General features: G+C 42.8%; 1 protein-coding gene across 1 annotated transcript; it reads right to left on the bottom strand.

Moving 5' to 3' along the window:
• Positions 1–17,970: 17,970 nt before the first annotated feature.
• INO80C (INO80 complex subunit C) lies at positions 17,971–67,691 on the bottom strand. The gene is made up of 5 exons (XM_084857545.1): positions 67,464–67,691; positions 36,186–36,296; positions 31,296–31,407; positions 26,201–26,268; positions 17,971–20,507 (listed from the first exon to the last, which is right to left on the bottom strand). Exons 1-5 carry the CDS (start codon positions 67,665–67,667, stop codon positions 20,376–20,378), a joined length of 627 nt encoding a protein of 208 aa, XP_084713671.1. The 5' UTR covers positions 67,668–67,691; the 3' UTR covers positions 17,971–20,375.
• Positions 67,692–72,089: the final 4,398 nt, after the last annotated feature.

Raw genomic sequence — 72,089 nt, 5'->3', positions numbered from 1 at the left:
AAGATGGCATACAACACAGAGGTGGCCTTGCATACAGTGACAGAAGCAGAAGGACTTGAACATCCACCATTTTCCAAGAAGGTACCCAATGTTACACCCTCCCAAGTCCCATGGATTTGGATTTGCTCTGCTTCAGAAGGGCCCTGCTTCAATTCAGATATCTCCCAAATCTTTCAAAATCAGCCTGATTTAGTTTGGGATTCGGAGAAATCCAAAGCACACAACTACTGGAAATCCAACCCATTTGAGTTATATTATATATAGCTTTCCATCATGGGTAATGCTAAGCAGAACCAAAACAATAATGTACAAACTATAGCTATAGGGCCAGGATCTCCTTTTCCTCTCAGGCGAAGGGAGTCTGCTTCTGCACACTGAAGAGAGGGGTCGATATTTTCTTTCTACAGCTGCCTCTCACTCATCCTCAGCAGGGATTTTCTGTGGGGTGCTGCTGGATTTGAAGCTGAAAAGCAGAACACCATCTGCTGTGCTTTGAATCTTACCTGAAATACCACACAAAATAGTTTCTCAGCCCCCCCCCCCACAATGCACTAAAACTATATACAAATCATCTAAGAATAAAATAGGTTATGCCACACGTATACTTCCTAGAGTGGGGTGGGGTGGACAAAGCTTATTTAGGGTGCAATCCTATGCATGTTTAAAGAGAAAAAGTCTTACAACTCCCAGCATTCCCCAGCCAGCACGTCTAAACTTGCCTGTCTAAACCTGCATAGGATTGCACCTTTAAAGCTTTAGGTAGTTGACTTTCATCTGCTGTTGTCTTAAAGTGTCTGGGTTTTTTAAAAATTGATTATCATTATGTATGTTTTAATATTTTATTGTTTTTAACCTTGTAAGCCACTTTGCATGTGGGCGGGGGGGGGGGCGCAAAGTCAAGTCAAGGCTCCAATCCATAACATGCATACTAGGGAGTAAGCCCTATTTAAGAGGGTGGGACTGACTGCTGGGTAAAATTACATAGAATGGTACTGTTAAGGCTAGAAAAGTTTCATTTCATTTTATAACTTTTTTACCCTACTTTCCTTTTGCAAGGAAAACCCAAAGAAGCTTGCAATGTGGGCAAGAACAATACAAGAAAGCCAGTGAGATGTAGTGGTTAGAATGCTGGACTGGAATTCGGGAGATTTGGGTTCAAGTCCCCACTCAGCCATGAAGCTCACTGGGTGACTTTGGGTTGGTCACTGACTCTCAGCCTAACCTACCTCACAGGGTTGTTGTGTAGATAAAATGGAGAAGACAAGGACCATGTGAGCCACCTTGGGCTCCTGGCAAGAGAAAAAACAGCAGGATATTAATCATCATCATCCATCATCATCATCTGAGGACCAGGGGAGGCCTTAAGAGGAGAAAAGATACCATATAATTTTTCTGAGTTGTGACTTAGATTTAACCAATTTACTGAAAAATCTATAATGGGTTTAGAATGCAATCCTGCCCATGTCTACTCAGAAGTAAGCCACATTGCGTTAACTGGGACTTATTCCCAGATAAGGGCGCAATCCTATTGTAATGACTGCAAGTCTCCAAACTCGGAGGCTTGCCGTCATCCTACTCAGGGCGGGAGGAGTGGCGGAAGCAATCTTTGCCTTCCGGTCTTCCTGCCCTTCATTTTCACTAGATGGGCTTTTTTGCCCATCTAGCAAAGGTGTTTCGGAGGGGAGGGAAGGAGGGTGGAGCGGCTTCAGGGTAGCTCATATCCTGGCCTTTCCAGTCTCTTCCCCTCCCCACCCATGGAAATGCCCCGTTTCCCCCCTCTCCGTGGCGGCATTCCTGCCTTTGGAGGGCATCCAGCACAGCTCTTTCTGCACCAGCTGCGAGGGGGAGAGAGTGGGGTGGGGTCAGACCTCTGATTCCCAGCTCCGAGGCTGGAGCGCTGTCTCTGACCTCTGATCTGGGAATCTGAACTATCCTATACAGACAGAGATGCTGTCTATATAGGATAGCAGCCTCAGTCATCACAGGTAAAGATGGACTCAGTAGCAGCTCTTCTAGTCCATGTGTGCTGCACTCACTCTGCACAGGGGTTATGCCCTGTTCTGCTAATCACGGTGTCTGTGGCCCAATTTACCTTCCTTTCCTAGTGCAATATAGTTTGCTACTAGTCCATTAAGAACCTGTTTCACTTCTATCCTTCTGTCTCATTTCAAAGTCAAAATTTAATTGAAATGAGACACAGCTGGCATTAAGAGATTCTATTAATAGTTTATAAAATGTCATTTTTACAGGCAAAGGCGTGACCCACTTCAAATACCAGGAGGAGGGGGAAATAGCGATGTGAGGGATTTTATTCTTTCATGGTTATTTATTTAAGACGGTTGAAGCAGATGATGACATTTTCTGGTTTGGTGCCTTGTAAATCTATTTTACAAATAGCTTGATGCATTTACCAGTTTAAATGGCACTCAGATCTGTTGAACAGAAACTGCAATGCTTTTACAATCCGATCTTCAGCCATAAGTTTTTAGAGGATTGTTGCATATTATGTTGCTGTATAATTAAAAAGTATACTCTTTCCAGTTTTTGTCCTTCACTGTATAAGAAAGTAATTGTTATATGCTTTGACATGCAAGGTTTTTGTAGCTATGTATTCAAAGTTATCTGAAGGGCTGATATTTTATGAATATTTCAGAAATTTGGTTATTTACCCAAATTCCTAGCTTTTCCGGGGTTGGATCCAGATTTCAGCCAGATCAACTGAACTGATCGACTTCCCCACCCCTTCATTCCGAAAGCAGCTCCTTCAGCCCCCTGGAAATGCTACACAGAGAGTCAGGAGACCCTGATGAATGGGGCAATCTGTGGCAGTTGGGGGAAGGAGATCCCCCCAAATTGGATGAAGGGACCTTCCATGAGCGGAAGCCTTCCTCTCATGGAAGATCCCTTCCTCTCATGGAAAGCAGACCATGGGATCCAGCCTCTGAAGTGGTACAGTCTATTTTACCACCTCAGAACTCTACCTCCCTCTTCCCACCTAATTTTTCTCTCTGTGTGTAAATCAGCCCTTAAAGTAGTTGATTTGAAGGGATGGAGACCTCACCAATCCAGTCCCAAATAGTCTATGAGGTGATGAGGATGTTACAGCTGTCAACAGGACGACCAAGAAGACAATTACAACCACTCTTTTTGTTGTGGTATTGGAGAGTATTCCGGGGTTAAGTACTGTTCAACTTGAAGAGGCCAACAAGGTAAACCTGATACTCTGAAGGGATCCATGAATACTAAAGGCAACTAACAGGCAACAGTTATGGACAAGCAAAAAGTGTAAGGTCTAGTAATGAGGACATCTTTAACTAAACTTGAATATGGAAAAGGTGGTTGTGAGTATAAGTCTACACTAGGGATCCCCACCTTTTTGGGTCTGTGGGAAGATTTGTACTTTTGAGAGAATGTTGTGGGTGCTCTCACAAAATGGCTGCCATGGGCGGGGATTGCCCATTCATAAAATGGCTATCATTGTGAGCATGGCCTGTCACAAAACACTCAGTTCCCAGAAGGCAGAATGGTGAGATTAAAAGCAAAAGTAACTTGCCCAACAAACTAAGTACAAGGCAGAAGTGGGGTCTGAGCTTAAAAATACAAAACCACTCTTTCGAACCCAAATGAAGAGGGTGCTGGAGAGCAGCATATCTTTTAAGTAGCTGTGGGGTCACATATATTATCTCTCAGTTGTTCCAGACAACATCCCATCCATCTTTGGAAAGCACCATAACCCATTCCTATAGTCCTGGAGGTGTAATGAAAGCAGTAAAAGGACTACTTTCAATATTCATGAACCCTTGCTGCATTACCCTAATTTAAAACATAGACCCATCTCTCCCCCCCCCCCACCACCAATCCATCTGAGACATCTTGAATGCATGGAAAAGGTTGACAGTCTGGCACAATCTTTCAATTTAGCTCATGGTAGTCAGTCAAAGCCACGAACGACCATTCATCACCAGTAGTCTCTGGGGGTGGGGAAAAGGGCAGCAGGCATGGGATTCAGTGAATCCTGCACATAGACCTTAACCTCCTAGATTGGTCTTGGGAGTGTTTGATATTATACCTTCTCTGTACTGGATAGGAGTCACTGAGCTTGATATGCATTTTCAGATGTTCAGTCTTGGCTGTATCTCTGTTTTTCTTAGCAAAGGCTCCCGATTCCTTGATTCATCATGTAACATTCGTTGGGTAATCTTTTATTGCTCCTATGCAAGATTACCTAGTTTCCCAGGAGGGGCTAATTGAGTGGATGAATTTTCTTGTGATGGCTATTGGGTGTACATAAAGGACCGTAGGAAGAGTTCCTCTTGGTCTTGCCTGAGCAACAAACCATTGAAACCATCCCCTGCTTGTGGCCAACAGAACAACATGAGTGTTGGCCTGCTTTCCCACAGCTGAGAATGAACTTCCATCTATCCATCAAAGGGGAGAGGAGTGTCATTGGCAGCTGTGAGTTGCAAGGTCTGTTCTTGCCCAAATAATTCAGTAAACTCCTTTATCAGTAACTCAGGGAGGTGAAACTTAATCCACTGCTTTGACCCTATGTGTAGCTGTGCCCCATATAACCTCCACACCTACACTGTTCAGTGAGCAACAAGCCATATACATTCCCCTCACTATTTTAGCACTTTGTATGGGTGTCAATCCCCTCCATGGATCACTGTCTTGTTGTGGCGAAGGGGCTTGCATAACTCAGTGAAGCCATAAGCTATGCCATGCAGGGCCACCCAAGATGGACAGGTCATGGCGGAGAGTTCTGACAAAATGTGGTCCACTGGAGAAGGAAATGGCAACCCACTCCAGTATTCTTGCCAAGAAAACCCCATGGAACGTATAGAAGGCTAAAAGAGATGACGCCGGAAGATGAGCCCCTCAGGTCGGAAGGTGTCCAATATACTACTGGGAAAGAGCAGAGGGAATTTCCAAGTAGCGCCAGAAAGAGTGAAGCGGCTGGGGCAAAGCCAAAAGGACACTCAGCTGTGGATGTGTCTGGTGGTGAAAAGAAAATCTGATGCTATAAAGAACAATATTGTTTAGGAACCTGGAATGTAAGGTCAATGAATCAAGGTAAGCTGGAGGTGGTCAAACATGAGATGGCAAGATTGAACATTGACACTTTGGGAATCAGCGAACTAAAATGGACAGGCATGGGCGAATTTAATTCAGGTGACCATTATATCTACTACTGTGGGCAAGAATCCCTTAGAAGAAATGGAGTAGCACTCATAGTCAACAAAAGGGTGGGAAAAGCAGTACTGGGGTACAATCTTAAAAATGATAGAATGATCTCAGTACGAATCCAAGGCAAACCATTCAACAGCACAGTAATTCAGGTCTATGCCCCAACCACTGATGCCGAAGAAGCTGAGGTTGATCGGTTCTATGAAGACCTACAACACTTTCTAGAACTAACACCAAAAAAAGATGTCCTCTTCATCATAGGGGATTGGAATGCTAAAGTAGGAAGTCAAGAAATCACCGGGATAACAGGCAAGCATGGCCTTGGTGTACAAAATGAAGCAGGACAAAGGCTAATAGAGTTTTGCCAAGAGAACACGTTGATCATAGCAAACACTCTTTTCCAACAGCACAAGAGGTGACTCTACACATGGACATCACCAGATGGTCAATATCGAAATCAGGTTGATTCTGTCCTTTGCAGCCAAAGATGGAGAAGCTCTATACAGTCAGTAAAAACAAGACCTGGAGCTGACTGTGGCTCAGATCATGAGCTTCTTATTGCAAAATTTTGGCTGAAATTGAAGAACGTAGGGAAAACAACTAAACCATTCAGGTATGACCTAAAGCATATTCCTTATGGATATACAGTGGAGGTGACGAATAGGTTTAAGGCATTAGACCTGATAGACAGAGTGCCTGAGGAACTATGGACGGAGGTCTGTAACATTGTTCAGGAGGCAGCAACTCAATCCATCCCAAAGAAAAAGAAATGCAAGAAAGCCAAGTGGCTGTCTGATGAGGCTTTACAAGTAGCTGAGGAAAGAAGGGAAGTGAAAAGCAAGGGAGAAAGGGGAAGATATATCCAACTGAATGCAGATTTCCAGAGAAAAGCAAGGAGAGACAAGCAGGCCTTCTTAAATGAACAATGCAAAGAAATTGAGGAAAACAACAGAATGGGAAAGACTAGAGATCTCTTCAAGAAAATCAGAGATCTTAAGGGAATGTTTTGTGCAAAGATGGGCTTGATAAAGGACAAAGAAGGCAGGGCCCTAACAGAAGCAGATGAGATTAAGAAGAGGTGGAAAGAATACACAGAAGAACTATACAGCAGAGATCTGAATGTCCCTGATAGCCATGATAGTGCGGTCACTGAACTTGAGCCGGACATCCTCGAGAGTGAAGTCAAGTGGGCCTTAGGAAGCATTAGTAACAACAAAGCTAGCGGAGATGACAGTATTCCAGCTGAGCTATTTAAAATCCTAAAAGATTATGCTGTTAAAGTGCTGCACTCAATATGCCAACAAATTTGGAACACTCAACAGTGGCCACAAGACTGGAAAAGGTCAGTTTACATTCCAATTCCAAAGAAGGGCAACGCCAAAGAGTGTTCAAACTACCGCACAATTGCACTCATTTCACATGCCGGCAAGGTTATGCTCAAAATCCTACAAGCTAGGCTTCAGCAGCATGTGAACTGAGAACTACCAGAAGTACAAGCTGGGTTTCGAAGAGGCAGAGGAACTAGAGATCAAATCGCCAACATTCGCTGGATCATGGAGAAAGCAAGAGAATTCCAGAAAAACGTCTATTTCTGCTTCATTGACTACACTAAAGCCTTTGATTGTGTGGATCACAACAAACTGTGGAAAATTCTTAAAGAGATGGGAGTACCAGACCACCTTACCTGTCTCCTGAGAAACCTGTACGAGGGTCAAGAAGCAACAGTAAGAACCAGACATGAAACAACCGACTGGTTCAAAATTGGGAAAGGAGTACGACAAGGCTGCATATTGTCTCCCTGCTTATTTAATTTATATGCAGAGTACATCATGAGAAACGCCGGGCTGGATGAATCACAGGTCGAAATTAAGATTGCCAGGAGAATTATCAACAACCTCAGATACGCAGACGATACCACCCTAATGGCAGAAAGCGAAGAAGATCTAAAGAGCCTCTTGTTGAGGGTGAAAGTGAAGAGTGCAAAAGCTGGTTTGAAACTCAACATTAAAAAAACGAAGATCATGGCATCTGGCCCCATCACTTCCTGGCATATAGAAGGGGAAGAATTGGAAGCAATGACAGATTTTATTTTCTTGGGCTGCAAGATCACCGCAGACGGTGACTGTAGCCATGAAATTAAAAGACGCTTGCTCCTTGGGAGGAAAGCTATGGCAAACCTAGACAGCGTAGTAAGAAGCAGAGACATCACCTTGCCGACAAAGGTTCGTATAATCAAAGCTATGGTTTTCCCAGTAGTAATGTATGGCTGTGATAGCTGGACTATAAGGAAGGCTGAGCACCAAAGAATTGATGCTTTCGAACTGTGGTGCTGGAGAAGACTCTTACGAGTCCCCTGGACTGCAAGGAGGTCAAATCAGTCAATCCTAAAGGAAATCAACCCTGACTGCTCATTGGAAAGACAGATACTGAAGCTCAAATATTTTGCCCATCTAATGTGAAGAGAAAACTCCCTGGAAAAGACCCTGATGCTGGGAAAGATTGAAGGCAAAAGGAGAAGGGGACGGCAGATGGCTAGATAGCATCACCGATGCAATGAATATGAACTTGAGCACGCTCCGGGAGAGAGCGCAGGACAGGAAGGCCTGGCGTGCTATGGTCCAGGGGGTCACGAAGAGTCGGACATGACTTAACGACTGAACAACAACAAATGGGTGTCAATGAACAACAACTATTGTGCCCATGGTGTATACGTGGGGTCTCCAGCAATGACACCTCTCTTGTCACCCACCAGGCTCTCTGCCTGTCCAGATTTTTATTTTATTTCTTATTTTATTTTTTAAATTCAAAAAAATTATCTGGGAGGCAGGCAGCTTTCAATTTAATGCCGTATCTCATTGGAAAACTTTCCAAACATGTTCAGTACAGTCTTTGCAAGTCTTGCTGTAGACCAAAATATCATCTGTGCAATTTATGCTTCCTACAATTTCGGTTTTCCAGTAGAATTTTTGATAGTAATATTCACGTTTTTGTGCATGCTGGTTTAGAATTTAAAATTATTCTTTATGCTGATGATCTTTTATTATTTATTTCAAAACTCTAGTCATCTGTTCCAGCTTTGATGCAACTGATAATTTTAATGCTTGATTGATTAATACTTTTGGTGACTTGTCTGGCTATTCAATTAATTGGTCAAAGTCTGAACTGATGCCAATTGGAGATAATATATCTTCTAGTGTGTTGGCTAACTGGCAATTTCAGTGGTGCCCAGAATCCATTACTTATTTGGGAATACCTATTCCCAGAGATATATCCCAATTGATCAAACCAAATTTGAATAAGTTGAGTAATGAGATCACATGGGATATAGATAGCTGGCCATTGCTGAAGCTGAGTTTGTAGGGAAAAGTTAACACACTTAAGCTGAATATTATATCTTGGAATGTTTATATTATATGTGGGATTCCTTTACTTATACTTGGCAAATATTTTCAAAACCTCAATGCTTCATTTGATAAATTCGGAGGGGGTCCTCCCCACCATGAATATCTCTGTAAGAGATGCAACTTCCAATTAACGAAGGTGAGTTCAACTTTCTGGACCTTGCTTTATACTATCAAGTCTGTTTCTTGACCTGTACTAAATTTTGGTCATTTCCAATCTGATTAGATTTTCCACCCTGGTCAGTTTTGGAATCTTTCTGTCTGGACCCTCTTTCTAAATGGATGGACTAGGTTCTCAGCATATAAGAATGGATAAACCCCCTCCCACAATTCCAGCTGTTAGAGCGGTGTGGCATATAATGTCACGTCAATTACAGTTTGCTCCATTTTCTCATGCTCAATGGGGAAATCCAGATTTAAAAATGGGGGGAAAAAAATTGTGGCAGACTTGGATGGATAAGTTGATTCTTACCCCCAAACAATTATTGGGTCCTGACTATGAGTTTTTGTCATTTTCTGACTTGCGTGCCAAATACGATTTACCTGTTACAGCTGAATGGCAATACTTGCAATTGCAACATTTGTTAGAATCTAGATTTGGTCTGGCTGGTTTTATAGCTTCAGAGTCTCCATTGTTATTGGAAACACTTATAGTGGCTGATCATTCATATCGACCCACAATTTCTGCATTAAAATACTTATTATCAGTAAATAAATATGATATTCAGGGTCTAAGGTAGGAATGGAATAGAGCACTGGATCGCCCCATTTTGCCTAATCAATGGATCGTGGTTTTAGCATCTGTACCTGAAGTATCTATGGATCTTAGGCTACGTCTTATCCAGCAAAAAAACTTGTTTCAGGTTTATTGGTCTCCACAACATCTCTTTAATAAGGGTTTGTCTAATTCGCATAATTGTTGGGGATGTAATACACCTAATGCGTCTTTCAACCATATGTTTTAGCAGTGCCCAATAGTTGCCTTCTTTGGGGGGTTTATCATAATAAAGATAAACTTTGTATTGGAACACTCTTTAATATCTAATGATGTACATGTCCTCCTAAACTATTTGCAGGTTTCCTGGAAGTTAACATAGGGTCAGAGCAAATGGATTTTCCAAGCCCTTTTGACAGCAAGAAGACTGATATTACAATGATGGAAGAATAAATGCTCACCTCCTGTAATGCAATGGATTGAAGACCTAGTAATGCTATCACCATTTGAATGGGTGGTATATAGGCGCCACTCACAAATAGATAGATACATGGACATTTGGTCTGCTTTTGTTGAAGCTTATGCGTAATCTCCTGTCTTCTGTAGAAAGTTGTACTTAATGGCATACTGATATTTTTCACAGAATCATAGAATAGTAGAGTGGGAAGGGGCCTATAAGACCATTGAGTCCAACCCCCTGCTCAGTGCAGGAATCCAGGTCAAAGCATCCCTGACAAGTGGCTGTCCAGCTTCATCTTGAATGCCTCCAGTGTGTTTTATGCATGTAATTTCTTCTTCTCCTTCTCCTTCTCGTCTTTTCCCCCCACGGTTCATTTTGTTTTGTTAAAACCACAATTAAAAAATCAATAGTGGTTAAAGTAAATTACAGAACTCTATATTCTGCATTTTGAAAACCTACTTTAAGCCATCCTATGCTAACTGGCATTTAATTAAAATTGGATCGAACTGATATTAATTCAGATTTGGATGCCATTCTGTGTTTTATATGCTCTCTTTGATGTTGAATGTAAAGTACACTCTATGTTTAATTACTCTGCCTGTGTGAAGATAACAGCTGTTAAAAATGCATTGGAGGTGGGATGGGTTCGAATGGTTTCTGAATGAGAAAAAAGGCTCTCTCTCAATTATTCTTCAACACCATCACCCCAGGGAGTGCTCCTGGATGTTCAGGAGTGCTTTTTAGTTTTTATACACTTTAGCTGATAAGTTGCCTAGAATCCTTCCTCAAAGACTGGAGATTTACCATTGCACTCCATGCACTGGTCTTCTCCAGACTGGACTACTGCAATGCTCACTAGATGGGATGCCCTTGAAGGCAATATTTTGAAGCCTGTCTATTAAACAGGCTGGGCTGCAAAGATCATATAACCCGAGTGTTAGTTTAGCTGCACGGTCTGCCAGTTGGAGCCTAGCTGCACATTATGCAAGGAATAGACAACCTGGTACCCGTTACATGTTTTGGACTACAACCCCCATATTTCCTGAATATTGGCCATGTTGGTTGGGGTTGATGGGACTTGTAGTCCAAAACATTTAGAAGGCACCAAACTGCCTTCTCCTGGATTAAACTGATGTGAAGAGTATCCACTCGTAAACCAGACTCTGAGTACTGAGAATTCTGAACCTGTGCTGGAGACAGGCATAGAGACCTGTCCATGGGTCACCTCCTTCCCTCCATTGTGTAGCTATGCTTACATTATCACTCCTTAGAAGCTAATTAACCGATCTCCCCTCACCCTAGTTAAAATTAACTCAAACTGTCACTCTCTGCTAATGGAGAGATAAGAGTAAACAGCGGATGGAGAAATGCTGCCAGCAGCTCTTAAATTCCTTTCAGCTTTCCCTGCTTGTCTAAAGGGGAGCCTTCAGGATTCTCAGCCATTAAAGCTGTTGCTTTCAGGTACAGCATTTAATGAGATACTTTTCATGTAATTACCATAGTGTGTAGCCAGCCTGTTAGCTTCTGGGCCTAACGCAAGATGCTGATGGCCCTTTAGCTCTATACAACCTCTTTTAAACCCTAATTTCTTCCCCATGCTGTTTAATTGGGGGTGGGCAACTTCTGAGGGTCAGGGCCCTGCCATTGCCCCCCAGACCCTACTGGGGGCCACACCCCTTAGCAGAGACCAGCTGTTGTTTTGTCCAGTAGTACGACATTCCCCATTTCTGGTGTCAGAGGCCTAGCCAGCAAATCCAAAGTGGCTGGGCCCATCTTCATAATGACCCTACACTTGAATTGTAAAAGAGCTGGCCAGTTCAAGCTGTACGAACCATTGTGCTCAGGAGCCTAAGTTGTGGATGCATACTTGGGGGAAAACACAAGAGATCGTTCCTATTCAGGCACCCCGGCATGGTGTCAACTTAACAGATGTTCTCGGGAGCACTGTTGAGTTACATCAGCAAAATGCCACAGCTAGGCTCCTGAGTGGCACAGCCAACTGGGAACATATTACACTAGTTCTGAAGGAGTTGTCCTGTCTACCGATAAGCTACTCAGCCAAATTTAAGGTGCTTGTGCTGACATATACCTGGGACCTGGATTCGTGGTGGTGGTGGGCTTCTCCCTTATGTGCCTGCCGGGACATTAAGATTGAATGGAGATGCCCTCTTGATGCTGCCATATTTGCTTGGCATTCGATATGCTGCAAGTCAAGAGAGGGCATTCGCCATACAGGCACAGCTCCAGTGGAACTTGGCCCTCCCTCATATAGAGTCAGCACTGAGTCTCATGATCTTTTGACACCAACTGAAGACCCCTCTCTTCACCCAGGCTTTTGACTTAACTGTTGCTTTTGTTTTTGCTGCATCCTGTGAACTGTTATTTATCTGTGTTACTGTTCTCCCATTTGATTGTTTTGGGGCTGATGTTGTGTACAACTTTATTGTGTTATGTTGGCTGTACCCCACTTTAGGATTATTTTATAATGGAAAATAGGTAATTTCATTAATAAATAGTTTGGATAATGAAGGTTCATTGAGAAGTCAGGTTGATATTCAGAAAAGTTCCATTTGTTTCAGCTAGTCAAAACAGCTTGGAGAGTGCTGAACCCCAGCAGCGGCCCTGCCATTACTCCTTCCTCTGTGACCAGGAGAGCTATTCAAAACAAAGGGCTGTTTGTTGTAGACTGTAGGCTAACTTGCAATAGGTGGAACCACCTGTTTCTGACTAATTCCAAGCCAAACAACCTACTTCCTGGAGACTTCCATTTGGGAAGAGTGGAAGAATGTGACTCAGTCCTTGGAGGGGAAATCAGGCGGTGAGGAGAAGAGGACATAGCAAATCTGCCTGGCTTTCCAAGTGCATCACTGATGACAGTAAATGGCTCTTTCCTGTGACCAACAGGCACTGCGTGAGTTTTCCCCTTAGCTATCTGTGTACGGATAACCAAACATCTGTGTGTCCTGAGAGGCAGCTGAACAACGGCCCTTGCCTGTTCTTCCACAGAACATTCCAGCTGCCCAAGTCTGGAAGGGTTGGGAGCAGAGCACAATTAAAGGAACAGTTAACTGAAAAATCCAAGTCCCATTTTATTCTTTAAAAATGATTTCTCCCATGGTTTCATAGCCTTGATATCTGGCCTTCCTAAATCAAGATATGAATAGGGAAAGAATGTAATGATGCAAGTAAATAATAGATGAGACATTGCTAAATAGGTGTACATTGTGAATGTCAGCTCTGCTCAGTTTAAGTGTTAAATCTGAATCCATCTTTCCCCATTCATTGGATGAACTGTTCTTAGAAAATGTTGTGAATTCTACCCCTGCTGTTCTGTAACCTCCTTACTCAGGTGTGTCTAAGAGTGTGCATTATATCAGTGCTCCAAAATCTGCTCTTATTCCTTATTGTATCCCAGTCACAATTCAAGGAGCTGTTTTTGACCCATAAAGCCCTTATCAGTTGAGCCCAACATATCTCAGGGTCTGTTCTCTCTCCTTTGTAGCAACCCAACCATTAAGATCAACTGAAAGCACCTCCTTTCCTGTTCTGCCCATGCATTGAATTCAAATAAGAGCACATAGAGATTGTAGAACTCTTTCCCCTTAGATTCCAAACCACCATACTTCCTGGAAGGACTGTAAAACATGCCTCGTTTGCTATTATTAAGTGGTCAGGATTAAGCAGGTTTATGGTAACTTTAATTTAACCAGGTGCTCTATTTTTCTTGTGTGTCTTGTATTATTTTTAATTTTGTTATCCTCTCAAAGGGGATGGACCAAAAGCAAAGCAAACTAAGTAATCTGGGACTGTTCCTTTAAATCAGATTTGGTATTGGTTCCTTTCCAAAGATCTGAAGTGTAAAAAGGAAGCAAAGAAAGGAACCGACTTTTTGCTTGAATACCCTAATGTAGTCTCTTTCTGAGACAGAGGAAAAAAGCTACAGAAATTGCTAACATACCCTCCTCCTATGAAACAATATAATCTTCAAAACACTGGCCAGGCTGTCTGTACATAATTATACATCTGTTTTCATTTATCAGTTTACTAGCAGAAAGACTTACAGCACAGATGTACTCACAAGTCCCATTGGGTTCAATGAGGCTTACTTCCAGGTAAGTGGGTATAGGATTGCAGCCTTAAAGGTATTTGCATTGAATGTATGCAGTACACCTTAGCTACAGTTTTCTTATTGGTTGCTGCCTTCAGAGATGTTAGAGAGCAGCTTGTCTCGTGCAAATGAGTGAAGGGTCAAATCAACGTTAAGAGAAAATGTAAGGGGCCAAAACAAACATTCAGAAAGAAAATATTTCCAAAAGCAAGAAGAAAAGTACCGAGTAGATGATTTGCTCTGGTTCATCACAAAAGGGACACTATCAAATTAATATTTGATTGTAACAGGTACCTGAAGCCATAAATTTATTTTACTAGGATACACCAAGAAGCAGTTTATGATAGCTAATAAAGAACAAAACTAAGGGAGCAATCCTATGCCCCCAGCCTCAGGGACGGGGGGAGAATAGTTTGGTTTCCTGGCCCCGAGGTCAGAGACAGGGCTCCAACCTTGGAGCCAGGAAACCACACTCCCTGCCCCCCCCCCTTGTAGCGGGTGCTGAGAGAACCATGCTGGCTACCTCTCCATGCTTGGAAAACAGAGTGCGGAGATGGGGAAAAGGGGGCATTCCCAGGGCTGCCCCAGCCTCCTTCCCTCCCCCTCCAAGGTGCCGCTGCTAGATGGGGGAAATTGCCCATCTGTCAGAAAGGTGCGAAGATTGCCTCAGCTGTCCTCCCACCCTGCATTGGATATTTGGCAGCCCCCAAGTTCGGAGGCTGCCAGGTATCCATATAGGATTGCACCCTTAGCCACTGAAAGTCATAATAAAAAGGGAGCTTTAAGGATCAAACTAAATATGATGTTAATTGTGTGAATGTAATTATTCACATTTTTTATGTAAATAGCAGCCATGAGGAAACCTGAGCAGCCTCTGGATTGGGGGGCAGTGGGGTTAACCCCATTGACACCAATGGAAATTTCCCTTGAAATGCGAATAGCAGCTTCGGACAGGTGATTTTCTTTGTCAGGACTGTAGCAGTGATAGAAAGTGTTAAATTCCTCCTCCCTACTCCTGAGTCTGTTATTTCTATAACAAAAGCATGCACATTAATTGCCTTCACTCTATTCATATCATGACCAGTTTTGCCTTAAGACTCAGATCCTGCTAAGGAAGCAGGTTTCTGTGTGATTGTTCTCAACTAGATTGGGAATTGCAAAAGCAAATCCGCATAGTGTGCACAGTTTAGGGAAACATCTAGCATTCGGATCTCCAGACCAAGTTCCCATTACTGGATCAGTAATTTTGAGCACAGCTCCAATCAGGATGACCGGTTCTGCAAGGATTAACAGCACCGATCACTAGTTTGAGGAGAGGGGGGCAAATCCAGTCTCCTCCCTGCTCTACAGATGATGCTCCTGGCCATTCTGGTTGGTGGATAGATGCACACAGCTACACTGCAATGAGTACCTAGCTTCTGAGCATAGTTGATTTGTAGCCTAAAGTTTTGTAGTCTGAAGCCTAGACTAGTCCAGTAATTTTTTCCAGCACAGAACCAAATGCGACAGCACCCAGTTCTTCTGAACCACGAATAGTCAGTTTAGCTAATTGTAATGCATTGCTTAACAGAGCAATCCTATGCATGTCTATTTACTCAGAAGGCCCACTGGGTTCAATGGAGCTTACTCCCAGGTAAGTGGGTACAGGAGTGCAACCTACATTTGTTTAGAGCTTGCAAGGAAGGGGATTGGGTAGCAAACTAGATGCCGCTGGCTCCACCTCCAGTGACTTGCTCTCCACCCCACCAGCCGTAGTGGGCCCTGGCTGCTACTAGCCCATGGCCAATGCAAAGAGGGGTCTTTTTGTAGAGATGCCCACTATGCAGGTAGCACATTTCATTGATTTCCCCCACAAGCACAGGGTGGAGGAAGCGAGTCTCACACACACACAAACACACCTCAGCATTTTCTCTAAGGTCTTGGTCTTTGCTTGCATGAAGAGTCAACTAGGTTTGGAATTCTTCCCACCTTCATCTCTCACCACCCCTGTTCCCAAACTCTCAATATCTCTCCCCCACCCCCCATTACATTTGTGCATGCCCAGAGTCAACCAGGTTTGGGATCCTTCATCATATCCTTCTTATTCGACTGTTAAGTCCTTTATCAGACTCCTTCCTTTTCCATTCTACAGACCACTGAACAACCTGTAGGTTGCATTTCATTGAATGCCCAGCTGACCCATCCACAAGATAGGGGCGAGGGAAGCGAATCCCTTATAGTTCCTTTCCCACCTCAAAGTCAATGTGATGGTGCCGAGCAACGGCTTGATGTTAGCCAGGCTTCTTCTGCTTGTAAAGGCCTACTATGGCTTCACATTACGTTCAGTTCTGTTAAAAAAGTAAAAAGGTTACAGCTGTGTGTGAACTTCCCATGTTAGTTTATGGGAGACATGGGACTTTGGATTTCCAAATCTTGCTTTGAATTTGGCCCAGATTTGAACTGGGTAGCTTCTAAATTGGTACAAATTGAAAGGGGTGATTTTCGAAATTGGGTTGCAAACACCAATACCTACTCTATCTCTGGCTAAGAAAGCAAAGTGAGGGAATATATAAAAACAAAATTGCTAGCAGGCAGCTCTGGAATAAAAAATACTGACTGTTCTGATTGAAGAAAATATAGTATGACTAGAAACAAAGTGTATCAACTCTGGGTAGTGTCAGACTTAAGATACCACCCTCAACCAGGATTAAACCTTGGGAGGGAAAGAGATGATTATCTGCAGCGCACTACAAGATAACATCCAGTATCCAACAGGGACTTCATGCCCGATTGTAATGGAATGAATTAGAGAAAGAGAAGATAGCAGGACAGTGAGATGGAACGGTGGGTGGACTTAGAGTGGCAGGTGTGGAATATTAGTTGAGAACAACAAAGGGGTTGCTTGAATAGGACCAGGCAGTGAAGATAGCTAGTTGAATGGAAAGTGAGATATGTTGAGTCAGTATATTAGGTAAAAATGTTATTTCCTGTCTTTTATTGTATGGTGGTTGTGTGTTCCTGATTATGTCCCCTTAGTAAATATAATAGTTGTTTCAAATATTGATGTATTCTGGTCTGGGTGGATTCTAAGATAATGTATCTTACCCTACAATCTGACCTTGATTTACACAGTCAAGCCCACTGTGCCCAGTAGGTGGTGGCAGCAGGTTATTTTCTGGACAGGGTGGGCAACTTATCCATTTACCTGTATGGGCCAGATCCTTGCGCAGGACCCCAGGGTCATCACAATTTTGCATACAACCGGTAAGAAGACCCCCATACTATCCTTCCCCAAACCTGACTTACCTGTTGACTTACCTTACACAGACCAGTAGACTGAAGAAATTTCATAATCAGTGAGTCATCCGGAAGGATTCCATAATCATAAGGAATAAACTTCCACCTACAATGAAGGTTCCACTAGACTCTATGTAGAGGGTAGGCACCTAGATTATGTAGGGGTTGGCACCTAGGAACTTGTGGGTCAAACTATATCCTCTGAGGCATTGCATTTTGTAGCCCATGACAAACTTATTTAATATTGTGGGCATTTTGGGTTTTGGAAAGGTCTGGTTAGATGTTTGCCTGGAGTTAGAATGGGGGTGGGTGGGGGAAGGTTGAAACTAGAGGTGGAGATAAATGCCACAATCCTGTATAATGGGTGTAACTACACTGAATTCTGTGGATTGTGACCACTGGCATGATGGAAGGGTGTAAATTATTGAGAACAAACAGCAACAGATGCAGGAACATAGGAAACACTGGCCTTAAGAGACTGAAAAAGAGCTATGCAAGGAAGTAATTCTTCACCCAACCAGCAGAAACCTGAGGTTTCTGAGGTTTCAACATAAATAGCCTACATATTTTAGAACTGGTAAAAAAAAAGATGGTAAACAAAGCAAAAGGGGAGGTGGGAATGGCTGACAACGACACCATGTACCCAGCATTTAGTCTTAAGTCTTAAGATGGAATGTAAGAGGAGGCTCACACATTCAAATTAGGGTGTACCAGGTGCTGTGATGGTTTCACATTGCACCTAGGACTGTCTCTAGGACTGCTGGAAGGAAGAAAAAAACAAACAATGCCTGATTCCCCATTTTTAAAAATATAAAATTCACTTGGATCACAATCCATACTCATTTATTTTAATATATACAAATACAATACACATTTTTGCTGCAGTCAAACCAGTATTTAGTTCAAGATAATCTACAACTGTATTTTTAAACCTCAAAAATACCAGCTTAGGATCTTACAGGATATTATATCCTGTCATTTTTTAAAAAGTACTGTCAGGAATGAATCTGAGCGTGTGGAGATAGCTAGCAGCTCAGATTCAGAATGGGAACAGCGAGAACAGGGGGAGGCTCCCTCCCTAGCGAAATCAGATATGGCAAGGCCTTCTTTTCAAGACCTTGGTGCACAGATGGCTTGGCCTGAACCACCCCCCTTTCCTCCTCCATGAGAACCCAGGTCTCGGGGGGAAGAGGAGGAGTGAGGGGCGTGACTTGAGGGATGCTAGGGTCCATCACAGAGCGAAGCAGGAAAAGTTAGAGGCAGAGCTCAGATGCTCCACCAGGTTGGCTATGCATGATAACCTACATAGGAGGGAGCAACTGTAAGGGAGGGGCATCCCCCGTAAGCTAGTCTTACCAGGAAGTTCTTGTTCAAACTGCGGGCAACTTCTCTAACTTCTACTTTGGCTCCCGGATGAAGTAGCTGTTTCCTTTGTAGCCTGAGAGTTTCCTAGAATTTGCATTTGTAAGGAACTTGGTTGTTAACTAATACAGTAGTGAGCCTGAAGCCTGGTATCTTGGAGTGTGTTGATTGCGAAGGGGGAGGATGAAAGAACGTGACAAGTACATCCATAATCTGCTTCCAAAAGTGTTAAGACTGAGGGGCACTTCCAAAACTATTATTATATATGATGCACCTAAATTTTTCTAGGTGCTGTACAAAGATTAAAAAATGACACAGGCCCTCCCCTCAGACATCTAAAAGACATGACAAAAAAAGGAAAATGGTACAGGGAGGGAAGATGAAAAAAAACTAATTTTAAACTTTACAAAACTTTCTTATTACACACATTTCAAAATATATGGAGAATATCAGCATGCAGTGAGTGACAATGACAGCAGTTATCATATTGTAAATTATATGTCTGTTTAGGCTTCGAGAAGTCAAGTATCAACAAACCTGAATTTTATGAATATTTCTTTCATATTCATCAGATTTCAAAACGTGTTATGTCGTATCCATGATCATTCTTCAAAGGGGTAATTGCACCAATATCAGTTTCCTATTTAAACCTATAATTTAAGCTCTTTGAAGAAAAAGAACGTCTGTTTTCTCTTTCTTTAATGATGCCAAATATTTCCTTCTCTTTATTGCCAAGATCAAATCTTTTACAGCAACAATACTTTAAAGTTCCCCATGATTATAAATTATTATGTTCATATGTACTTGATTGTACTAGGAACTTAGTACAGTACTTCACATTCTGGTGGGAGGACAAAACAGTACTACTCTTAAGCTAACGGAAGGAAAATCTTTTCCTTTGTTCTTGCTCTTTTGATTTGACAGAGCAGTCCTAAACAGAGGTAGCTTTCAGAGTATCTAAAAGTTGCTGTGCCTTGTCAAGCTGTAGAACTCCCAACCCTGGGAGGCTCTCTTTATTGGCATTTCAGCATGCTACCAAAATCGTTTGGTTCCTTGGTGGCTCCTCTGCCGAGGTTGCTGTTGTTCCGAGGTCAGGAGGGAGCAAAGGGGGTGGGATGGTGGGCAGGGAGGAGAGGGAATAGGAGAGACATGCTACATGCATCACTATCCTCTTTTTCCTGGGTAACAAGTGGCCTCTTCCAATGGCTACTTGTCAAAACCTTTAATCTGGACCAATATCTACTTCCCAGCCCAAAGTGTAGAAAACTTACATGGCAGTCCAGCAGATCCTTTTTGCTTTCTGATTCAAGAGAAGAAAAAATGAACACATTCCTTTCCCCCACGAGAGAGCAGAAATTATACAAAGATCTGAGCTACTGGGCTGGCTCCAGACTTAAGTCATGCTTAGAGTAGACCCAATGAAATCAATGAACTTAAAAATTAGTCATGACTAATTTTTAAGTCCCATTGATTACAATGGGTCTACCCTAAGCATGACCTAATTCTGGATTCAAACCACTGTAAGGGACAAAAAAAAAAACCTGTGGTCCACAGAGTTCAAAACTGTATTTACAATAAACCAAATAATATGCCCCAGGGGAAAATAACTTTCAGAGATTTTAATGCCAATTAAGCCGTGCTCAATAGGACCTAACTAAGTCTAATCCAGTGATATTAAATGCACAGGGTATATCGTTCAATACAGTAAGCTTCATGGAAGCAAGTAAATACAAATATCAAGATTAAATCAATAACTGGATCTGTTTTTTAATTCTAACAACTTTGATCTATAATGTACATATACATCTTGTGCCATTAGTCCTGTGACCCACTTTTCGGAAAAGGCTTTGGCTTTGCTTTTGCTTCTTATGGAACAACAGTTGTTGCTTTCCTGAGAGTGAGATAACCCATAACAACATCTGATGGAAGCATCCGAATGTAGGCAAATTCCTCAATGGTACTAAATCTCAGTTTGCTCTGTGGGTCGGTATAGCTTGCCTAGAAGAAGAACACACACATGCAAACATCTGAATGGAAGAGTCTGAAAACACACTTTTAAAGAGCATTTTTACATCAGCCTAAAATTCTGCATTTAAAATGGGTCTTTCTGCTTCCATTTTAAATGCAGGATCACGACGGACTCCCTTTACATGCCCTGTTTCCCCCTTCTTTTCCCCCTTATCTGAGTCTTTGATATGTTTCATTATATAGCCACTAGATGATGCTGTGGTCTAGCTCCTCTTATTGCAGGATTTCCTCTTTTCATAAGGGCAATGAAAGGGCTGTAATTTGATAGCTCATTATCTCTTATCTTTTAACAAATGGAATAAAGGTCATTTAGTGCAGGAGATGCCCTGGAGGTTGACGACATCATCTAAAGGACCAGCAAGCTTCCATAAGTAACCAGTCTCAATAGCAGAATAAAGGCTCCATGTGAAGAAGCCCAAAGCCTGTGAAAATTAACATTTCAGAGGTATACCATACAAAGAGTTATTAAAGTATTTAACTGCTAGGAATGTCCTAGCAGTTGGTGGCCAGTTGTTTTCCTTTCTCTTTTTTTTTGCTCTGTATTCATAATTCTTCATGATAATGAAATTATTTTGAATTCGAAAGCTGTTGTATAATTTGAGAAAGACCTCCAAGAATAGTTATGGACAGCCATTAATAGGAAAGAAAGGAGACAATGGGCCGGTTCGCATGACATGACAGCACGCTATGGGTTGTTTAACCCTCAGTGAGGCTGCGATGCATGCCAGCCACCATTTTGCATATTCGACCCCTGCTTGGGAGTTGTCACGTTGTGTGAACCCAGCTGCCGAGGGTTATGTGAAGGTTAAACAACCCTCACATAACCCGTGGTTTATTTTAGGTGTGTGTGTGTGTGGGCAAATCAACTCTGATTTGGTTGAAGATGGTTGAGAGTTGAAGTCGTTTCAGTGCCAGTGGGGTTCCCAGTTCTTCCTGGCGATTGGACATTCCAGCAACATTTTTTTGTTATTTAAAACAATCTCTCTAGAGATTATTGTAACAATGCAGTAACTGTTCTCCACCACTTATTCACTGCATTCCAGGCCAGGGGTGGAGAACTGCTGTCTTGTAGGCTGGATGTCACCTTTGCTGCCTTTGGATTTGGCCCCATGGCCTCCCTGGCCCCACGCAGCAAGTAGGCTTAAGAAAGGTCACCTTCATGTGAACAGGACCTTTTTTCTAAGCTGGATGGCTATAGGCGGGGGGAAGAAAGAGAGCGAGAGGTGGAGAGAGGAAATGGGTGCCCCACTTTTCCACTGACATAAAAAAGCCCCATATCAGCAGTAACCGACTTAGTAAGATTGTGATGTGATAAATCACATTGGAGCCAATAAATTTATTCCCAAAATTACTCAATACTTAAATAAAATAGCATTGTAATATAATGAGGAAAAAGTCTTATACTTCTGTCAACTTAGGTTAAAGGCATAATTATCTGAAGTACATGTCTGCATCTTCGTCTGTTCCTATAGCAACACGGCTGGTTTGTCCTCAAAGAGGCAGATGTTAGAGCATTTTCATACTTTTTTCAGTATTGAGTGAAACTTCTGTTGCATTAATATAACCATGGGCTCATCTTCTATATTTCAAGAGAACTCCACAAATTGTTCCAATCCTCCACTCCCCTGCCACCTATTTTATATTTGATCTTTTCTCCAAGGAGCTTAATATGGTCCTACCCTATTTTTATCTTTCAAAGAACCTTGTGAGATAGGTTGGTCTGAGAGGCAGAGACTGGCCTAAGGACACCCAGTGAGCTTCATCGTTGAGTATGAACTTTGTATAAAATTACTTGACACTGACTGTACCATCAAGTGTTGTTGTTGTTCAGTCGTTAAGTTGTGTCCGCCTCTTCGTGACCCCATGGACCATAGCACGCCAGGCCTTCCTGTCCTCTGCGCTCTCCCAGAGTGTGCTCAAATTCATATTCATTGCATCGGTGATGCTATCTAGCCATCTCATCCTCTGCTGCCCCCTTCTCCTTTTACCTTCAATCTTTCCTAGCATCAGGGTCTTTTCCAGGGAGTTTTCTCTTCGCGTTAGGTGGCCAAAATATTTGAGCTTCAGCTTCAGTATCTGTCCTTCCAATGAGCACTCAGGGTTGATTTCCTTTAGGATGGACTGATTTCATCTCTTTGCAGTCCAGGGGACTCTTAAGAGTCTTCTCCGGCACCACAGTTCGAAGGCATCAATTCTTCAGCGCTCAGCCTTCCTTATAGTCCAGCTGTCACAGCCATACGTTGCTACTGGGAAAACCATAGCTTTGATTATACGAATCTTTGTCGGCAAGGTGATGTCTCTGCTTCTTACTATGCTGTCTAGGTGTGCCATAGCTTTCCTCCCAAGGAGCAAGCGTCTTTTAATTTCATGGCTACAGTCACCGTCTGCGGTGATCTTGGAGCCCAAGAAAATAAAATCTGTCACTGCTTCCATTTCTTCCCCTTCTATATGCCAGGAAGTGATGGGGCCAGATGCCATGATCTTAGTTTTTTTTAATGTTGAGTTTCAAACCAGCTTTTGCACTCTCCACTTTCACCCTCAACAAGAGGCTCTTTAGATCCTCTTCGCTTTCTGCCATACTTTATCTATAAACATTGTATAAACTTGACTGGTCTAGTGCAATCCTGCTGGGTGTCTTACACCTTGAGTGTTTGTTTTGGATTTGAGTATGAACTTGAACATGGGTCTTCTAGTCCTAGTCCAACCACTACATGATGGTTGCACAAGTTAAAAAAAAAATCACAGAGAGGCAAAAATATTAATTGTATTATCCATCCTCCAGCCCTGCTTGTGGAAAAGCTTCCCCTATAGTTAGCTTAGTAAGCCCTTCCCTCCCACTCACTCCCACCAAATATGCCGAGTGCACTGCAGCAAACCCTGCTTTTCCTGTATGGCCCTTGCAAGCCATATACAGAGGTAGCCATGAGCTCCACCCCTCTCCATACTCCGGGTGCAAGGGCTATTTGTAGGATTGAAAATTCCCTGCACACAGGAGCCCTGGAGAGCTACACTGATGGATTGCTTTATGTGTTGTGCAAAATGGTCTTGGTTCACAGCAACAGCTGGGCATATTGCAGATGAATTGATGAGCCTGCTTTTTACTGAGTCAGACAATTGGTCCATCTAGCCCAGCACTGCCTGAGTGATGGCAGCTCTCCCTGTCTTGGGCAGGCAAGGGTCATCCCCAGTCCTGAGGGACTGAACCTGCGGCCACCTACATGCAAAGGATGTGTTCTTGCTACTGAGATATGCCCCCTCCCCTCAGTAGTGTGCTTGGTTATGGGATGGGGATGGGTGGGGGAACAGCTCTATTGACTCCCTAAGGGCATACATAGCTCTGCATGCCCTAACCGTTTTCAAATGCCGATTTATAATTAGAACAGATGTCCTGATGAAAGTGCTTATTGCGTTCTCCATTTTAATAGCCAGGACTAGAGCATTACCAAGAAAGCAATGAAATTCACAATATATATGATTTATTACAGACTCCTGCAGTCCTAACCAAATTCTTGGCCTCAACAAGGTCAATTGTACATACCAATGAGAAGGGAATGTTATATGAGACTTCTGCAATGTCCCTTTTGCGCCTTCTCATTAGGAAGCATACAAAGTTAAATTCAGGGCTTCTTTAGAAATAACTCCTGCTTGGCTATTTGAAAAACAACAACACACCACCATTTAATTACCTTAATAAAATAGGCAGTGTTGAGAGCCCTTACTAGAGGCAAGGAGGCTTTCACTCACAACAATATAGGACTTGTCACAAGGCAGATTCAGAAGGTGGACGGAAAACACCTAGGACACTCTGAGAAAGTGAAGATGCAACAAAGAACATTTTTTTTAATATGGGCTGCATTTCGCAATCTGTGTGTCACTTCATGTGGTAAATATTCAGAATTCCCACATTTAGGGGCAAAATAAAAGAGAGCACAAGCCTTTTGGAGGCAGTCAGAAGTCTGGCTGCTCCACATGCCTGAATTACAGCTTCTGAGGTTAATTAAGAAATATATTTATTCCTTCCTCGTACCTCAATTTCTCTTCCCTTCCTCTGTTTCCCTTGTATTTTTGGACTGTAAGCCCCTTGGGGTAGAGACCTTTCCTCTCCTTATCTGTAAAGCACCTACATAATGGCAAGTGTGTATATGTGTGTGTATGTCTGTGTGTATATGAAACTCAAACTGTAAAACACTAACAATATAATCATCACAACCAACACAGATGACAAGACATTAAGCCAGTCCATAACCCCAGCCTGCCTCCACCTGCAACTTAAGCAGCAAATGTCTTCTGAAGAGTCAAATCTTAACCAGTTTCCTAAACCCTGCCCCGCAAATGTCACACGCTCTCTTAGGGAATGAATTGCACACTGTGTCTAAAAATGAACCTCAAGAAAGATGTACTGAGTAGCATAAGATTAGCAGTACAACAAGAACCTGAATCTGCTGAAAAAAGACAGACTAGTGGGCAGGGGAAAGGTACTTAATCCTTGCCAGACTTGCCTTTCTCCTGTACTACCCTCATCCCGTCATTCTCCCACTTGCAGTAAACATGTGCCTAGGACACTCAGGGCAGGCAGAGGAAAGATTAGGTACCATTCACGTGCACTCCTCCTCTACAAATCATGCCCTTGCCTGCTGCTTTTCAAACTTCTGAACTGTGCCTTGACCTAGGCCCCAGTCTGTGTCTGATCTAGTAGCAATCAGCACGGGGATTGATGCCAGGGGCACAGAACTGGCACACCTACACTCAGAAAGCCTTTATTACAGTGACTCAAAATTGGTTCCTGTTTTGGCAACTAACCTTTTGAATTTCCCAGTTTTCAATCAGATGCAGAAAAAGATGTATTCACACCTGTTATTTGTTTGGCAAACACTATTCAGCCAGTTTGGAGTGGGTGGGCAAGAGAAAAGGGTTGTGCTTTTCTAGGTAGGATTTTAGTATGGACCTACAAGTCAGATCTCAAAAGGCTTGGGCTCTATATCTTTGGCCTGATTTGTTTAAAATTACTTTGCTAGAGAGCTACAGAGCAGTTGTGTTCAAACTTTTTGCCTTCAGGCAATGCAAGCATGTTTCAGAGGATACTGGGACATGTTTTAGGGTACAAATTCAGTTCATGGGAGCACTGGTTTGGCCTGTTCGGCCTTATCATTGCCCTGTGCAAGCTGACAGTATGCCCCCTATAACCTGGTCAATGCAATGCTGTGGCTACATTTTAAATGGCAAGATTGGTAGAGGCAGGGAGGGAAGGTGTCTTTCAAAGAAGCTTGCCACCCATTACCAACTTCTCATTGACCTGGTCTGCTTATAATAGAGCCAAATCATGGGTGAATTAACCTACGATTTGCTAGGTTGTGTACAAGCCACTTCCACTTTGCGTAATCGACCTCTGATCGGTCCAATTGTAGGTTGTTGCATGATACGTTTGTGGGTTAAACAACCCAAAGTTAACCTACAGTTAGTTCTTAGGTTAACTTTGAGTTGTTTAACTCACGATTTGCCTCCATGATGTGCAAACAGGCCCACAGAGCGTACAAAAGAACTCCAGAGTTCCCCAGAACACAATTTGAGAACTACTGTTATAAATGATTTATAAATGGTGCAAGGGTTTGGACCAGTGCAGAGTAAAGCCCACAGCAATCCTAGAAATATAAACAAATACTTACAGGAAGCCCTGAAATATCAGAGTATTTCTTGGCTGGTTTAAAGGAAGGAGGAGCATCAATGCTGAAGTCTGGAGGTGTGACAGAAACAGAGAGAAAAAACAGTATTAAATCCAGTATCTTTAATCTCACTTCCAAAAGCAGTTCTTAATTTACACGTTGCTGGGACTCAGGCCTGACTGGAGTCCATTTTCCATTCCCTTACAATACAAAACCTTAATCCAGTTGTTATAAGCTAGTGGTAGTGATGGCAGGACATTCTGCACATTCTTAGTGACAACACGTTTGTGAACCAGCATGCATGTGCAGTAAGGAGTTATCCTAATTAAGTACAGACATGAAAGATGCATGTTTCAGTACCTAATACCTGCTTATGAAACACTGTGGAGTGTAACTAGAAAGCGCCAGTTCAAGTTAAATAATACAGTTATTCAAATTATGGACATAAATTGGGTATTTGCTAAAAATGTAGTGTCAGAACACAGGATACCTCTTCTAAAATCCCTACACTGCTTTTTTTGTCCATTCCCAGATCCAGCACAATGCCTCATTTGTACCTTCAGAGCCCACCATGGCCTTGCCTCCCAGTCTTATTTCTCCACCCACACATCCTAATATATCCCCACCCATGCCGTTCATTCCTCTACCTCCATCACTCTCAGCCGTACAAAGTTATCTTATTTTATTAATTACATTTATATCCTGCCTTTTTCTCCAAGGAGCCCAAGACATACATAATCCTCCTCTCCATTTTATCCTCACAACAACCCTGTAAGGTAGGTTAGGCAGAGAGTCAGTGACTGGCCCAAAGTCACCCAAGTGAGCTTCATGGCCAAGTGGGGACTAGAACCCCAGTCTAACACTCTAAACACTACACCACACTGGCTCTCAGGATGCAATCCTATATCTACTAAACTGGGAGTAAGCCCTATTGAACTCTTTGGACTTCCATTTGAGTAGGCATGTATAGGATTGAGCAATCAGTCTCTCAGATAACCCTGTTTTTCTCTTACTATCTATTTTGCCTGGAACTCCCTCCCAGAAAAACTACATAATACCATCTGTCACTCTTCCTTCAAACTACCCCTTAAACCCCACCTTTTCCATGAAACCATTGGATTTACTCCTTCCTCCTCATCTACTACAAAAACTACGCCTAAGTGTATGTAAATGAACTAAACATAAATTCTTCCACTGTTTAATCTTCCTCCTTCTATTGTCTCCCTGTGTCAAATTTTAGATTGTAAGCTCCTTTGGGCAGGGATCTGTCTTTTTGTTGTTATTGTGTAAAAACATCATGCATATTTATGACGCTAAATAATAACTACTACTACTATCTGGAATCCTTGCTAGAAGCCAGGCAGAAAGATAAAAACAAGGATGCTGATTCCTCTGTAGATGTTGGCAATTAGTCACATGTAACAACTGGTGGCCCCATATGAGGACATGCACACCATGCACATTGAAAAACACATCAAGCCAGTTCAATAGGGTTCAGATGAGCATTGTGGTACAGATGGGGAAATGCATCCAGAAGTGCACCTGTTTTTGCCTTGGCTACTGGTGCAGATCTCACCTAATAGATCAGAGGAAGTATTACAGTGAGTTTTCTTAGTTTATCCTATATTTAGGTTTTGGAACCTAAGTGAAGGTAACTGGTAGGAACAGATGTTGTGTTCAGCAACACTGTATATGCAAGTGACAGCATGAGCCCATCATATGTTAAGACCGTAAAACATTTCTCAAGACTAATATGCTATAATCTGGGGGGTGGGGAGAGAAGCATAGTGTAATCTTTTAGAATCAGATAAATCTTTAAGCATATGCCATTTTAAGTCTGGTCAATGACCTAGAAAAATTGTGTGAATGCTTAAATGAGAGGCTGGAAATTACTATTTTCTGGAGCTGTTTAGGGAGTAATAGCAAACTGTGCCACAAACAAATATTTCTACAGGCACAGTGCCTTGAGTTCCAGCACTTAAAAATATCCTTAATTTCACCATATATTGACCACAAATCCATTTTGTGCCTGTATAGCCTCCTTCTCCTCAGATACATTTGGTACAGATTTTATGGCTGAAACATTTCCAAGTTAGGAGATCAGCTCCTTTTAATCATCATCTATGGCACTAATGCCTTCTGAACAATGGTGTTGGACAGCTGTTTCTTATATCTTTCAACTAGTTGCTTTTAAACAATTGTTTTAATATGTGCAAATTTATTTCTGAAATCAGAGAATGTAGTAGATATAGCATCATCAGCAGATGTCCATAAAATACACTAGGAACACACTGCAGGCTGTGTAATACCAGAGTCTGAAAACACCAAGTGGCAAATGTATTTCTGGACAAAGGATTCAAACTTTAATACAACTCCTGCCTTCCGCTGACATTTTCCTTTAATCTTAGTGAAATTGCTGGGTTAAAAATGGCACTACTTTTAACACTGGAAATCAGTCCAGATGAGGGGTGGGCAATGTGTGGCCCTCCAGATGTTTTGGCTGACAACTGCAATCAGCCCTAACCAGCATAGCCAATGGTGAGGGATCATGGGAGTTGTAGGGCAAAACATGAAGAGGAGTACAAGTTGCCCAACCCAACTGGTCTAACTGGTACTGCCACCATGGGGAATCAGCATCCCCATGGCTAATTCTGCCTTCCTCCTTTGCCAACTGCATCATTAGGAACAACTCACAGTGTGAGCTGAGGCCACTGCAAGTTACTCTGCCCAGGTTCCACATCAGTGGCCCCCATGGTGATTCCAGTGGCAACAACATCATCAAGCCCGGCTATAATTTGACTTTATTTCATAAGGAAAAGTGTATAATAAAATTTTAAATAAATAAAATAGAATAGAATAGGGGTCCCCAACCACTCGTGGGCACCTCCAATGGCACCCACAAATGGGTCCCCAGTGTGGTGCACATTAGCACCTGAAAATATATATATATATATTTTTACATTTTAATGTTAAAAAAAATATACATACATAGATTTGTATGAAATGCATCCAACCTTCTAGGAATTATACATGGGCTACAACAAAAGTGGACCAAATATCCAAATAACTATCCATTTGAAGGTGATGTCTATATGCCACCCTTTCAAATATTGAAAGCGATGTAAGATTCTCAATCCATTGCATTATAGGAGGTGAGTGTTTGTCCTTCCAGTGTTGTAATATCAGTCTTTCAGCTGTCAAAAGGGTGCAGAGAATCCATTTACACTGACCATTTGTAATTTCCATGCAGCAAGTAAATAATTCAAAAGTGCATGTACACCAGTGAATATTAAAGACTGTTCCAGTACAATACTTTTCTGTATAATAACCTCCCTGCAAAAAGAAGCAATTACTGGATATTGCCAAAACATATGTTTAAAAGAAGCATTAGCTGTATTGCACTGCCAGCAATTAGCTGAATGAGAGAATCCCTTATTAAAGAGATGTTGAGGTGTCCAACAGACACGAAGCAAATGTTTTTGCTGAAGACCAGCCTAAGATCCATAGATGTGACAGGAAAATGCCAAAGCAGTGACCCACTGAGTAGGCATTTTGTGGTGGTGCCCACAGCAGTATCTCAAATTCCCAGATGTCCCTATGGGTCCAAAAAGGTTGGGGACCCCTGTAGTAGAATGACATACCAAATAAGACACTAATCAGCTTGAACAGTATCCTGACTAAAGTTGTATCAGCACTAGGGGTGTCAGAGAATTCTGCGATGGATCTCAGTGAGGCCGAATGCCAGTGCATTCAGCCCCCCGAAATCTGACGCGGAACGAAGCCCCCGCCCCCCCACCCCACGAAGGCGCGCGGGACGAAGTCCCCGCCGCCCCCACCCCATGAAAGGCACGCGAAACGGAGCACTTACCTGCTCCCGTCCGTGCTGCTTTGCGAATGGCGGCCATCCTGCGGCCGCCATTCATTTCCTCCTCTTCATAGCCGTAATAGGCTACGTAAATACTTACATAGCCTATCATGGCTAACGCAGGGACGCATTTGTGTCCCTGCGGAGGCCGTGATAGGCTACATAAGTATTTACGTAGCCTATCACGGCAGCGGGGGGAAAAACCCAGCGTATGCAAATGGTGGCGGCTACCGCCATTTGCGTACGCTGGGGTTTTCCCCCCTGCCATGATAGGCTACGTAAATATTTACATAGCCTATCACGGCTCAATACAGTGACGCAAATGGCGGCAGCTACGACAGCTGCCATTTGCGTCCCTGCAGGGCTGCCCAGCGGCCGGATATCCGGCTGCGGGTGGCTGGAGCCGGCCGGCGGTTCTGCGGCTTGGCCGCGGAATGGAGCCAGCCGGGCAGGATTCCGGGGGGAGGGACGGAGTGCCTCCCCCCCATCGAGTATTCCGGGGGGAGGGACGGGGTGCCTCCCCCCCACCGCGGATAGCCCGGCGCGGAGCCAGGTAGGTGTTTCGTACATCCCTAATCAGCACTGCAAGGTTTTTAGTTACATATTACATGCCTTTAGCTTGCATTTTATTTGGTCTGGTCATGTGTTATGTCACGTATACCTTTAGCAAATGCACTTTTCTTTTTCTATACCTACTGTATATGCGTTGGACAGCCTCTCAAGAAACTTGTCAGAGTTGGCTTTATTGTTCAAGAACTGATGGTCCAGACCAGCTGTTCTTAAACAGTGTTTCTAGGAAGCCTGGTGTTCCTTGCTAGCTAGAAGTTTGTCTGCCACTTTTGATCTTGTGGAAGATGGCTTTTCCAACACTACTGATCACCTCATTAAATGCACAGCCTCAGGCTTCAATCCTGTACACCAGGGGTAGGGAACCTGGTGCCTTCAAGATGTTTTAGATTACAAGCTCCAGCCAGCAGCAAAACATCTGGAAGGCACAAAGTTGCCTACCCCTAATCTACTGCTTGTTCCTATTTGTGTTCACATTTCTTACTCACGTGCAAAATTTACAGAGTAATTCCATGCCACATCATTTATTTTCCTTTCAGTTGTGAAAGTGTCTACCCCAATCTTCAATTGCTGAGGGCCACAATGCATCTCGTACAGATAAACTAATTTAGGTATAATTTCAAGGAAGTTATTTATATTTATATGGAAAGCATCTAAGTAGCTTACAGCTTGGATCGTTTAGTTGCCAGGGCAATGCCCTTTCTGATGCAAGGATTTGTTTCAGGTTCTTCCAGGTTCTGTTCTTCTTGCCAGCTGCAGCTCCACCAATGCCAGAGTGCTGGAATAGTTAAAAAGTGCATTGACAAACACATGTACTATTAATACATTCAAAAAGGATTTTTTTTGTTGCATTGCATTGTTACTAAAATGCTTCCATGCACCTTTTTAAAATTAGACAAATGCAGTACATTTTCTTCATAACTGCAAGAAACAGGAGGAAATTTTGGTCTGTGCCAGAACTAGTGTGCTCAGAAATAATTTAAGAAAATGAAAAAAAATATATACCTTTCACATCAAAAGCCCTATGGAAACTTTATTTTTCTTCCAAATAAAGGAAGCCTTATTGAAATAGAGTGCTGTTAACAGAGCAATGTACTGTTTTCAAGAACAGTCTTGAGTTTTCAAAGTTACTTGCAAACACAAAAGCTTTTGCTATTGCTGTTATGTTAATTTTGCTTATCGAATACCCTTGCTTTGGAGCAATTTATTTAGGTCCCCAAAGAGTCATACAATATAAAACGTGCTGTACTTTTCCCACATAGTAAAAAGTATTCAGCTTTCAATGTTTTGTTAAAGTGTTAGAACTGGAAAGTCCTTATCACTTAATAATTACCAGCTGCCATATCTCCTTATCTCAAAACTCACACCAGACTCTGCAAAGACATTAATGGTGTGAATGTCTTGTGAATTAATGTTTGAAAGAGGAAGGTAGCAGCTACAGTAGACTAAGCCTGCAATACTATACAGACTTACCCTAGGAGTGAGTCCCATTTCATTCAATGGGCCTTTCTTTTGAACTGACATGCGTAAGTTTACACTTGTAAGAGAACAGGATTTAGCTGAGGAAAGTTTTCCAGCAACATAGTCTTCAAGGACAGAAGCTGCATTCCCATTGACTTCACCAACAGCTTACTCCCAAGAAACTGTATGAAGGATCAGCAGGTGCTGTATTTTGATCAGGTGCTCACAATGTAGTTAATGCCACAATGTAGTATTTTCCATTAAATGCAGTATTACAGCAATAGAGAATGTTTTGCAAGGTGATGGAATAATTAAACAAGAATGGGCTGTTTCCAATGTTACTGTTGCTTTACTCCAGAGTAGACTCATTTCAATGGGTCTGCTCTAAGTAGGACTAACACTGGATACAACCCAATACCTCTTAATCTAGATAGATACTAGAAGAACACTCTTCAATCTTCTCTGACCCAGAATCTTATTTATTTATTTCATTTTGATACCGCCCAATAGCCGAATCTACCTTTATCCCCAACCTGTAACACGGAACCACTTTCAGGTTTTCTTCCCCATATATGTCCATCATTTTCTTCTCTTTAAAAAAAAGCTTTAAAAAGAAAATGATGGTAATAGTACCACTGCAACCCACCTTATGTGGAGGGATGACAGTTTTCAGACTGCTAAGATCCAATCCTAGCCACAACTTACAACCCCTTTGAAATTTTACACCATGCATGTCCATCTATAGTTAATTAGCACAACTACCAAACATTTGCATAATATACAAATTAGGCTGCCAGAATTTGAAAAAGATAGGAAACCCTAGTAGCACCACATCCCCAGGAGGTGGTAGTGTCTAAGATCGGTAATGGAGTGAATGCGAGCTGAGCCTTAAGTGTCCTTATATATTAGGGATAGGCAACCTTTATGGGCCATGGTTTGGCAATTTGAGAAACTATCCTGGGCACCACCACAAAATGGTTGCTACAGGAGGTGTGGAAAAGGACAAGTAACCCGCCCCAAAGACTGAGTACAAGGCAGAGGTTTGGTGTGTTGGGGCTCACCCCACACAACTCCTTTGAACCCACAGTTTTTAGCACCAACAGAAATCTATTTCACAGCAATCCCAGCTGTTGGCAAGAAAATGTGTTAATTTATTTTAAAAGTGGGAGGGCACCATTGAGGGCACATTGGTGCCCACAGGCACTACATGCTTAGCCCTATTATACAGCCTGGTTTGTACAAGGCTGCACTCCCCTTGAAGCGTCAGGCTCACAGTTTGGGTGTGCTCCTGAATGGCCAGATGGCGGCTGTGGCCTGGTGTGCTTTTGCACAGGTTATTTGTTTATTTACAGCATTTATACTCTCCCCTGTAAGCAAAAAGGCTCCCAGAGTTGCTTACAGACATAAAAAGAAGAATGTGACAATCCCTGCCCTCAGGCATATAATCTAAAACTTAAGACATGACAAACAAGTAATAAGAGATTGGCGGGGGAGGGGCGGGTATTGATAAAAATGGTTTAAAAGGCCTGTTTGAAGTGATGGTGACATTTATTTCCTCTTCAGCTCATAGGGCAGCAGGTTGGAATGGCCTCTGTGAGGGGAGAAAGGGCCCAGTCCCTACTTCATGAAGTGGCAACAGATGGAGATAGCAATGGTGACAGTTTGCCTGGTTGGCTGTTTCTTCCTCTCCTGCTCACAGGCAGTTGGACGAAATGGCCTCTGTGAGGGGAGGAGGAGCTCAGCTTAGGCTGGTGTGCCAACTGGATAAGACCCTTGGATAAGAACACTCTTAAAGAAGCCCTCCTTGGATCCCCAAATTCTGAACAACTTTCGCCCAGTCTTGAATCTGCCATTTTTGGGCAAGGTGATTGAGTGGATGGTGGCGATGCAGTTGAGGGCACACTTGGAAGAAGTTGATTATCTAGATCCATTTCAGTCAAGCTTCAGGCCTGGGCATGGGACAGAAACGGCCTTGGTCGCTTGGTGGATGATATGAGGAGGGCTCTGGATAGGGTTGAATGCTCCTTCCTTGTTCTCCTCGACCTCTCAGCGGCTTTTGATACCGTTGACCACAGTATCCTCCTGGACTGCCTGGAGAGGTTGGGCATTGGAGACATGGTATTGCGGTGGTTCTGGTTCTTCCTCTCCAGCAGGTACCAGAAGGTAGCACTGGAAGAGGAGGTTTCAGACCCGTGGCCACGCACTTGTGGGGTGCCACAGGGTTCCATCCTCTCCCCGATGCTATTTAACATCTATGTGAAGCTGCTGGGGGCTGTCATCAGGAGGTTTGGGGTGCGGTGTCATCAATATACGGATGACACGCAGCTCTACCTCTCGTTCAAATCTTCACCAAGGTTGGCCATAGAATCCCTGTCCAAATGTCTGGAGACAGTGAGTGGCTGGATGGGGAGGAATAAGCTGAAGCTGAACCCTGACAAGACCGAGGTACTTTTGGTGGGAGACAAGAGGAGGTTGGGGGATGTTGACCTGGTGTTGAATGGGGTACGGCTACCCTTGAAAGACCAGGTCCGCAGCCTGGGGGTCATTTTGGACTCCTAGCTGTCCACGGAGGCTCAGGTGTCATCTGTGAGCCGGACAGCGCTGTACCAACTCCATCTGATACGGCGGCTGCGCCCCTACCTTCTCAACCATCTGCTCCCATCGGTAGTACATGCCCTGGTCTCCTCCCGTTTAGACTACTGTAATGTGCTCTACGTGGGGTTACCCTTGAAGACGGTTCGGAAGCTGCAGCTCGTACAGAACACGGCGGCTCACCTGATTACAGGCAGGCGCCGGCGAGATCACATCACTCCAGTGCTAAAGGAGCTGCTCTGGTTACCAGTTGTTTTCCGGGCCAAATTCAAGGTGTTGGTTTTGACCTTTAAAACCCTATGCGGTTCTGGCCCAGCCTATCTTAAGGAGTGCCTCCAGCAACACCAGACAGGCCGCTTAACAAGATCAGCCTCAGATGGCCTTCTCTCTGTCCCATCAGCCAGGACAGCTAGGCTGGTGAGGATGAGGGAGAGGGCCTTCTCTGTGGTGGCCCCCACTCTGTGAACTCCCTCCCTAGGGAACTCCGCCATGCCCCCTCTTTAATGAGCTTCTGCCACGCATTAAAAACATGGTTGTTCAGGCAGGCATTTAGTGTGGGTTAGGGTATTTTTTATGACGTTTTTAATGTAGAATTTTATTGTTTTAACTGTTTTGTTGTTGTACATCACCCAGAGTGGCTGGGTGACCAGCCAGATGGGCGAGTAATACATTTAATAAATAAATAAATAAATAATAAACTGCACCTGAAGGCAAATTTGGCCATGATCACACGTGCCTTAGTTACATCAAGTGTAGATTACAGCAATACACTCTGAACACGCTGTATGTGAAGCTGCCTTTGAAAAGTGTTGAGCAATTTCACCTAATGCAAAATGCACAGCTAGGTTTGGCTAAGGCTGGTTGATTTGGAGCATGTGATTCCATGATAATACTAGCTTCACTGGCTCACAGGCTGTGCACTTGAAAAGACCAAGATGACTTAGGACCTGAAAATGTAAAGGACTGTCTACTCCCATACAACCCTGCTTGCTTGCTTGGGTTGGCTTGACTGGTATGCAAGAAAGGCCTTCTTTGTTGTGGCATCCAGACTACAGAACGCCCCACCCTGAAAGATCCATCCGGTTCCTCCTTAATGGCATCAAGATGTCAAGTAAATACTGTTTTATTTCAGCAAGACCTTTTTGTGACTGGAGATTTAGTTTTTTATTCCCTGACTTTATCTGCTCTTTTAAATTATATTCCTGTTTTTCAATTGTTGTTATTAACTGCCTTGTGCATCCCAACAGTGGGCTGGAAAAGCAGGACATCAATATTTTAAACAAACAGTTAACTTAATAAATAAGGGGGAGGGGGAGAGAAGACAGACATCAAGAAAGAGAACAAGAAAAATCAGAGGTACAGTGAGAAGATAGGCATATACAGTCAAAAATGTAAGTGAGTCCTATGTTGCAGGTTTGAACTAAATGTAGACTCCAGATTTGAAAAGCTTCAAAATTAGTTATGCAGTAACACAACTTTAGGTTTGTAAAAATAAATACGTACAATGAAGCTTGGGGCCTTAAAAGGCAATGGTTTGATTGAAGTTTCTACTGGCCCTGTACTGGGATCGGTAGTCATGGTTTTATTTTCATTTGCTGTCTCTGCATTGGTACTCTGAAAAATAGATATGGTGAGTTTGAGGGAAAATCCCATGTAAGTGAACAAAAATGTAGTTTTCACATGAGTTACACCCTTGCCCATAGAACAAAATGTTCATCCCACCTGTTATAGGCTCTTATCACAAACTATTTACACTGGTTTACTTGCAGTTACTACTAGTCCTAAGCCCACTTATACACAAATATACAGATACATAATTTGTGGACCATCACATTTATGAAAATGGTACAAGTCAGAGTAGTTACAGTATTAACGGAGTATGGTTACAGAGTCTGAAAATATTGTGGTTTGGGGGTATTGCAAGAAGGCAGAAACAATCAAAGAAATATAGAAAAGTAATTTCAGGAGGTTCTGATGGTAGCAAAATTGGTGAGAAGGAAAAACTATCTGGGGCTTTAGAGTTGGTCTGTATGAGTGTATGTTTTCTCAAAATTAAGTCCCACTGAGTTCAATTGGATTTACAGCACAATCCTATGTCTATTCAGAAATAAATCCCCAAGAGTTCAGTAGGGTTTACACTCTGATAAGTGAGCATAGGTTTGCAGCCTCACTCCCTCGAAACTGCGTTTAGGATTGCAGCATAGCGGCAGTTTAGGACAACCTACATATTCTGTTACTCTGATTTCTTTTAGGAAAAATAAAAGAACCCATGGGAGGCTAGAATCTTGAGGGGAGGGCTGGGGGGAGAAGTTATCTCCCCTAAAAATCTTTCTGTGTTGGTGGTAGGGGAGGGAGAAGAACATTTTAAAAAAGCGTTGGATAAAAAAGGGTTAAGGACTCCCCGATACCCACTCTTCTGTTCCAAAGGCTCCTTAATTCTAAAACATTGGGGGGAAAGTGTTACACATGACTGTTGTAACATCTAGTTTTGTTCTCACTAGGTGATGTTAGGCAATCCACTTTCTCTCAGCTCCCCTCCTCCCCTAATTTGCAGTATGGAAACATGTGCCTTTACAACCTGACATACAGAAAATAGCAAGCAGAAGGTTTTCATAGCATGGTGGGGAATATAATCTTTAACCAAATCCTGCTAATAAACTCCCACTTCCACCAACACAGCTTAAAATAAATATTCCCTTGATTTCACGTTTCCTGTAATAGCTTGATTAATATAGCATAGCTGTGAGATTGACCTGCAAGTGACACAGAGCTTAAACAAGAATGTATTATAAAGAATAATATATGCACAAATTGGATTTTAAAGATCGCAGAATACATTGTTGTAAGATAAACATGTTATAACTTAAATGTTCTGCCTTATTTATACTTGGTATCATTACTAAATAAATATGGGAGTAACCTTTGTTTAGTTGATCCCTGTTTAAATCAAGGGCCTACATGCACAGCCATTGTTCTCTGCTGACCACAGCCTCTGGCCAATAACATGTGGCCACCTTGCAGGCCCCCTTGTATTTGCCTTTACTCAAGGACCAGCAGAGGTTCTTTTAGGATGACCCTCAAAGTACCAATCACCTCAGTCCCTTTCTGATGCCCCTGACTGGTATAAAGATCAGGGACATTCACTTCCAGGACTGCTAACTGCCAAAGGTGCTACTCTCCTTAGCAACTGTAACCAAGGCTTCTGTTAGCAGTATACAGTGAAACCTTTGCAGAGGCCTGGGGCCTAATTAGACACACTTTTACCTCATGTTCCATTTCAAGTTGATGTATTTATCCATAGTACCAAAGTTATAACCATTTATGACTTGAAACACCTTTTACATTATAATTAAAAATGGTTTCTTCACACATGGAAATATACATGATCTCCTGGTAATGTCTGCACACCAAGCTGCTATTAAAAGCACAGCTACAGTGGCTGGTTGAAAAGCTGGGAACCTCATTATTAGTAGAGATCAGAAGCAAGAACATGATATTCTCTTTCTCAGTACTGGAGGAAAAGGTTGACACTTTGTGCTCCACCCAACTGAAAGTATACTAGACAAACAGAATGTTTGATAACTGGATGTACAGGAAAACTGGGCTCTTCCTGCACCTTTAATGGTTGTGTAGAAAAAGGAATTTCAGCAGCTTTTCTAACCCAGCAAGACTAACCTGCCAGCAGTGCTGCCATCAGGGCAGGACTCTGGAACAGAAGTCCAGGGTTCCATCCAGCAAAATCAGCAGGAGAGCCTCCAATTGCAGCAAGGCTGGCTTACCACATTTTGAAGCGAATTAATACACATTACCATCTAAAGATAGGGTGTCTCATAAGACATTAAGTCCAGAGTCTACAATTACTTAACTGTACCACTGCTCAGTAGGGCTCCTATATATTTTTTCCTGCCTGTCCAGCCCTTCCTGTGCCCTTAATAGCATCTATTGGGCAGTATACAGCACTGTCTGTGTGCTAGTGTGACCCACCGCTAGTGAATCAGGAAGTTAGTGGATCTTCTGATTTCTGATTCAGCAATCAGAAATGAGCAAAACGCTAGTTTCTAAAATGGGGCAGGTTAGCGGAGCTGGCAGAAAAGGAGCTCCACTGACCTGTCCCAATCCAGAAATGAGCCTTTCTGCTAGTTTCCAAGATTACTGTTAGAAGTACTAGTTCCTGTTGCACAAGGGATGGGCCCCATTAGCACAACAGAAATAGCAGGTGCGCAGCAGCAGTATTGGATATTGCCCAATATATGGAATTAAGCAGGTGAAGCTTTTTCAGGAATGGAGATAAAGTAATGGAGAAAAGCATCTGCTTAATTTCTGTGTGTCAGGCTGTTGTTCATGTCAATACAAATAACTAACAATATGAATCAACAGCAAAAATCTAGACAAAAGTAGTCTAATTTCTTTAAACTAAATGAACCTAAATAAATGTAAATAAAATTAAGTGCCAAATGCTTGCCAAATCATCCTTTGTGACGACACTGCAAGGTGAAAGGCTACTCACCTTTTTTTCCCTAATGAAAGATGAAAAGTTTGGGAAGGACTTGGAATCCCATTTGGGTTATTGCTATGTTTTGTATTGCTACACTCTGGGTGCCACCCTCTGTGAACTCCAGACACATTTACCAAGCAAGAAGTTCCATTAAAATGAGTTTCACTTTGTTTTTGAAGATGTATGTTTTAGGACCACAATTTCAGGCTCTATTATTGCAAGAGCTTTGCCATCACAAGGCCTGTTCAGGCTTTCCACCACTCAGCCAAGAACAGTCTAGCTTCACTTTGAATGTAGAATTTTGGAAAGCAACAAGGCCCATTGTGTACATACTTGTGTTAGTGGAACCAAAATTAGGAATTCCAGGCCTCACAAAGCTCCGTTGAGACTTGGTTTTAATTAGGGCTGTGTTATATAACCAGCAAAATTTGGAAGTGCCCATTTATCAGCTCCTGGCCCCAGAGTACACACTGGCAACCTAAAATCACACATACTCCCCTCTCCAAGTTTGCTACAGTGCACACCCAGCATTTAGAACAAAAATATCCTTTAGTAGCCCAGAGAAAAGTATCAATATTCTTAACAGAGAACTCCTGAAACATCTGCAGAATGTCCCTCATATCTAACAGTTGTTAAACATGGAGTTTTGAACCAGAAGGTATCTCCTGATGTAAGTTTAGCCAAGGAGATAAACTTTTTGCCTTTACTACTCTGTGAGACCCCTTCATGGATCACTGCCTTGTTGTGGCAAAGGGGCTTGCGTAACTCAGTGAAGCCATAAACTATGCCATGCAGGGCCACCCAAGACGGACAGGTCATGGTGGAGAATTCTGACAAAATGTGGTCCACTGGAGAAGGAAATGGCAACCCACTCCAGTATTCTTGCCAAGAAAACCTCATGGAACGTATCACAAGGCTTAAAGATATGATGCCGGAAGATGAGCCCCTCAGGTTGGAAGGTGTCCAATATACTACTAGGGAAGAGCAGAGCGAATTTTCAAGTAGCACCAGAAAGAGTGAAGTGGCTGGGCCAAAGCCAAAAGGACACTCAGCTGTGGATGTGTCTGGTGGTGAAAAGAAAGTCCGATGCTGTAAAGAACAATATTGTTTCGGAACCTGGAATGTAAGATCAGTGAATCAAGGTAAGCTGGAGGTCGTCAAACATGAGATGGCAAGATTGAACATCGACATCTTGGGAATCAGCGAACTAAAATGGACAAGCATGGGTGAATTTAATTCAGGTGACCATTATATCCACTATTGTGGGCAAGAATCCCTTAGAAGAAATGGAGTAGCACTCATAGTCAACAAAGTTTGGGAAAAGCAGTACTGGGGTACAATCTCAAAAACGATAAAATATCAGTACGAATCCAAGGCAAAGCATTCAACATCACAGTAATTCAAGTCTATGCTCCAACCACTGAGGCCGAAGAAGCTGAGGTTGATCGGTTCTATGAAGATCTGCAACACCTTCTAGAACTATGACCAAAAAAAGATGCCCTCTTCATCATAGGGGATTGGAATGCTAAAGTAGGAAGTCAAGAAATCACCGGGAGAACAGGCAAGCATGGCCTTGGTGTACAAAATGAAGCAGGACAAAGGCTAATAGAGTTTTGCCAAGAGAAGACACTGATCACAGCAAACACTCTTTTCCAACAGCACAAGAGGCAACTCTACACATGGACATCACCAGATGGTCAATATCGAAATCAGATTGATTATGTCCTTTGCAGCCAAAGATGCAGAAGTTCCATAGTCAGTAAAAACAAGACCTGGAGCTGACTGTGGCTCAGATCATGAGCTGCTTATTGCAAAATTTCAGCTTAAATTGAAGATTTAAGAATGTAGGGAAAACCACTAAACCATTCAGGTAAGACCTAAATCATATCCCTGATGAATGTACAGTGGAGGTGAGGAATAGATTTAAGGGATTAGACCTGATAGACAGAGTGCCTGAGGAACTCTGGACAGAGGTCCGTAACGTTGTTCAGGAGGCAGCAACTCAATCCATCCCAAAGAAAAAGAAATGCAAGAAAGCCAAGTGGCTGTCTGATGAGGCTTTACAAGTAGCTGAGGAAAGAAGGGAAGCGAAAAGCAAGGGAGAAAGGGGAAGATATATCCACCTGAATGCAGAGTTCCAGAGAATAGCAAGGGAGACACAAGCAGGCCTTCTTAAATGAACAATGCAAAGAAATCGAGGAAAACAACAGAATGGGAAAGACTAGAGATCTTTTCAAGAAAATCGGAGATATCAAGGGAACGTTTTGTGCAAGGACGGGCATGATAAAGGACAAAGAAGGCAGGGACCTAACAGAAGCAGATGAGATTAAGAAGAGGTGGCAAGAATACACAGAAGAACTATACAGGAAAGATCTGAATGTCCCTGATAGCCATGATAGTGCGGTCACTGAACTTGAGCCGGACATCCTCGAGAGTGAAGTCAAGTGGGCCTTAGGGAGCATTACTAACAACAAAGCTAGCGGAGATGACAGTATTCCAGCTGAGCTATTTAAAATCCTAAAAGATGATGCTGTTAAAGTGCTGCACTCAATATGCCAACAAATTTGGAACACTCAACAGCGGCCGCAAGACTGGAAAAGGTCAGTTTACATTCCAATTCCAAAGAAGGGCAATGCCAAAGAGTGTTCAAACTACCGCACAATTGCACTCATTTCACATGCCAGCAAGGTGATGCTCAAAATCCTACAAGCTAGGCTTCAGCAGTATGTGAACCGAGAACTACCGGAAGTACAAGCTGGGTTTAGAAGAGGCAGAGGAACTAGAGATCAAATCGCCAACATTCGCTGGATCATGGAGAAAGCAAGAGAATTCCAGAAAAACATCTATTTCTGCTTCACTGACTATGCTAAAGCCTTTGTGTGGATCACAACAAACTGTGGCAAATTCTGAAAGAGATGGGAGTACCAGACCACCTTACCTGTCTCCTGAGAAACCTGTACGAGGGTCAAGAAGCAACAGTAAGAACCGGACATGGAACAACCGAGTGGTTCAAAATTGGGAAAGGAGTACGACAAGGCTGTATATTGTCTCCCTGCTTATTTAATTTATATGCAGAGTACATCATGAGAAACGCCAGGTTGGATGAATCACAGGTCGGAATTAAGATTGCCGGGAGAATTATCAACAACCTCAGATATGCAGACGATACCACCTTAATGGCATAAAGCGAGGAGGATCTTAAGAGCCTCTTGTTGAGGGTGAAAGTGCAGAGTGCAAAAGCTGGTTTGAAACTCAACATTACAAAAACTAGGATCATGGCATCTGGCCCCATCACTTCCTGGCATATAGAAGGGGAAGAAATGGAAGCAGTGACAGATTTTATTTTCTTGGGCTGCAAGATCACCGCAGACGGTGACTGTAGCCATGAAATTAAAAGACGCTTGCTCCTTGGAAAGAAAGCTATGGCAAACCTAGACAGTAGAGTAAGAAGCAGAGACATCACCTTGCCAACAAAGATTCGTATAATCAAAGCTATGGTTTTCCCAGTAGCAACGTATGGCTGTGACAGCTGGACTATACAGAAGGCTGAGCGCCAAAGAACTGATGCTTTCGAACTGTGGTGCTGGAGAAGATTCTTACGAGTCCCCTGGACTGCAAGGAGGTCAAATCAGTCCATCCTAAAGGAAATCAACCCTGAGTGCTCATTGGAAGGATAGATACTGAAGCTGAAGCTCAAATATTTTGGCCACCTAATGCGAAGAGAAAACTCCCTGGAAAAGACCCTGATGCTGGGAAAGGTTGAAGGCAAAAGGAGAAGGGGGCGGCAGAGGATGAGATGGCTAGATAGCATCACCGATGCAATGAATATGAACTTGAGCACACTCCAGAGAGAGAGGAGGACAGGAAGGCCTGGCGTGCTATGGTCCATGGGGTCATGAAGAGTCGGACACGACTTAACGACTGAACAACAACAAAAACCTGTGATGCCTCAGATTCTAGAGCCTTCTTTATATTGAATAGGACAGGGATAGGCAGAAGGTAGATCTGGATCCACTGGTAGATTTCTGGGTGATTTACATTACATTGGTAAGGATTTCTTATACTCAATTCTTTAACAATACCAAGAACAAAATCCCTCCCCCCGCACCCTAAATTATACTGCTGAAATGAAGAAAGCTTGGGGTAGCCAAAAATAGATTTTTTGTGTGAAAGGACTGTGAGGTCCATTCACTTTTGGTACACAAAATAAATTCCTGAGCTAAGAATTTTTTAATTCTAAGTGTATGTCTTTGTCATGAGCATAACACTGGGGCTATTCACATTTAATGGTGGCATACTGTTGGTTAATTAACCTGTGATTTGCATAGATGTATATTGTGCACAAGCCGCTTCTGGTTTGCAGCAACAACCTACAAATACTCCATTCGTAAGTTGTTAGTGTGATGTCCAAATCCAGACCCTTTGGGTTATGGGTTAAAAACCCCAAAGTTAACCTAAGAAGAAAGTGTAGGTTAGCTTTGGATTGTTTAACCCACGAACAACCCAAAGTGTCTCGGTATGGACATCACGCTAACAACCAACGAATGGGACATTCGTAGGTTGTTGCTGCAAACTGGAAGTGGCTTATATGCAGTGCACATCCCTGAAAATCATGTGTTTGTTGCTGTTACGTGCAAACCAGGTCATTATGTCAATTACACAGGGGTAGTCATGTTAGTTTTTATTTTTAAATGTATTAAAAAAAGACCAGTTGCATCTTTAAGACTAACAGAAATGATTTTATCAATAAAATCAATAAAATTGGTATATGGTTACCTATTTCATCAGATGCTAAGAGTTACAAATCAGAGAAATCAGTTAATGAAAAGTTTATAATCCGTCTTTAAAGGGACATCTGCCTATACTATGAAAGATCAGAAATTCATTGTATGAAAATCATGAGTGCTTCTATGAGAATTTATGATGCAAGAAGAAACCATAATTTTCGACTAACACAGTCTATTTTTCTTGAATAAATTCCTGTTCAGCCACCTTATGGTCCATGAGGTGACCACCAGAATTGAATTTCTTGAGGATGTCTACTCTGAAGCCTCTGAAAGAGCATCTGAGTAGGTTAAAATGTTAACTGTTACACACACACACACACGCACGCGCGCGTATCAGATTTGTGTGCATTCATTCTTCTCCCTTAACATAGCCAGGTGCAAAATACTGGTGCAGTGCCAGAATCAAGCTCATTGATCCTTTCACAGAAAAATCAGGTTTCCCCTGAAGCATTCTTTTTCAATAGCTTAATTTAGGAGAACAAAAAACAGTTTAACTGCTGCTATTGTTAGACAATTAGGAATCAGAAATCCTTATTGGTCTTCTTGCAAGTTTCCCAGAGCCCAAAGAGAAGATCATGAACTACCTTTGGCCCACCCCTAATGTATACCTCATGAACCAATGGCATAACTCAGCTTTTTAGCTGAGTCAACAACCCGTGACTTTACGATATGTTATTGACTCTCTTTAATCTGCCTTGATTTGTCCTTTGAACATATGAACAAACTGAAGGCTTCAATTCAAAGGTTGTTGTCTCAGGATAACTCTTTGCACAGCAAGCTTTGGAGGCCTTCATTTTACTGGGAATGATCATTAAGTTGGCAGGTGACCTGAACAAACTACCATGTATACTAAAACATTTGTACCTGTCCTTGCCTCTACCCTATTGAACTAAAATCCTATGTATGCTTACCTGAGAGTAACAGCACAATCCTATAAATGTCTACTTAAAAGTAATACCCACTGAGTTCAGTGGGGCTTGCTCCCAGGTACATGGGTATAGGATTGCATAAGTGGCCATAGTGTGACTTCAGACTAAGCATATATAGGCTAGGCTGCAGATAGTTTGTTGAATACCTTTATGTGTACTCCACAGACAATGGAAATGTTATCAATGGGATTTGTGCAAGCATTTCCCCATACACGCTTTAAGAATGTATTTGTAGTCATACGGGCTTAAAAACAGCTTTGATTTTAAATGAAAGCTGAAGTTCTCAGGAAATTTAATTCTATACCTAATACCATATTCTTCATTTTTTCTCAATTTCACCCTTAACTTTTGATCCCAGCAGGATAGGAAGATGGGGGTAACACCACATTTTTCCCTAAAAAGTGCTCCAGTGGAAATTTGGAATATAATGAAAGAGTCTCTAATCATACCTCTAGTGCAGCTGTTTATGGTACAACTGCTCAGCAGGCAAGTACTTTATGTGAACAAACGTATTACAGGATAGCCAATGACTGATCCAAGCTCAACAGATAAATTACTCATCATCCAAGTTTCCCTGAGGACAACACTGTTTTTCCAAGGTGATTCTGGGATATGTATTTTGTAAAGGAATGTAGATCATATAAACATTTGAAGCTCTTATATCATGCCAGAGCATTGGTCTGTCTAGCCCAATATTGTCTACTTCGACTGATAGCAGCTCTCTTTGGTGTTTTGGTGGGAGGATACTTATAGAACATGGAAACAGTATGCTTCTTTGGCCAATGGAATAAAAAGTAGTGCAGTTTTAGTGTGAAATAGAACTAAGATTTCATTGTTTTGAAATGTTGGATCTCTGCATATAAATATCACAGACCTACTGCTTCCCCTTACATTTCATAGGTGTTTGGTCCTACTGTTTACAAAAATTTTGCTCTGTATTAGTCTTTAAAGGACCACAGGGCACTTCAGGCTCTGTTCAGACATCATTCCAAACCATGGTTTGTGCTAACCACAATTTGCAACCCAAGCCATGGGTTGATCTCCCAAACTATTAGGCAAATAATCATTGAGAGGTGTCTGTTTTCATTTTCTTTGTGCTCATCATTTCTGTTTCTCTGATGCAGCAAGCTGCTAGAGGTGTACAAGCCATAGTTTGCTGGTTCAGACAAAGCAGCAAACAATGTTTTACCTCAAATCAGGAAAGAAGATAGAATCATAGTACACGAAAGGAGCGTGCAAGCTTGATGATCGGACACATAAAAATGTGTTGCTACATCTGAATTACTTCAATATGGTGTATTTATTCTTCTTCTCCAGCTGGTTAACACAGTTAGATATCCTGTTTTGTGAAGGCCTGAGGATCTTGGGGAGCAGGGCCAGACTCGCTTTGGGAAAGTTCATTAGGTAGAGTCTTGGTGTGCAAGGACCTGTCAGGCAAAGTGCGGTAGTAGGGTTTCATCTGATACAGTCACAGTGGGCAAAATCACATCTGGTAAGGTCATGGTAAGTAGTTATATCAGGTAATGGTCTGATCGAGGGAACCGTAGCATGGAGCATTCAGGTTCTGATAAACTGGATCAGAATCCCATGCAGATGTTACCTCAGCACAGGGTTGAAGCCATCTGAAGCCCTATACACACAGGCAAAACTTGTGTTGCATTACAGCCTACTTTCTTGAAGGAGCCAGCTGTTTTCCTTAAAAGGCCCTGGTTTGGTTTTATATCTTTTTGGCTGTTTGAGGAAACGGAAGTACTGCTGGGAAGGGTACAAATGTTCTCCCCCAAGGAAAGCAGCCTGAACTTTGTCCTCATCTGAGTCCTCCTCAGAGCACTGTGGGATCCTAGGCTTTCGATGTCTGAATGTGTGTTTAAGTGGCAATTTTAACTCTTTTATTCTATATTCAAATAACTGCTAAATACTGATGGGTAGCCCAGAATAGCATATATATTCAGCACTGGCAAACTGGCATTGTTATTTGCATAAAAGGAATTTATGGATGTAGCCTGGAAATAAACTATTTCAGATTGTTTATATTGTTATGAAAAAACAACATTTTGTAGCACCTTATAGAACAACAAATTTATTATGGCATAAGCTTTCATGGACCCGGTTGTGCAGGGTGGGGATTGCTAGCTAGCTGGCATTTTTAGTGTGGTGAAGAATTTTTTGTATAATAGCCCACAAAACCAGTTAATAGGATCCACGAAGGCCCACTGTGACCAGTTTGCATTGAATTTCCCAAATAAAAATAATTTCCTTTCTTTCTAATGTGGACACCATAGTTTCCTCAGTCAGGAGAAGCATACAGCCAAAACTCCATCAGGTCCTGTTGCATTGGGTATTTTTCAAGTTTGTAACCTGAGAATGTGGACAAGCTGCTTGGAGGGTTGGGGCCTACCACTTGCTCTTTGGATCCTTGCCCTCCCTGGCTAATGAAATCTACCAGATCTAGGGGCTGTTTGCGTGGACCTTGGAGGTGGTGAACACTTTCTTGAGGGGAGGCATAGTGCCAGCTGCCTTTTTAAAAATGCAGTGGTGAGACCTCTACAGTACTGGATAATTACCACCTTCTATCTAATGTTCCGTTCTTGAGCAAGGTCCTGGAGAGGGTGGTCCAGGCAGTCTGGGATGACAGATTATTTAGTTCTATTCCAGTCTTGTTTTCGGCCTGGTCATCATATGGAAAAACCCTTGGTCACCCTGGTGGATGCCTTGGAATGGATGGGGTGGGGGAGTGCAACCCCGTTAGTTCTCCTGGACTTTTATGCAGCCTGTGATACCATCGACTGTGGCATCCTTCTAGATCATCTGGACAGGATTGGCCAGAATGGCTTGGTATCCATTCTTTCTTGGCTGGGTTTACTCAATCAGTAGCGCTGGGGGACTTCTGTTCTACTCTGTGACTCTTAGCTTATGGGGTGCCACAAAGTTTTATTTTGTCCCTTATGCTTTTCAATATATACATGAAGCTGCTGACTGAAATCATCCAGAGGTTTGAGCAATCAGTGTTATCAGTATGCTGGTAACAAACAGCTCAATCTTTTGTTTCAACTTATGGATCCCAAGGAGACTATAGAATTCCTGAATAGATGTCTGGAAGCCATTTTCAAATGGATGAGGGAAAACATGCTGAAACTTAATCCTGGAAAGAAAGAAGCACTGTGGGTGGGATACCTGGGAGATCTGGATAGAGGTGTTCTCACGGTCTTGGATGGGATAAAACTCCATCTGAAAGACTATGTTTGCAGTTTGGGGGGAACTCAGGGCTATCTGTGGAAGTACAGGTGGGTGTAGCGGCCAGGAGTGCCTTTTACCAGTTAAGGCAGAATGCAGCAGCCCTGACGCTAGTGGAGGAAAGTAATTTGGATACATTACACTTATTTTTCACTTGCTGCCTATTTACTTTCAAACACAATCGAAATGCTGATAATGGCCTTTAAAGACCTGAATAGCTTGGGACCAAGTTATTTGAAGAACTGCCTGTACCCATATGAACATGCCCAAGCATTAAGATCTGTGACAGAGGCCCTACTTGTTTGCTCATCATGCACAGTAACTAGATTAGCGGGCACAAAGGATAGGGACTTTTCAGTGGTGGCCCCTTACTTATGGAATTCGCTCTCCAAAGATATAGATGGGCCCTTAAGACCACTTTATTTCTGTCCGCTTCTGGTTAAGAAGGATTTTTAGTCTGTTATGCTGAGTTTATTTTAGTTGGCTGGTTTTTAAATCTGGAAATGCTTTAAATATTCATGTCTTTACTCCCACCACAACCATTGTGTATATGCACCTGCAACTGAGAAACACTTTATGCATCTAATGAAATGGACTCTAGTCTATGAAAGTTTAAGCCACAATAAATGTATTAGTCTTTAAAGTCCCACAAGACTCTGTTGTTTTTGCTGGTCTACAAAAGTTTTCAGATTGTTTCAGTTACATGATTTCTTTATAGGAGCCTTGCCACAGAATGGAAAAGTGTCCTTCTCTCCAGCAACCATTTCCTTTTTAACTGTAGGTAGTCAAGCAGATCATAAAGCATTTGTGCTGTATGAATTAACTCAAAACAGGTTACTGATGCTTACAAGTCATGCAATTTTTCATTTCCATTAAGACTACAGACTACACTAAAGCCAGATACTTAAGTCTTTTTACAGACCAGAAGCCCATGGGCCATATCCAGCCCTTGTAACCATTTAACTTAACCTGGCAGCCCCACCAAATCTTAACCAAAATATAATAAGATGCCCAATTCCACTCATAAGGGAAAAAAAGAAATTTCCACACTGCATTACATACAAAATCAAAAAGAGATGTTAAAATGATGTCCAGGATTAGGACACAGACTAGGACTTTGGCCGGGGATGAACTACTTTTCTACAGTCAGGGCCAGAAATATTGGAACAAGGATAACTGTTTTGGCAGTTGGCCTCTGAACACCACCACATTGAAGTTGAAAGGAAACACACCCAGATGGGAGCAAAGACAGGACTTTCAGCTGTAATTCAAGGGGTTTGACAAAAGTGGGGCACTAACCATTCAGGAAGTACAGCTAGTGGCATACACACACCCCATCATTGGTGGCTCATAAGTAATGGAACAAATGGCTGACAAGCAGCTGCATGGCCAGGTGTGGCCTGGGTACCCCATGACCAATCAAGCAGATAAAAGCCCTGGAGGTGGTTCTGAGTGTTACATTTGCATTTGGTAGCTGTTCACTGGAATTCCCAACATGAGGAGGTCCAAAGAGGTGTCCATGTGAGTGAAGGAGGCCATCATTAGGCTGAGGAAACGAAATAAACCCATCAGAGAGATAGCAAAAACAGTGGGAGTGGCCAACACAACAGTTTGGAACATCTTGAAAAAGAAGGTATTAACTGGCAAACTCAGCAACAGCGAAAGGCCTGGAAGACCACAGAAGACAACTAAAGTGGATGACCGCAGAGTTCTGCTCATGGTGAAGAGGAACCCTTTCACAACCTCTGGCCAGATCAAGAATGCTCTTGTGGAGGTAGGCATGTCATTGTCAACATCTACAGTCAAGAGATGGCTTTATGAATGTAAATACAGAGGCTTCACAACAAGGTGCAAACCACTGGTAACACTCAAGAACAGAAAGGCCAGATTAGCCTTTGCCAGCAAACACCCAAAAAAGCCTGCCCAGTTCTGGAATAAGATTCTTTGGACTGATGGAACCAAGATTAACTTGTACCAGAATGATGGGAAGAGAAAAGTATGGAGAAGGAAAGGAATAGCTCATGATCCAAAGCATACCACATCATCTGTCAAACATGGTGGACGCAGTGTTATGGCATGGGCATGTACAGCTGCCAATGGAACCGGGTCACTGGTATTTATTGATGACCTGACTGCTGATAAAAGCAGCAGGATGAATTCTGAAGTGTATAGGGCTATACTTTCTGCTCAGATTCAGCTGAATGCTGCCAAACTGATAGGACACCGCTTCATATTGCAGATAGATAATGACCCAAAACATACAGCAAACGCTACCCAAGAGTTTCTCCAGGCAAAGAAGTGGGATGTTCTTTAATGGCCAAGTCAGTCACCTGATCTCACCCCAAGAGAGCATGCTTTTCACTTACTGGAGACAAGACTGAAGGCAGAAAGACCCACAAACAAGCAGCAGCTGAAGGCAGCTGCAGTAAAGGCCTGGCAAAGCATCTCGAGGGAGGAAACTCAGCATTTGGTCATGTCCATGGGTTCCAGACTTCAGGCAGTCATTGACTGCAAAGGATTTTCATCCAGGTATTAAAGGCAATCCTTAAGTTTGAAATGATGTTGGTTTGTTCCATTACATATGAGCCACCAATGATGGGTGTGTGTGTATGCCACTGGCTGTCCTTCCTGAATGGTTAGTGCCCCACTTTTGTCAAACCCCTTGAATTACAGCTGGAAGTCCTGACTTTGCTCCCATCTGGGTGTGTTTCCTTTCAACTTCAATGTGGTTGTGTACAAAGGCCAACTGCCAAAACAGTTATCCTTGTTCCAGTATTTCTGGCCCTGACTGTATATACCAGAAATAAAGACTATCCCATCTTGAAACCACTGGAGAAAAGAAAAGCTGAACTTACTGGAAATTGACATTCTTAGTGGTTCTGAGATAGGACAGTCTTCCCACCTATGTTTTTTTTAAAAGAGAAGGGGGAAAACAAAAGAAAACCTATCAATCAGAGACAGAAGCATGAGGCAGTTGCCTATGGTTTGTTGTTTTTGGATGTCCACATTCCCCCCTCCCCACCCAAAATACGTGTTTTTTTTCCTTGTGTTTTCATATATAATTTCCTCTTGTTAGGGCTAAGGGGCTGTTTTCCAGGTTCAGTCTGGGAGCTGAGGAGAAGCCCCCCTCCTCTTCGTAAAGCTGCACCTGAGTGCATGTGCTCCATAATTGGGAAGCCCTTATTGCTAGATGCCAACTTTAGCGGAGCCTGACCACTTGTGAAAGGGTCAGTTCATGTGATAAAATACACCTCTGGGTCCCTTGACCACTGTCGGGAGAACAGTGTCCCCCGCACCCCAGCATCTAGAAGTTGGTCATCTTTTGTATACATTTTAGATGTCAATTTACATATTACCCTTCTAAAACTAATGTTTTGAAAGGCTATTTACAATTTCCATCATCCAGCTGGATTGTCACAAAGTGACGGATAGCTTTACTCTGTTCTCTGTAGGGCTTTCTGACAGCAAAGGACAACTCCAGTGGTCTTGATTAAAGGGTGATGACCTCCAGGGTCCCATCACTGCCTTACTTTGAAATCGTTATCTTTCACCTAGGTTGGTGCTTTGTGTTACAAAATACTTAAATGAAATGTGTGAAATACTAATTGCTTTAGTCATGTCAGTGGTGGGATAAAGTTGCCTCAAGCAAGCACTACAACAGTATGCAAGATTTTGAAAGTTTAAAATGTAGTTGAAAAGCTGGTAACATTTTAATTAAGTTCCTGGAGGAAACAGATGCATGACACAGGAAGTTCCATTGCTCTGGTAGGACTCTCCCAGCCTCCTCTTTTAAGTATAGCTGAACTCAACTTGGAAAGCTTTCGTTTCACAACACAATGCTTGGCTGAACTTTAAAAATGGGATTTTTTTTTTAACAAGAGATGTTCATTTTTAAGATGAGTTCTCTTAGGTCATATTAAAGGCATACTGAGTTATATGTTTGCTGCAATAAATATTTTAACATCTGCAAACTGGGACTTCCCCAAACTTCCAGCAGTGCAGGAATGGTTGCATAATTTATGGAAGGGATATTGTGCCCTCCAGATTTTTGGACTACACCTCCCATAAACCCAGGCTATCCAGGGCAGCCATATACAGATCAAGCAGCTCCTGACACCACCATTGACACCAAACAAAGTGAAGAAGAAAAGAAAAAGCTCTTATTTGATCCCTATAAGCCATATGTCAAGGAACTATATATGGTATCTAATCTCCCATTTTTGGTCAAGGTGGTTGAATGAACTGTGGCTGAACAGCTCCAGATACTACTAAATGATGTGAATTAACTGGACCCATTTTAATCTGGCTTCCAGCAGTGTTTGTAAATTAGACTGCTTGGGTTTGCCCTGGTTGAATAACTTCACTGGGAGAGAGTGAGACAATGGTATAACCTCACTGATGCTCTTGGAGTCTTTTGGTGGCTTTCAAATCGTTGAGCAGATATGCTTCTGGAGTGACTGCATGAGTTGAGGAAGGGGCATTGCATGGTTTTACTTCTTTCTGGAAGTTGTTCTGCTCCTTCTTGGTTGGGTGATTCTAGAAGGTGGCTGCTATTCTTCCTGATAGAATCACTCTCATGCGAAGCCTCACAGATTATCTATTCTATCTCCTGTGAGATAGAAACCACTGGGAGAGGTTGACTGGAGTTTTCCTTATGCTAATGGCACCCAGCTCTATTTCTCCATTCTATGAACCAGCTGTGGTAGTGCCAATCTTGAATGACTGCCTGAGGTTGATAACGGGCCAGATGAGTGTCAATAAATAAAAATAATCCAGGCAAGACGGAATAGCTCATGGTGGGTGGTCTTAAACTAGGTAAGTGTTAGAACTGTCTTCCTGGGCAGAGTTGTACATCCTGAAATAGCAGGTTAGGAGTTTATGTGTGCTCCTAGATCCTGGTATCCTCCAGGAGCCACAAACAAACTCTATTAGTTTTGGCTAATATGCCAACTGTGTCTCTTCCTGGAAAAAGAGACTTTGCCACTGTTGTGCATACCCTGGTGACTAGGCTACTGTCATGAGCTATACATGGGTGTGTCTGTGAAGGCAATTCAGAAACTTTTGGTTGAGAATGAGGCAGCCAGACAGATGATGGGTGTCAGCCAGTAGGAACAATATAACACCAATACTGCAGGAGCTCCACTACTTTCCAATTTGTTTCCTGTTAGTTAGGTTTCAGTCCAGGATACCTGAGGGAAAGCCTATTCCCATATATATTTTTCTGATCATTTAAGTCCAGTAAAAGATATCTGTAACAGGTTTGAAGACCAGTCTTCAAAGACCTCCTTTGAAGACCAGATTGCCTTCAACAATTAAGAGTGTATTCTATTGCTATTCTGCATGTATGGAACTCACTACAGATTTATTAAATTCAAGAGCTTCAAAGTTGATTAAGACATTTTTAAAGCTGGCATTAACCCTCCAAATGTGAGGGACTCTAGTTTGGTTGTACTATGCTCCCTGATGCTAAGATAATGCTGCTGACTTAATTTGTTTTGCTACACATATTTTACCCTTTAATGAATTTTGTAAATATCATCTGTTCTGAGAACTTTTGAGTTGAAAACTGAATAAATCCTCAAATAAAACTAAGTAAATAAATAAAACAATTTAATTGACATTGTAAACACAAATGACAAAATAAAGACTGATTAAATTTTATAAAGTTGACAGTGTAACCCTAGGAATGTTTACTCAGAAGAAGTGAGGCCTACTCTTTAGTTTGGTTTATTATTATGTAGATGTGTATTTTTATGTGCCGATGTGATTTTTGTCTATTTTTTCTATTGAAATATGTTTCTAGTCTTCAAGTTGCCAATTTTTTTAATTGGGCCTTGAGCCTATTTTTTTCTCCTAACAGTAGCTTGATCTGCAGACATTAGCAGATGATGCAATGCAGCACTGATTCCTGCCGATCAAGGTAGTGTTAAGTGCACAAGACCAGGCCAGGCCATTGTTAGTGAGCAATCATAGTCTTAATATTGGCAATCCTACTCTTTTTGTATTTTCTGGAAGTAAAAATTAAAAAATTTTTTTTTCTACTTCATAGTCTTAAATCAACATAATGGGCAAAATGCTATAATCTGTTCTTGTTTGATTCCAAGGCAGGGGTAATCCTACTGCAGAGTAACTAGGAAGCAGTTCTTTCTTACATCTTTGCAATTTGCCAGGACAGCCTCTTTCAGACTGAATTTTCACAAATCCTCTTTGGGGTATTAGGCCGTTCATTTTTAGATTACATCCCTATTTATATGTGGCTGTCATCTTTATTCAGAAAGTTGATAGAGTGACTTGATGCAAAAGAGGATAGGGCTCCTGCATATCTTTAATGGTTTCTAGAAGTGGGAACTTTGGCAAGGGCATCTTATCATACCAGAGCAAGGAGCTCCTTTCTCTGGACAATAATTCAAGATACCGGAAACCACTGGATCTCGTCAACCTAGGAACTAAATTCCAAGATCTACAGTTGGGCAATATCTTTTTGTGTTGTTCAGTTGTTCAGTCGTGTCCTACTCTTCGTGACCCCATGGACCATAGCACGCCAGGCCTTCCTGTCCTGCGCTCTCTCCCGGAGCATGCTCAAGTTCATATTCATTGCATCGGTGATACTATCTAGCCATCTCATCCTCTGCCGTCCCCTTCTCCTTTTGCCTTCAGTCTTTCCCAGCATCAGGGTCTTTTCCAGAGAGTTTTCTCTTCGCATTAGGTGGCCAAAATATTTGAGCTTCAGCTTCAGCATCTGTCCTTCCAATGAGCACTCAGGGTTGATTTCCTTTAGGATTGACTGATTTGACCTCCTTGCAGTCCAGGGGACTCGTAAGAGTCTTCTCCAGCACCACAGTTCGAAAGCATCAATTCTTCGGCGCTCAGCCTTCCTTATACTCCAGCTCTCACAGCCATACATTACTACTGGGAAAACCATAGCTTTGATTAGACGGACCTTTGTCGGCAAGGTGATGTCTGCTTCTTACTATGCTGTCTAGGTTTGCCATAGCTTTCCTCCCAAGGAGCAAGCGTCTTTTAATTTCATGGCTACAGTCACCGTCTGCGGTGATCTTGGAGCCCAGGAAAGTAAAATCTGTCACTGCTTCCATTTCTTCCCCTTCTATATGCCAGGAAGTGATGGGGCCAGATGCCATGATCTTCGTTTTTTTAATGTTGAGTTTCAAACCAGCTTTTGCACTCTCCTCTTTCACCTTCAACAAGAGGCTCTTTAGATCCTCTTCGCTTTCTGCCATTAGGGTGGTATCGTCTGCATATCGGAGGTTGTTGATAATTCTCCCAGCAATCTTAATTCCGACCTCTGATTCATCCAACCCGGCATTTCTCATGATGTACTCTGCATATAAGTTAAATAAGCAGGGTGACAATATGCAGCCTTGTCGTACTCCTTTCCCAATTTTGAACCAATCGGTTGTTCCATGTCTGGTTCTCACTGTTGCTCCTTGACCCTCGTATAGGTTTCTCAGGAGACAGGTAAGGTGGTCTGGTATTCCCATCACTTTAAGAATTTGCCACAGTTTGTTGTGATCCACACAATCAAAGGCTTTAGCGTAGTCAATGAAGCAGAAATAGACATTGTTCTGGAATTCTCTTGCTTTCTCCATGATCCAGCGAATGTTGGCGATTTGATCTCTAGTTCCTCTGCCTCTTCAAAACCCAGCTTGTACTTCCGGTAGTTCTCGTTTCGCATATTGCTGAAGCCTAGCTTGTAGGATTTTGAGCATCACCTTGCTGGCATGTGAAATGAGTGCAATTGTGCAGTAGTTTGAACACTCTTTGGCGTTGCCCTTCTTTGGAATTGGAATGTAAACTGACCATTTAGTTTAGGCTTGCGGCCATTGTTGAGTGTTCCAGATTTGTTGGCATACTGAATGCAGCACTTTAACAGCATCATCTTTTAGGATTTTAAATAGCTCGGCTGGAATACTGTAATCTCCGCTAGCTTTGTTGTTACTAATGCTTCCTAAGGCCCACTTGACTTCACTCTCGAGGATGTCCGGCTCAAGTTCAGTGACCGTACTCTCCTGGCTATCAGGGACATTCAGATTTTTCCTGTATAGATCTTCTGTGTATTCTTGCTACCTCATCTTAATCTCATCTGCTTCTGTTAGGTCCTTGCCTTCTTTGTCCTTTATCATGCCCGTCTTTGCACAAAACGTTCCCTTGAGATCTCCGATTTTCTTGAAGAGATCTCTAGTCTTTCCCATTCTGTTGTTTTCCTCGATTTCCTTGCATTGTTCATTTAAGAAGGCCTTCTTGTCTCTCCTTGCTATTCTCTAGAACTCTGCATTCAGTTGGATATATCTTCCCCTTTCTCCCTTGCTTTTTGCTTCCCTTCTTTCCTCAGCTACTTGTAAAGCCTCATCAGACAGCCACTGCTTTCTTGCACTTCTTTTTCTTTGGGATGGATTCTGTTGCTGCCTCCTGAACAATGTTACGGACCTCCATCCATAGTTCCTCAGGCACTCTGTCTATCAGGTCTAATCCCTTAAATCTATTCCTCACCTCCACTGTATATTCATCAGGGATATGATTTAGGTCATACCTGAATGGTTTAGTGGTTTTCCCTACTTTCTTCAATTTCAGCCAAAATTTTGCAACAAGAAGCTCATGATCTGAGCCACAGTCAGCTCCAGGTCTTGTTTTTACTGACTGTATGGAGCTTCTCCATCTTTGGCTGCAAAGGACATAATCAATCTGATTTCGATATTGACCATCTGGTGATGTCCATGTGTAGAGTCGCCTCTTGTGCTGTTGGAAAAGAGTGTTTGCTATGATCAGCGTGTTCTCTTGGCAAAACTCTATTAGCTTTCGTTCTGCTTCATTTTGTACACCAAGGCCATGCCTGCCTGTTATCCTGGTGATTTCTTGACTTCCTACTTTAGCATTCCAATCCCCTATGATGAAGAGGACATCTTTTTTTGGTGTTAGTTCTAGAAGGTGTTGTAGGTCTTCATAGAACCGATCAACCTCAGCTTCTTCGGCCTCAGTGGTTGGGGCATAGACTTGAATTACTGTGATGTTGAATGGTTTGCCTTGGATTCGTACTGAGATCATTCTATCGTTTTTTAAGATTGTACCCCAGTACTGCTTTTCCCACCCTTTTGTTGACTATGAGTGCTACTCCATTTCTTCTAAGGGATTCTTGCCCACAGTAGTAGATATGCTGGTCACCTGAATTAAATTCGCCCATACCTGTCCATTTTAGTTCGCTGATTCCCAAGATGTCAATGTTCAATCTTGCCATCTCATGTTTGACCACCTCCAGCTTACCTTGATTCATTGATCTGACATTCCAGGTTCCGAAACAATATTGTTCTTTACAGCATCGGATTTTCTTTTCACCACCAGACACATCCACAGCTGAGTGTCCTTTCGGCTTTGGCCCAGCCGCTTCACTCTTTCTGGCGCTACTTGGAAATACCCTCTGCTCTTCCCCAGTAGTATATTGGACACCTTCCAACCTGAGGGGCTCATCTTCCGGCGTCATCTCTTTTAGCCTTGTGATACGTTCCATGGGGTTTTCTTGGCAAGAATACTGGAGTGGGTTGCCATTTCCTTCTCCAGTGGACCACATTTTGTCAGAACTCTCTGCCATGACCTGTCCGTCTTGGGTGGCCCTGCACAGCATAGCTTATGGCTTCACTGAGTTACGCAAGCCCCTTCGCCACAACAAGGCAGTGATCCATAATATCTTTTTAGAGCCATCCAAAATTTTACAAAGATGTGCAAGCTTTAGAATTCTTCAGAACCCTTCATCTGGGTAGATGGTACAAAAAGCAGGGGATGAGGTAAGAAAAATAACATTCCCAAAATGTGGCCAGATGCTATGGCCATGAGGTCTGCTGTTTAGATACAGTACCTTGCATAAGTATTCACCCCCCTTTGACTTTTCCATATTTTGTTGTGTTACGACCTGGAATTAAAATGGATTTAATTGGCATGTTTACTATTTGATTTACACAACATACTTAACACTTTGAAGGTGCAAAATATTTTTATTGTAATAGAATCATAGACCCAGTCTCAAAATGGAGATTTGCAGTCTGAATGAATTAGTCAGTGGTAGATGTTACAAGTTTCAGATTACACCTAGCTATGCAAGGACTGCCATGTTTCCCTGTATTTCGCTTCCCTGCATTTGGCTCTGTTCGGACTCAGGAACCCGTGTGTTTCGTCCAAGGCAAGAGGCAAATCAGAGTTACAGCTGGCCTTTGTGTTTTTCGAAATGGAGATCAGCCATTGCTCCTCTATCCCAAAATGCATTGCTCAGTGTAATCTGATATCTGCAACCAGGGGGCCTGGCAATTTCTGTTGTGGTGTCCCACAATTTGGAATTTTCTTCCCCCTGCAGTGCAACAGGGGCCAACCTTGAGGGTCTTTCATCACCTGTTAAAATCTCATCTTTATACCCTGGCATTTGCTGATTTTAATACCTAGCTTAGTAGATTTGTTTTTATCATTGTATTTGTTGTTTTACTGAAATTTGGTCCTGTGATTTGGTGATGAAGGGCTGCATTTAGACACTTTAAATAAAAAATAAAGACATACATTTATAAAACATGACTCCAAACCATGCAAGGTCAATCAGAAAAAGGAGTCTCCAATTTTTATGAATTAAAAAATATTCTTATAAGTGATGAAAAATAAATTATATATTATCTCATACTCATATATATTCCCAAGGGATAAATAAACTAAAAAAAAATAACTTTCTAGATTTGAATATGCTGGCCTCTTATTTTATATTTTATAAACATATATTGCTTATACTATTTGTTATATTATTGCAGGCTTTTGTGTATGTGTATATATGTTTGTGTGTATGTTTAAGTTTGATACCAAAAGTTATTCATGCATTTATTCTAGATTTACCTGATGGACTATTAGGGTCTGAAACACACTGGATTTTATTAGACGTTTTCTCTTGTTTACCCCACTGTTTTTCTGCTTTGGCAGCACCACACAGCCTTTGAACAGTCCCAGTCTAAATATATGTTTTAAGCATATTTTTGAAGGACAATCCTATGGCCCAACCTAAAAGGACCACCACTGGTGTAAACTAGTCAGTCCCTTAGACTGGTGTAACTAGTCCGTAACTAGGAGAGCGTTAACATAGTAACATCAGTGGCTACCCCATAAAGTTCCTAGCAAAGCTGTCAATCTCCGCAATCTCAACACTGGAGTGGCAGCCCTACATTGCCCATATATGGAAGGCACCAATCAGGCACCAATGACTTAACCCATTCCACACACAACGTATACCCACATTGCTAGAAATAGTTCATGTTCTCTTCTTTTACATATCAAGTGCTATAATGTATTAGGTTACGTGGGAAGCAGCTTATGCCTGCTGAAAAAGGTTTGAATTCCCCTGCTACTGAAGCAAACGTCTGAGTTTGGATGATCATGGGGGAAAAGAAGTCATCGTGGCTTCTCACCCTGCCCATGCCTGTCGTTTACAAGATTACCCATGCTGCAGTGCAGGTTGGCGTGTCGTCTGAACCCGGTGTGCACAGTGGCGGGAGTAGCTTCATACCCACCCTACAACCTACAACTTGCAGTAGGGGTTGTAGGGAAGGTATAAAGCCACCCCTGCCACACCGCGAGCCGAGTTCAGACGACATGCCAACCCATGCTGCAGTAAAGGTAATTATGTAAATGACAGGTGTTCGAACAGCACATGCGGGAGTGGGGAGAGAAGCTACAATGGCTTCTTTTCCTCCCATGATCATCCAAACACCCCCAATATGTTTGCCAGGGGAAATGCCAAGGCCATACAGGGATAGAAGAAATGCCATTGAAATTGCAGCAGCCAGACAGCTCCACAGGGAAGAGCCATTCATGGAGAACCCATGGCTCTTCAGTAAATGGGTTCAAATCCCACTGTAGTAACAATGCCCATGTGAGGGGAATACATTTTTTGCAAGGGAGAAGGAAGAGAGCCACTTGGACAAGAATGGAAGCAGCAACAACCTCACCAGGAACAACAACCTCATGTCCCCTCTTACCATTTACTCGAGAAACCCCCTATGAAGAGAGGTTACAATGTTTAGGCCCCTTGACCATTTGGTTGCTCTTTTCTGTACCTTTTCCAGCTCTACAGTAACTTTTTAAAGGTGTGGTGACTAGAACTGTACACAGTATTCGAAATGTGGTCACATCATAGATATGTATAAAAGCATTATATTGGCCGTTCATTTTTTATTCCTTTCCTAATAATTCCCAACATGGAATATGGCATTTTCACAGCAGCCACGCACTGGGTCGACTCTTCCATTGAGTTATCCACTACATCCCCAAGATCCTTTTGCTGGTCAGTAAATATATGTCAGGAGCGCCCTAGCGGCCTCTTTCAGTAGACCCCAATAGCCAACTCAAGACACAGACAAAAGGATTCTTTTCAAGGCTTTAATCCTTTACAACTTAATGACTCTTTCAGATGCTATTTACCAGCGACTAAGCAAGGAATAGCAGAGTGGCCTATGTACTGAGTAGGCAGTTGATCCCCGTTTGAAGGAGAGTCACGTGAAGACCCTGAACTTATGGGCTAGGGAGAGATCCTCCCTCTTTCCCTTGGGTCCACGGGAGGCGGCCATTGCTTGCGCGCCAAACGGGCGCTACGCCTCCTTTCCACGCCCTCCATCGCTCGTCGCTCCCTGCGTCTGCGTCGAGCATCTAGCAAGCCTCGTTCCGGCACTTTCTCACTGCTAGGATCACTATCTATCTCAGGAATGCCGGCAGGAGGAATCTCTGCCAGCTGCTGTGCCTGTGAGGGATGAACTGGCTCCTCTCTCATGGATTGCTGATCCTTTTCAGAATCAGAACTGCTCTGGGGTTCTATTGGCTCAGTTTCCACCCTGACAATATACAAATGCTGTCACTGAGTAGCTGTCAAATAAAGTTGCACATTTTAATTCTTTTTACAGTTTTGAGTATGAATTTGGTTTTTTATTAAGGGATCTGTGATGATAATTCAGACAACCTTAAATTCCCTTAAAAGTATAAATAAAAACCTAGAATGGAACGTTATCTAGTACAACTCCTTGTAATTTGAATGTCAGTTACCCACATCTCCCCAAGAGTACTATATCAGAAACACGATAAAACACCTTTCTGGAAATATGCTCATTATACCTGGAATGATTTGGCAAGGAGATGAATAGACCAGCCACAGTTTTATTTCTTTTTGGCAAAAGATAAAGGTGGTGGGCATCATCATGGATCAACAGTCTCATGAGATATCAAGATCAAGCTTCTTCTGCTGGGGATGGGTGGGTATTGTTTAATACCTTTAGGGTGCAATCCTTTTCAGATAGGAAGCTGCCTCTCAACTCGGAGGCGACCACCTATCCAATGCAGGGCAAGAGAAGCACGGAGGGAATCATTCCCTCCACGCTTCTCCTGCCCTGCATTTTCAGCTAGACAGCCGATTGCGGCTGTATAGCTGCACGAGGGCTGAGCGGGGGAGGAGGCTGCTGTACAACACATTGGATGTGTCATACAGGCATTTCCACCCTCCCCATCCCAGAACGCCCTCCAGGAACACCCCTTTTTGGCCACTCCGCACTCCTCTTGCAAGTGCGGAGCACGGGGCCGTTCTGCGCTGCCTCCAAGGCAGCGTGGAAGTGGGGGGAGGTCGCTGTCTAGCAGCCATAGGATTGCTCCCTCTGTGTTTAAGGCTGCAAAGCCCTATTGAACTCAACAGAACTTAACTTCTGAGTAGTTCTGAAGTATAGGATTGTGCTATAAATTTTGAAATACATCACCAACACTAAATATTTAATGAAACAACATTGGTCCAATTCAGAAATAATCCTCAACCATAGTTTAGCATTACAAGAACATGCCATGGCTAGCCTCAGGGTCATGTACTCTTTGCACACATGGAAGGGCGATTTAAAGTTTCCAGTTGAAATTTGTTCCAAACTACAACTTCCTATTTTATAAAAAATAAATGCCTGGGAGTAGAGAGAAGTCTTAACCTGGCGCTGAAAAGATGAGAAAGTTGGCACCAGGTGGACCTCCCTGGGGAGTGTTCTACAATCAGGGGACCACCACCAAGAAAGGCCATCCTCCAACTCTCAGAGCAGGAGGGCCTCAGATGATGATCGTAGTGTACAGGATCAGAATGTACAGGTAGGTTCATAATGTACTTTGTCAAGCACTTCTGAGTTATGTAAAGCTTTATACGTCAAAACCAGCAGCTTGAATTGGGCTCAGTTTAAACTATAAACCACATAAACCATGGTTTAGTGTGAAGTCTGAATGTGGCCACTATATCCACATTCTATATTGAACTGAGTACCATTTTGGGGTAGAAAGGTAGGGTACAAATCAAATCAATAACTACTGTGCTTGTTGTACACTCACACTGATTAGCTGAGCTGGTGTGATGGCATCGAATGTTTGTAAACATTCCAACTCTCTAGTGAATAAAGCTGTCAGTATGTTTATAGTCCAACTTCTTTGAGAGAAGAAAAAGTTGTTCGTCTGAGATTAAAATCTCACAGGTCTTGGGGGCATGAGTAATTTCTGTGGTCTAGCTGAAGACTGGGGCGGGGGAGGTGGTTCTCAGGAAACAGGGAAATTAAAGGGCAGGGAGCCCAGAGGTAAGAAGGCTGAAGGAAGGGTACAGCACAGTGCAATGGACTGAGAATCAGTAACTTGAGGGAAAGTCAGTTGAAAGAAGAGGCTTGCGGAAGACATCAGAGGAGACAGGGAGCTGAGGCAATTTCACATATTGACTTGAATTAACCACCCTGTTATTTGCAGTTTCTAGTTCACTATGAATGCAATTCCCCCTCATGGATCACTGCCTTGTTGTGGCAAAGGGGCCTGCGTAACTCAGTGAAGCCATAAGCTATGCCGTGCAGGGCCACCCAAGACGGACAGGTCATGGCAGAGAGTTCAGACAAAATGTGGTCCACTGGAGAAGGAAATGGCAACCCACTCCAGTATTCTTGCCAAGAAAACCCCATGGAACGTATCACAAGGCTAAAAGAGATGACGCCGGAAGATGAGCCCCTCAGGTCGGAAGGTGTCCAATATACTACTGGGGAAGAGCAGAGGGTATTTCCAAGTAGCGCCAGAAAGAGTGAAGCGGCTGGGGCAAGGCCAAAAGGACACTCAGCTGTGGATGTGTCTGGTGGTGAAAAGAAAATCCCATGCTGTAAAGAACAATATTGTTTCGGAACCTGGAACGTAAGATCAATGAATCAAGGTAAGCTGGAGGTGGTCAAACATGAGATGGCAAGGCTGAACATCGACACTTTGGGAATCAGCGAACTAAAATAGACAGGCATGGGCAAATTTAATTCAGGTGACCATCATATCTACTACTGTGGGCAAGAATCCCTTAGAAGAAATGGAGTAGCACTCATAGTCAACAAAAGGGTGGGAAAAGCAGTACTGGGGTACAATCTCAAAAACGATAGAATGATCTCAGTACGAATCCAAGGCAAACCATTCAACATCACAGTAATTCAAGTCTATGCCCCAACCACTGAGGCTGAAGAAGCTGAGGTTGATCGGTTCTATGAAGACCTACAACACCTTCTAGAACTAACACCAAACAAAGATGTCCTCTTCATCATATGGGATTGGATTGCTTAAGCAGGAAGTCAAGAAATCACCGGGATAACAGGCAGGCATGGCCTTGGTGTACAAAATGAAGCAGAACGAAAGCTAATAGAGTTTTGCCAAGAGAACACGCTGATCATAGCAAACACTCTTTTCCAACAGCACAAGAGGCGACTCTACACATGGACATCACCAGATGGTCAATATCGAAATCAGACTGATTATGTCCTTTGCAGCCAAAGATGGAGAAGCTCCATACAGTCAGTAAAAACAAGACCTGGAGCTGACTGTGGCTCAGATCATGAGCTGCTTCTTGCAAAATTTCGGCTTAAATTGAAGAACGTAGGGAAAACCACTAAACCATTCAGGTATGACCTAAATCATATCCCTTATGAATATACAGTGGAGGTGAGGAACAGATTTCAGGGATTAGACCTGATAGACAGAGTGCCTGAGGAACTCTGGACGGAGGTCCGTAACGTTGTTCAGGAGGCAGCAACGGAATCCATCCCAAAGAAAAAGAAATGCAAGAAAGCCAAGTGGCTGTCTGATGAGGCTTTACAAGTAGCTGAGGAAAGAAGGGAAGCGAAAAGCAAGGGAGAAAGGGGAAGATATATCCAACTGAATGCAGAGTTCCAGAGAATAGCAAGGAGAGACAAGCAGGCCTTCTTAAATGAACAATGCAAAGAAATCGAGGAAAACAACAGAATGGGAAAGACTAGAGATCTCTTCAAGAAAATCGGAGATCTCAAGGGAACGTTTTGTGCAAAGACGGGCATGATAAAGGACAAAGAAGGCAGGGCCCTAACTGAAGCAGATGAGATTAAGAAGAGGTGGAAAGAATACACAGAAGAACTATACAGGAAAGATCTGAATGTCCCTGATAGCCATGATAGTGCGGTCACTGAACTTGAGCCGGACATCCTCGAGAGTGAAGTCAAGTGGGCCTTAGGGAGCATTACTAACAACAAAGCTAGCGGAGATGACAGTATTCCAGCTGAGCTATTTAAAATCCTAAAAGATGATGCTGTTAAAGTGCTGCACTCAATATGCCAACAAATTTGGAACACTCAACAATGGCCACAAGACTGGAAAAGATCAGTTTACATTCCAATTCCAAAGAAGGGCAACGCCAAAGAGTGTTCAAACTACCGCACAATTGCACTCATTTCACATGCCAGCAAGGTGATGCTCAAAATCCTACAAGCTAGGCTTCAGCAGTATACGAACTGAGAACTACCGGAAGTACAAGCTGGGTTTCAAAGAGGCAGAGGAACTAGGGATGGCGGAGAATTTCTCCCTGAAACTTCGGGGGGCCGAGCGCCAATGTGTTCGGCCCCCCGAACAAGTTTCGGGGAGAAATTCTCTGCCCCCCCCCCGGCAGGACGGGACTTACCTTTGCCGAATGTCCCTCCCGGCGGCGGGTCCGGCCGGCGGTTCGGTGGGTCTTTGTCAGGGGCGGCAGCCGATCTTTCGACCGGCTGCCGCCGCCGCCACTGCAATAAAATAAAATAAAAAAACACCCCCGTGATAGGCTATGTGACGATTAATGTAGCCTATCACGGCTAGATTTGCAAAGTCAGCCATGATAGGCTACGTAAATCGTCACGTAGCCTACCACGGGGGCGGTTTTTTTTTTTTTTTAAACTGTTTAGTTCGCGGCCGGGCGAGGCGAGGCGCCTCCCGCCCGGCCTGAATTTCAGCCAGGCGAGGCGGGAAGCCTCCCCCCCGGCCTGAATTTCAGCCGGGCGAGGCGGGAAGCCTCCCCCCCCGGCCTGAACTTCGCGGGGGGAGCAACGAAGCGCCTCCCCCCCACCGCGGGAAATCTTCGAGGACAGGTAAGTGACTTTCGTCCACCCCTAAGAGGAACTAAAGATCAAATCGCCAACATTCGCTGCATCATGGAGAAAGCAAGAGAATTCCCGAAAAACGTCTATTTCTGCTTCATTGACTACGCTAAAGCCTTTGTTTGTGTGGATCACAACAAACTGTGGCAAATTCTTAAAGTGATGGGAGTACCAGACCACCTTACCTGTCTCCTGAGAAACCTGTACAAGGGTCAAGAAGCAACAGTAAGAACCAGACATGGAACAACCGATTGGTTCAAAATTGGGAAAGGAGTACGACAAGGCTGCATATTGTCACCCTGCTTATTTAACTTATATGCAGAGTACATCATGAGAAACGCTGGGTTGGATGAATCACGGGTCGGAATTAAGATTGCCGGGAGAAATATCAACAACCTCCGATATGCAGACGATACCACCCTAATGGCAGAAAGCGAAGAGGATCTAAAGAGCCTCTTGTTGAGGGTGAAAGTGGAAGGTGCAAAAGCTGGTCTGAAACTCAACATTAAAAAAACGAAGATCATGGCATCTGGCCCCATCACTTCCAGGCATATAGAAGGGGAAGAAATGGAAGCAGTGACAGATTTTACTTTCTTGGGCTGCAAGATCACCGCAGATGGTGACTGTAGCCATGAAATTAAAAGACGCTTGCTCCTTGGGAGGAAAGCTATGGCACACCTAGACAGCATAGTAAGAAGCAGGGACATCACCTTGCCGACAAAGGTCCGTATAATCAAAGCTATGGTTTTCCCAGTAGTAACGTATGGCTGTGAGAGCTGGACTATAAGGAAGGCTGAGCGCCAAAGAATTGATGCTTTCGAACTGTGGTGCTGGAGAAGACTCTTACGAGTCCCCTGGACTGCAAGGAGGTCAAATCAGTCCATCCTAAAGGAAATCAACCCTGACGGCTCATTGGAAGGACAGATACTGAAGCTGAAGCTCAAAAATTTTGGCCACCTAATGCAAAGAGAAAACTCCCTGGAAAAGACCCTGATGTTGGGAAAGATTGAAGGCAAAAGGAGAAGGGGACGGCAGAGGATGAGATGGCTAGATAGCATCACAGATGCAATGAATATGAACTTGAGCATGCTCCGGGAGAGAGCGCAGGACAGAAAGGCCCGGTGTGCTATGGTCCATGGGGTCACGAAGAGTCGGACACGACTGAACGACTGAACAACAACATGAATGCAATTGTATTGTCAATCTTCAATATAAAGTTAATAGCAAAGGTTACTCAAATGAGTGCAAATGTTTGCCCTCCTCTAAGTTTTCCCACGGTGTAAATGAGTTTGCATTGTATTTGCTCAGTCTGCAGGTAATACAGGCATGTTTGCTTTTTTCCAGGGAGGCAATTGTGCATTTAACATTTACCCCCAAATCCACCTAACTTGTGTGCAAACCTTATCCCCCTTTTCAATAAATAAATAAATAAATAAATAAATAAAATCATGTGCGTACATCCAAGTAAATATACATAGGATTGTTCCACAGTGGTGACTGATAACCGAACACCAGTTGCAATGTTTAAAACCAGTTTCGAGCTTCGACTCAGCTGCAAAGTTTAAGGCAGGGCGTTGAATGCCAACAAAAAAAGTGTAAACACTTCCACAAAACTACTGTTGAATTCGGGGGCTGCACCACCTTTATCTCCAACCCACCTGAGATCAACCAGTTCTTCCAACTCAAGCCTATGCACGTTTCACCGAATTCAATGGGACTGACTCCTGAGCCCCAAACAACCGTGCGCCAGGATCGCAGCCGGACGTAAAACACTGAGGGTGTCCCATTCTCTTTGGAAACGAGGGGTAGAGGAAAGTCCTATCCACGCATGCGCACCTCTCTCCCGAAAAGACTGTGGGGCTGTCCCCCTCCCTCTGTCTCGCGCGCGCGCCAGCAGCCCGTACCTGAAAGAAACTCCCTCCGCCGCCGCTGCCCGGCGTGGCCAACCTCTTCTTCTTCCCGGCGCTACCGTTACCAGGGCTGGAGGGGCGCTTTTTACCGCGAGCCACAGCGGCTCCTGCCCCTGGTCCGGGAGGGGCGGCTGGCAAGGGCGTCGGTGGCGCGGCGGGGGGGGAAGCAGCAGCGGCAGCCGGGCTCAAAGCCGCCATACTGACGGCGCTCTCCTGGCTCTCGTCAGAAGAAGCGCTTTCCTTTCTCGGCTGGCTGTAGGCGCATGCGTCCTGCCGAATGTCCTCGTGAAGAGCGCCTGGCCCTTCCTCAGTCGGTGCCTGAGCCCGAGAGGACCGGGCCAGCCAATGAGTGGCCCCGCTGGCCCAGCAGCATGTTCCCAATAGCAGCTGGCCAGATGCTTCCCGGAAGCCCACAAGCCAGCCCTTCCGTGTTTCCGCCACAGAAACCTCTGTCAGAAGTACACAGCTGTGGATAGACCTTTCCTCAATGAATTTGTCTGGTCCTCCTTGCACCAGTCTGGTGTTGTGGTTAGAGTATTACACTGGGGTTCTAGTCCCCACTTGGCCATGAAGCTTACTGGGTGACTTTGGGCCAGGTACTGACTCTCAGCTTAACCTACCTCACAGGCTTGTTGTGAGGATAAAATGGAGGGGAGAAGGACCATGTAAGCTGCCCTGGGTTCCTTGCAAGAGGAAAAGTAGCTGGGACAGAAATGCAATAAGAATAATATGCCACCGAAGCCAGTAGCCATCACCACATTTCTTGGCAGTCAATCGTATATGTTAATTATGTAAATAGTATTTGAATGGGGTGAAGTCTGGACAAACCTGCCTCGATTGCTTCCAGTGGAAACTTGTCTCATGCCACGTGCACATACTCTTCAACTCTGTACTAATTAATTCAGTTAAAAACTACCTCTGGCCATAGTACTTTAAAATCACTTATATAAATTGGAATTGATAGTTCATTCAGAAGAATAGATATTCAGTTAGCCTATCAATGTATCAACTTGATATATAGCCTACCCCCATTACAAAGTCTTAGAGCAGATAGCAAGATGGTAGCTAATTTATCTTATCGCTGTATACCAGAGGTGGACAACTTTGTGGCCCTCTGGGTTTTTCAGCCTACAACTCCCATCAGCCTTAACCAGCATAGTCAATGGTGAGGGATCATGGAAGTTGTAGGCCCAAAAAATCTGGAGGGCCACAAGTTGCTCACCCCAGCTCTACATCAAAAGGCAGTTCGTTCATTTTTTGTTTTTAAAGTGTTATGCTTCTGCACAGGCTCAGGCTTTGATGAGTCTCCAGCTCAAGAGAATTCCAAAGTGGAAGAGTAGCCCCTAAGGCCTCTCAGTGTGCACTTGTGGATTGGTTTTGCACATAAATGGTGTACATAAAAGCATTTTTGGTTAATCTTAAAGAAGGTGGAGTTTGTTTCTAATTTTACATTTAATTTACGAGTTACATTCTTTCATGTTTGCAAAATATACACCAGTGTCTTGGGCGTACACAGTAGGCATGTGCTGGGGGCTACAATTCACTGTAGTTCCTTGGTGTGCATCCAGTTTTGTCATTTAGCACAACACATGAGCTGCCCATGCAGCAGCAAAGCATGGCAGCAAAAGAACAAAAACTACAAGTACTGACAATGGTTTATTCTGAAATCAAGTGGTATAAGGGTTTTGACTGGAGAACTTTGTCAGGAGCAGAAACTTTATAATACCATTGTACCTGAAAAAGGTGTTCTGTGATAGCTTTCCTACCCTTCACACTTTAGTGTGTTCAGTATAGCAAATGTTGGTGTATGTGCAGCACCCATTACTGCCATGTAAAGGGTGTTTGGTCCCTGACTAGTGAGTATGTGAGAGTGTTAGAGGGAACAGCTAATTTGTATTGTGACCTCGAGGATGCCTTTTCAGAGGATGTGCTACTGTTTTCCGAAGATGCTACAAGTTGCATGCTTTTAAATTATTAGAGATCCATTTGGGCTACCAGTAGGTGATTTCAGGGCTGAAGGTTCATGTTCTTATTCTAGCAATTGAATCAGAATGTTAAACGTCTATTATATAAGGTATCAAAGTGCTGGACCAACTAAGAACATAGTCTTTTAATATAAGGGCTGCTGCTCATAAGGCCCTAATCTGAGCTCCCATCACTCTCACATCTGAAAAAGCAGCCATTCTTAAGCAGAGCCTCTCCAACTGATCAATAAAAAGAAAAGATCCCCAAACTCTCTCTCTCTCTCTCTCTCTCTCTCTTTCTTCTTATTAAAGAATCTCATGATTAACTTGACCTCATCACTTTAGGAAAATGGTATGTATTTTTTTTTTAATACTGGCACAGGCAATTGTGCTTTCCTTCAGTTAAATTTTACCTTTGTTTTACACTCCTGCAGCATTTCACTGAAATACCCAATTGCTGAATAGTATAAAATGCTTACAACAAAAGTATCATGTTCAGGTTTAGACTAGTGTGGAATATCTATCTTTTACAAGGACTCTTCAAAAGTAAAAACAATTTAAGTTCTTAGCTTTACAGGCCATCAGGCGAAAGAAATGGATTCCTACAGTGCAACTTGTGAAATCACCTGTCATTTTGTGGCTTTTCTTTCTCATATGGATTAGATGCTTTGATTGCTTTGGAGAGCCCATGGAGCAACTCCCTTGATTTGCATGTATACTTTGTATTTTGCTACAAGCACTGAAGTACCTTTGTTCAAATATAACAAGTATCTTGAAAAATAAGTATTTGAATTTTGGATTACAGAAGGCTAATAAAAATGCTTTTTAGTCTTACTAGAGAATTGATGTCAGATCTCTATCTTTTGAACTCAGTCTTTCAGTTTTTAGCTTTCAGGCTCTCCTGTCTAGGCTATTGGTATGAAAAGCATAAAAATAGATTGCTTAATAAAAACGGTACTGTGTTTTGACTGTATTTTAATAGTTGCTGGCTTTTAACATATTAAAATTGGGCAATAAAGGGAATTTAGTGCTTTATGCTGTACATACATTTGATAGTAGTTTTTTATGTTCAGTTATATGTGTTTGATAGTAATATGTGTTGCTGGTTTTTTTACTGTCCAAGATCATTTAGGTGGGGGGTTTTTTTGTCTGTCAGAAGTATTTCAAATATTTGATAGAAGTGATCATATGATTTTAAAAGCCGCATGGACAAAAAGCCCTAGTAAATATCAAGCTAGAGAACAAACAAAGCCAATATGCAGCCCAAAGAGCTTTTTGTATATAATAAAATACATTATTTGTCTTTCTAAGCACTTCTCAGTTTGCTGTTTTTGTAATTCTCATTTATCCAAGGGATAAGCCTTGGGATAATATTGAATCAACTATAGATTTGGCCAGGCATCATTTAAACTATTTGCCTCAACACATGAACAGAGGTGGGATCATGGTGAATAGCCCTGCCTCTGACATAATGTGTGCTGTGTAGCTCTGCCCCCAGGCATCTAAGTGTACAGTATGCACAAAGGCTGCCCCCCAGACGTTCATACTGTATGCATGGACACCTGGGGGTGGAGCTACTCAATAAATAGTTTAAATAACGCCTGAAAAGGGTTTATGCTTCATGTTTATTATACTTTTGTAATTAACAACCTCTGCTAATAGTCACTCCTCTGTAGAATCCTATTTTGTACTGAGGTTGCCTTCATATTGAAGAAAATGAGTATGATATTTATTTCATTTTTATACTGCCCAAAGTCAAAGCTCTCTGGGTGGTTCACAAAATTAAAACCACAAAAATACAGCAAAAAGTACAATATAAAATATAATAGATTAAAACTACAGAATACAAATACAACCAGAGTAAAACCTAGCAGCAGTGCAGATATTTAAAACACAATAGCAGGTTTAAGACAGCAGAGCTAAAACACTGGAATGCTAAAAATGCCTGGGAAAAGAAAAAGGTCTTCATTGGGCGCCAGAAAGAGTATAATGTAGGTGCCAGGCGAACCTCTCTAGGGAGTTCATTTCACAACCAGGGTGCCACAGCAGAAAATGCCTTTTCCTGGTAGCCACCTGCCTTACCTCTTTTGGTAAGATGCATACTTCCGCAGAATCTGATATTCTGTTTATTTTCTCAGCTTGAATATGTTGGTATTTGTGGAGCAGAAGAGATAAATACACACTTCAGTCATCAGGATAGGAATGGTTAATTACACAGAGGGATGTGCACAGATTGAGGATCTATTCATGTGTAGCAGCAATAGCATGGAACCTGCTTCCCTGTGGTGCAATCCCATGCTGCTCCAGGAACATATATATGAGGGAACAACATGAGTGGGGGCAATTATGTGGCCCCTTCCCATGGAAACATCACTTTCCTTTCCAGCACTTCTTGGAGCAGCAGGGGATCACACCACAGGGAGATAGTCCTATCGTACTTGACTGGTTATTCCTTCTTAAGAAGTCCTATCGAGTATGATAGAACTACCGTCTTCCTATCAAGGAATAGCTAGTCTTTCAAATGGACTGAGAAAAGTTTTCCTCATTGCAAGTTGGAGAAGAGAGGAGGGAAGAATGGGAGAAGAGTGGCATGTGTGTTAAGCTGTGTTCCTGGAAAGAGCTAAGTCAGAGCATTGGTACAAGCTACAACCACCTA

Source organism: Heloderma suspectum, chromosome 5, assembly GCF_057233095.1.
Source record: "Heloderma suspectum isolate Gila_16-S chromosome 5, 16-S_ref, whole genome shotgun sequence".
Taxonomy (NCBI): domain Eukaryota; kingdom Metazoa; phylum Chordata; class Lepidosauria; order Squamata; family Helodermatidae; genus Heloderma; species Heloderma suspectum.
The sequence above is the reverse complement of the archived record's forward strand: the minus strand, read 5'-3'. Positions and strand labels throughout refer to the sequence as shown.

What these genes read in the sequence shown, in the direction of transcription:
- INO80C (XM_084857545.1), bottom strand. Translation starts at nt 67,667, where the DNA reads ATGGCGGCTTTGAGCCCGGCTGCCGCTGCTGCTTCCCCCCCCGCCGCG. An exon ending in GCGGAGGGAGTTTCTTTCAG is followed by an intron (nt 36,297 to 67,463) that starts GTACGGGCTGCT and finishes TCTATTTTTCAG; the next exon opens with AGTACCAATGCAGAGACAGC. An exon ending in CTGATATTTCAGGGCTTCCT is followed by an intron (nt 20,508 to 26,200) that starts GTAAGTATTTGT and finishes TTCTTCTTCTAG; the next exon opens with GCAAGCTATACCGACCCACA.